Source organism: Zingiber officinale, chromosome 3A, assembly GCF_018446385.1.
Source record: "Zingiber officinale cultivar Zhangliang chromosome 3A, Zo_v1.1, whole genome shotgun sequence".
NCBI lineage: Eukaryota > Viridiplantae > Streptophyta > Magnoliopsida > Zingiberales > Zingiberaceae > Zingiber > Zingiber officinale.
This window is the reverse complement of record NC_055990.1, coordinates 1,442,793-1,514,881: the sequence shown is the minus strand read 5'-3', so window position 1 is coordinate 1,514,881 and position 72,089 is coordinate 1,442,793. Positions and strand designations below refer to the sequence as shown.

General features: G+C 38.7%; 2 protein-coding genes across 4 annotated transcripts; both read left to right on the top strand.

Annotated features, from left to right (window-relative positions):
• The first annotated feature begins 31,844 nt into the window (after positions 1-31,844).
• Positions 31,845-43,202, top strand: LOC122050954 (zinc finger CCCH domain-containing protein 27-like). 3 transcript variants are annotated; one of them, XM_042611830.1, is made up of 8 exons: positions 31,845-31,982; positions 33,213-33,301; positions 33,558-33,656; positions 37,192-38,114; positions 38,317-39,447; positions 40,082-40,381; positions 40,844-41,378; positions 42,837-43,202. In XM_042611830.1, exons 1-7 carry the CDS (start codon positions 31,927-31,929, stop codon positions 41,375-41,377), a joined length of 3,132 nt encoding a protein of 1,043 aa, XP_042467764.1. In that variant the 5' UTR covers positions 31,845-31,926; the 3' UTR covers position 41,378; positions 42,837-43,202. The 3 variants fall into 3 exon arrangements, with proteins under 3 accessions (XP_042467764.1, XP_042467763.1, XP_042467765.1); XM_042611829.1 differs by having other exon boundaries at positions 42,828-43,202; XM_042611831.1 differs by lacking the exon at positions 33,213-33,301 and having other exon boundaries at positions 31,939-31,982; positions 42,828-43,202.
• A 9,511-nt stretch (positions 43,203-52,713) lies between these two features.
• LOC122053499 (bidirectional sugar transporter SWEET14-like) lies at positions 52,714-54,092 on the top strand. Its single transcript, XM_042615553.1, has 5 exons — positions 52,714-52,851; positions 52,940-53,150; positions 53,263-53,424; positions 53,517-53,636; positions 53,720-54,092. Exons 1-5 carry the CDS (start codon positions 52,760-52,762, stop codon positions 53,951-53,953), a joined length of 819 nt encoding a protein of 272 aa, XP_042471487.1. The 5' UTR covers positions 52,714-52,759; the 3' UTR covers positions 53,954-54,092.
• The last annotated feature ends 17,997 nt before the right edge of the window (positions 54,093-72,089 follow it).

The window sequence follows — 72,089 nt, the reverse complement described above, 5'->3', positions numbered from 1 at the left end:
AAGCGAGAGAGTCGGAAGGACAAGAAACAAAATCAGAGCACGCTCACCGTGCCCTTCTACAAATTATTCTCCTTCGTAGACTTCAGAAATTACGTCTTAATGTTGTTGGGTTCGCTTGGTGCCGCAGGGAATGGAGTTTCTCTACCACTTATGATGGTGCTCTTCAAAAATTTGATCCATTCCTTTGGAGGAGCTTCAAACGAACATGATGTGCTTCATCAAGTCTCCAAGGTATGTGCATTACAATTATCCTTTTAGCATTCTATTCCACGATTGGTTCCTCAAAAATATTTAATAGTTAAAGAATGAAGTTTGTTGGAAAAAGAATGTTTGATAGCCATGGATCTGATTGCATACAGATAGCATTGGAATTTGTCTACCTAGCAATTGGAGCATGCATTGCATCTTTTCTTGGTATGAATATTTACTTGACTCCTCATTAAACATCTGTTACATCATATTTACTAAAGTTGAAAAAAATGGTATAACAATATTAACCAAATTCAAAATAAAATAAGAATTATTAAAAGATAATATCCACCACGAGATAAATCAACCCCAATATGGGTCTGATATTAACCATATTATGCCCATGTTGGGTTGCTTTAGCTATTTTTTCTATAACATTTTAATACCTTCGGACAAGTCAAAATATGCAATGGATGACACCATTCGATTCCTTGCAACCTCAGAAATTCACAGGACTTGAAATGAGTGTAATCTGAGGTCTTTAAGTTCATCAGTGGATTTTGACCGAAACTCACTGATGGACCTATAGACCTCAAATTGTACCCATTTCAATTCTTATGGATTTATGAGATTTCAAGGAGTTCAAATAAGTTATCTATTATTTATTTCGACTTCTCGAATGTGTTATAATATAATAAGAAAAAATCTCCACGATTATTGTATTGTGATTTTTATCCTTGCTGATACATGTGTTAGAGTGTATACTAAAAGTCTAACTTTTTGTAAACATTTATTTTGAAATAAAGAATCACATTGGTCAAATGTCTACATTTGTATGCAAAGTGTAGTTGTTCAATTAATTTATATTGTAGATAACATGGTGTGTGATGCCACACATAGAAGATCATGTTATCAATTCCTTATAAATTATAAACAGTAGCTCACGAGTAAGATGGAAAGGAACAAATCATTAGAATAGTCCTAGTGTAATTTGATATTAATTTATCTTAACTATAAAATTACACTAGTAAACTCTGAGTGTATTGAGCAAAACCATTTAAAGTAAGTTCTTTTTATATTGACTGAATAAAAGAACAAGACCTTTTGATATTATGGAAGTATGTGCTCTTAATCTGGATATAATAACAAACACATATATCTAGTATTTATTTCTTTGACTATCAATGGGTGAGATTTAGTTCGATAAATCAAGAGGCCCGATAAGTTGGGAAATGATATTATTTATAGTGCGTATTGTTGATTATAGAAGGAAACTGTGTCCTAGTAATCTAGGTTGATAATGTCCCTAAGAGGAGCTCATAAGGATTGTCATGTAAACCCTGCAGGTGGACTTAGTTCGACATGACGATAAGGTTGAGTGGTACTACTCTTGGAGCTAGATATTAATTAAGTGAGTTGTCAGTGTTGGGGTTGCAAGGTTGCAAACATAGTCCCACATTGAAAACACATGGAAAAGATCATGGGTTTATAAGAGAAAAGATATCTCCATTGGCATGAGGCCTTTTGGGTAGAGTCCAAGAGCAAAACCATGAGGGCTTAAGCCCAAAGTGGACAATATCATGTAATTATGAAGATATCTAAATTCTTTTCGATCCTACAATTGGTATCAGAGCCTGGACTGCCAGAAGGTTTAACCGCCGACTGTGCACAAGAGCTATGATCTAATTGAGCAATGTGGGTACAATATTGACCTCGAACAAAGAAAGGGGGCTCCTATGTTCGGATTAAGAGAACCAGACATCAGGCAGGAAGTCCTAGTTGCGGCTAGGCAAGGAAGTCCTAGTAGGTCGGGTGGGCCGAGGGACAGGAAGACCTGTGGTCCTTTGTTTGAGGGGGGATTGTTGGGGTTGCAAGGTTGCAAACATAGTCTCACATTGAAAACACATGGAAAAGATCATGAGTTTATAAGAGAAAAGATATCTCCATTGGCATGAGGCCTTTTGGGTAGAACCCAAGAACAAAACCATAAGGGCTTAGGCTCAAAGTGGACAATATCATGCAATTATGGAGATATCTAAATTCTTTTCGATCCTACAGTCAGTAACTCATTTAATTAGTGGGCATTCGATATTTTAAACACAGGGAGATTAACACACTCATGATAATAAGGAGCCCAAAATGTAATTTGGGATTGGTGCAATAGTTCAATAATAACTCTTTAGTGGTATGAATTATTATTGATGAAATTAAGTTGGGTGTTCGGGACACCCAACTTAATTTCATCAGGAGACCAAAATCAATTCCTCCTCTCGGTCCCTATCGTAGCCTCTTATTTATAAAGTTTTATATCCACTCATACTCACCTTCTTACCCACCTTAAGGTGGCCGGCCAAGCCTAGCTTGGAGCCCAAGCTAGGGCCAGCCAAACCAAGGTGAGTTGGTTTCATTAGGTGGCCGACCCTAGCTTAAACCCAAGTTTGGTGTGGCCGGCCACATTAAATTAAAAAGGATTTTATTTTTTAAAATCTTTCTTATGTGGAAGCCATGGTTTTAAAAGAGAGTTTAAAATTTAAATCTTTCCTTTTATAACTTTCTATAAAAGATTAAGTGAAAGGTTTGATATCTTTCCTTATTTGTAATTAAAAGGAATATTTTAATTTTTGATAAAACTTTCCTTTTTTTAACCATCCTCATGATTTAAAAGAGAGTTTTAAAATTAAATCTTTACTTTTATAGTTTCTACAAAAGATTAAGAAAAGATTTGATATATTTCCTTAAGTATTTGTAGATTGAAAGGAAGATTTTAATTTTAGAGAAAACTTTCCGTTTTGTAAATCATCCACATGTTTTAATAGAGCGATTTTAATTTATAAAAGTTTCCTTTTATGACCAACCATGAAGTGAATTTTTTAAAGAGAAATTTTTATTTAAAAATTTTCGGAAACAAATTAGGAAGTTTTAATTTTATGTTTAAAACTTTCCTTGTTTTGAGGGATTAAGGTGGCTGGCCATATATAGTTTAAAAGGAAATTTTATTAAACTTTCCTTTCATTGGCAAAGAGAATAAGGAAGTTTTTAATAAAATTTTCCTTATTTGCCAAGACCAAGGAATATAAAAGAGAGGGTAGAGGTGCCTCACCTCACAACTAGATATCTTCTTTGATTCCTCTCTTCCTTGGTTGGTGGCCGACCCCTCTCTTCCTCTCCATCTCCTATTCTTCTTTTTTGGCCGGTGGCATCTTCATCTCAAGGAGTTTTTGTTGGTGGCCGGATATTGTTAGAGGAAGAAGGAGAGATAGGAGACTTTGTTTCTAACATCCCTTGGAGCTTGGTGGTGGTGCCCGAACCTCATCTTCTCTTGGAGTTCTTGTGGTGGTCGAAACTTGCTTGGAGAAGAAAGAAGCTTGGGTGATTCTCGTCTCGGTAGATCATCGCCCACACGACGTCCGAGATAAGAAGAGGAATACGATAGAAGATCAAGAGGTTGTTTCTTACAAAGAAAGGTATAACTGTAGGACCGTTAGATTCGATAGAGGGGGGGGGGGGAGAATATCGATTCGAAAATATCGAGTATAAGCGCAGCGGAAAAGTAAAGTAGACACAAGGTTTTTTTACTTCGTTCGGAGCCTGTGACGACTCCTACTCGAAGGCCCGTACTCCTTGAGTACTTTCGTTGGGTAATTCACTAGCAATTCGGATAATTACAATTTAAGTACAAAAAGAAGCTAATGAAAAGAAAAACAAAGCTGTACCGACAGACAAGGAATTTAAAAGAGCGGGATCGTGTCGTCGGAGCTTTGTGATCGTCGTTGGAGCGCAGAGCAGCAGAGCGAGTAATCTCAGAGTTCTCAGATGTGAAAGATTGATGCATTGAAGCTCCTGCCTGGGGCTTCTTTTATATGTTGTTCCGGGCGCCTGGATTCCTTCCGGGCGCCTGGAATGTGACGTAGCTGCTCAAACCGTGATGCTCCACGTGGCAACGACTTGGCTGGATATAATTTGCCTTCCAGGCGCCCGGATCCCTTCCGGGCGCCCGGACCTCCGGGCGCCCGGACCACTTTGTTCCAGAAAACTCCCTTTTCCTGCAAAACAAAGTTAGTCCGAGGCAATATATAACCTGCAACATAGATTGTTAGCACATTTTATAATAGTATGAATTAGCACAAATAGTATGACTTAGATTCCGTCTTTCCGAGACCGGAATCTAGTCACGATCTCGACTTAGATATCCGAAATGGATCTAAGTCGGATCGACGCCTAATATTCCCTTACCAGGAACGCGTCCTCGCAGTCACTCCCCTCCAGTGACTTACTTTACTTACCTGCCAGACGTCCGGTCAGCCCGTCGACCCGTCTGGACTTCTCTCCAGCTATCCGGTCAGCCCGTCGACCTAGCTGGACTTCTCGCCAAGCATCCGGTCAGCTCGTCGACCCGCTTGGACTTCTTGCCAGCTATCCGGTCAGCCCGTCGACCTAGCTGGACTTCGTGCCAGACATCCGGTCAGCCCGTCGACCTGTCTGGACTTATCCTGCACACTCGATCAAAGTGTCAGACAATAACAAAACTAACTTAACCTATTTGTCATTCATCAAAACCTAGGTTAGACCGTTAGTGCTAACCGCACAAACAATAACAAGTAATTCTATTCCGCATCATACTAGTTTTCTTTGTATAGATTTTGAAATACCAAACACAAGAGGCATATGATTCTAGGTTTCGAATTTGTGATTCGAGTTTGTGTTCTTTTGTTTTTTTCGATCTTGTGATTCGATTGTTCCTTTTGGTTAAACCTAGGGTTACTATAAGGAAATTAAATACTAAATTTCGTTGAAAGGCTTTGTCTAGGAAGTTGTGGATGCTCTCATACCCAAGAAGGTCTAATGTCTTGCCATGTTTAACCTGGAAGTCAATCTCTAAAATTAATATTTAATTGAATTTGTAACATGGGTGGATTTGGATCAATAATGTTAAGTATCGTTTGTGATCCAAGTCTAAACCTCTAAGAATAGATAAGTTAAATTTGGGATCAATAATGTTAAGTTTCGTTTGTGATTCCTAATTTAATTTTTAAAGAACACAATAGGTTGTTAGGAATGGTTCAGGACTTGTACAAAATTTTTGTATAGGGGAATCGGTATGATATTCCGAGTATCAACCAACAACATGTCTACTGTGTTATGATTCTTCCTCAAAGTTCATCAGTGGAAGAGGATCAACACCTTATTCTCCTCACCTATGTTTGCTAACTTTGGACAACCAAAAAAAGATCTAAAATAAACCAAAGATGTCAGTCTAAAGAAGAATTCAATAACATCAGATCAATTTTTTTCCTTTCATATGTTGTATTGGTAGTGATCCGGCAGTAAGAATGGGGGACCCCATTTAGCAGAGTCAACGCTGCGAGGAGGGCCAAAGGCCTTGGCCGAGCGGATAAGGAGGGCGACGACCAGCTGAAGCTTCCGAGCGGAAGCAATACACCCCGCCGGAGTCGGGGTTCCGACGCTCATGATGAACAGTAGGAAAGGCCGAGCAGAGGGCCTGCTCGGCCGAAGGAATAAAACATCAATGCTGCGAACAGTCCAGAGAGCGCATGACCAGGAAGCTCCCGCGCGGATCAGAACACCCGATCGGCCGGACGCGAGGAAACTGCCGACCGGTCGGACGATCGGCGGGGAGTAAGAAAAGGCAAGGATAGAAACATCTTCTGACAGCAGATGATATGCAGGATCTTAGGACATGAGCTCACTGTCCCATCAAAGACGTGCTCACTGTCCCATCAAAGACGTGCTCGTACTGTAGCAGTAAGGAGTCAGGCAAGCTCCTCTGACAAGCCCATACTGGGTATGGGTTGAGGACACGTGTGTGTGCCTCGGTATATGTACATCAACCTCCTTAGAAGTCTATATAAGGCCTCCACTTCTTCAACCGGAGGTACGCGAGTCTTCATCCGGCAACCACTTTCATCTATTCCTTCGCCTGACTTGAGCGTCGGAGGGCCGTCGCCGGGACACCCCTCCCGGCTCGGTTTTGTTGCAGGTTCGCCGGAGCATTCGAGGATTTAGCAGGGAGCGCCGCATCCCCAGCGTTCGTTGACCCCTGGTTCGGACAGGATCAAATTGGCGCCGTATGTGGGAACGCTCCTGCATCCGAACGGGAACGATGGACGAGGCTGGACGACAACACACGGTGGCGTTTTCAACAGAAGAACTCGACGCTCTGGTCGAGATGAGGGCCGCCAAACTTGTGGAGCAAAAACAAAAAGCATCAGCCGAGAGGCCGGAGCAACAAGCAACATCTGCGTCGGGTGACCGAGCGGGAGCACCTCAAGCCACCGTCGCATTCCCTCAGGAAGGGCAAAACCCTCCAAGCAGACGCTTCTCCCGAGCGGAAGCACCGACTGCCACAGTTCCATTTCCCTCAAAAGCAGATACTTCGTCTCCCGAATTGAAGAGGGATTGACACTTGGATCCCCCATGAAGCACAAATTATCTCCAGCCTGTCCGGGGCAGGGCGAGAGGTGCACCAATAGAATATGTGCTGTATATTTTCCGTTTGGTTGTATATTTGAAATGTAGAAGGCAAAATGTCATAATGTACGCAATTGGAATTATTGGCCGAGCGGCCTATCTTCATGGTGTATAAGATACGAGCCAAGCGCTCTTGGCTCGATGAAGAAGGCCTCGAGTCGTTCGGCTGGAGGTATCGTATCCGAGCCAAGCGCTCGCTGACGAAGGCTCATGGAGCAATGGGAGCAGAAGGCTCAAGTAAAAGGATAAAGCAGCAGGCCGCCTCCATCTCTGGTAGGCCGAGCGGCCATGGAGGACCGACCGGGAAGTTTCGCCATCCTCCTAGCCTTAGATAAATTTCGACGAAGTACATTGTATCCACCTCACCCCACGGGTATTCGGGAGTTGAGAAATTGCGTTAGATCTTATGCTGATCGGCAGGTTAGTTTTTCAGATATAGTTTCTTTCGGGAGTAGAATTCATCGTAATTTTCCAAACGAAGGCCCCCGAGCTGATCAACCGGGAGGTTTATATCCGAGCTGGGAGCTCGATAACGAAGGCCCCCGAGCCGATCAGCCGGGAGGTTTATATCCGAGCTGGGAGCTCGATAACGAAGGCCCCCGAGCCGATCAGCCGGGAGGTTTATATCCGAGCTGGGAGCTCGATAACGAAGGCCCCCGAGCCGATCAGCCGGGAGGTTTATATCCGAGCTGGGAGCTAAATAACGAAGGCCCCCGAGCCGATCAGCCGGGCGGTTTATATCCGAGCTGGGAGCTCGATAACGAAGGCCCCCGAGCCGATCAGCCGGGAGGTTTATATCTGAGCTGGGAGCTCGATAACGAAGGCCCCCGAGCCGATCGGCCGGGAGGTTTATATATTTAAACTCGTAAGCGATTGACCCGTGCTGTTCAGCCGGGCACAAATATTGTTCGAGCGCGTGATATGAAGGCCAAGGTCGCTCGGCCTGGTAAGGAGTTAGCCTTGAAAGGCCGACGAACCCCGTCGTTAAACATCGAGAGCCGCGCCGACCGGCTATAAATAACCGCGCCGTCGAGCACCGACGTTAAATATCGAGAGACGAGCCGGCGTCTATAAACGTTCGAGCGGAAAGCCGACGAGCCCCGTCGTTAAAAATCGAGAGCCGTGCCGACCGGCTATAAATAATCGCGCCGTCGAGCACCGACGTTAAATATCGAGAGACGAGCCGGCGTCTATAAACGTCCGAGCGGAAGACCGACGAGCCCCGTCGTTAAACATCGAGAGCCGCGCCGATAAATAACCGCGCCGTCGAGCACCGACGTTAAATATCGAGAGACGAGCCGGCGTCTATCGTCCGGGCGGAAGACCGACGAGCCCCGTCGTTAAAATCGAGAGCCGCGCCGGCTATAAATAACCGCGCCGTGGAGCACCGACGTTAAATATCGAGAGACGAGCCGGCGTCTATAAACGTCCGAGCGGAAAGCCGACGAGCCCCGTCGTTAAACATCGAGAGCCGCGCCGACCGGCTATAAATAACCGCGCCGTCGAGCACCGACGTTAAATATCGAGAGACGAGCCGGCGTCTATAAACGTCCGAGCGGAAAGCCGACGAGCCCCGTCGTTAAACATCGAGAGCCGCGCCGACCGGCTATAAATAACCGCGCCGTCGAGCACCGACGTTAAATATCGAGAGACGAGCCGGCGTCTATAAACGTCCGAGCGGAAAGCCGACGAGCTCCGTCGTTAAAGATCGAGAGCCGCGCCGACCGGCTATAAATATCCGCGCCGACGAGCTCCGTCGTTAAAGATCGAGAGACGAGCCGGCATCTATAAACCCTCCGAGCGAGAGACCGTCTAGCCCAGACGTTAAACCGTAGAGCCGCGCCGACCGGCTATAAATATCCGCGCCGACGAGCTCCGTCGTTAAAAATCGAGAACCGCGCCGATTGTCTATAAACATCCGCGCGACGAGCATTCGCAAAAACTAAATTGTTTAAGTCCGGTCGGCCGTCGGTTTGCCAATACTTCGCATTCAAACAGCATAGTCAAGCGCTAAACGATTTCGAGGAAAACGAGTCAATTGATTAACCTGATCGGTTGTCTAGTGGGAGACACGTATAGCTTAACTGACTCTACAAATGAGCACCAAACAGACAAAAGAGGGCAATGAAGGACAAACAAAAATAGAAGCAAAGGAATACAATTAGGCCGAACGCCACGTACAAAAATTTTACATCCGCCGAGCGGATGAAATACAGGAAGTACTTGGAAGAATTCCCCTCACTCCGGGTCCTCAAAATTGAAAAAGGCGTCCGGGATATCGTCAATCATGGCCGCCAGGTCGGAGGCTGGAATGTGCATTCCCGCAGGAAGGTGGCCACCCTTCTTCAAGTACGCCATGGTGACCTTGACCGCCTCAGCGAAAGTTGATGAGACGTTGCCGCCGAATTTTGCGCCGAACCGTTCCGAGCGGAGGTAGTCTTGGCGCGCTGCTACTAGGCGGCTCGGCTCTCCCTCCTTATATTTTTTGAGTACCGCCCGGGAAGCGGTTAAGGAATCTTGGACTGCCTTCAAGTCCATTTCAGCCTTTGTGCGTTCTGCCGAACGGTCTTCCCGCTCGGCGTTCAGCTGGGCCTCCAGATCCTTGGATCGCTGATCTAGCGCACGGACATCTACTTTCATCTTGTCCAGATCAGCTATCGCTCGCTTCTTCCGGGCAGTAGCGCGTTTGGCATCCGCTTCGCGCTTCTTGACTTGACCCTCTAGCCGAGCCACCTCTGTAGACAGGTCGGCGGACTTCTTCTGTTCGGCCTCGAGGGTTTGTTTCTCCCGCTCGGCCGATGGACCCCCCGACACTTGGAGTTTCTCCAGGAGATCCTCCAGCTCGGCTAGCCGATGGCTAGTGGCGATTTGCTCAGCCCAGCGTTGTAAGGGAAATAATAAAATGAGGAACCGGACAGTAGCATGGCACAGAAAGAAAAATGAATTTACCTGAGTGGCCTGCTGCATGTTATTATCGCCGAGCTGCTTGGGCGTCATGAGGGCCACTTGAATCTGGGCGTCCTCGAAGAGTTTGGCGATCGGACCCGTCAAGGTTATTTCATGAACAGGGCTTGATGGCCGATCGGCAGACAATAAATATTCCTCCGATGGGAATCGAAGGGTAGTCTTGATGGTTGGGTGGCCGGCCGGCACTTCCTCAGCCGCAGTCGCCTGGCCCGAGGACTTTCCAATGGTTGAAGTTTCGCCCAACCGTCGTAAGCGACAACGAGTCCGTGGGGGAGAGCCAGAGGGCTGTGCAGTGGGCGAGGCCACTGGGGTCCCGATCCTCGACGGCGTGCGATCTGGCGAAGCGAGGTCGATCGGCGCCTGTGGTTCGCCCTCTTGGGTCGGCGGAAGGCTGGGGTCTCTTCGACGTTTCCGCCGAACTTCCAGTGGTGAATCCCCGGTCTGGGGGACTCCCAGCTCTGCTGGAGCAGAGGAAACAGGATCCGCCTCAACCTCCGTTGAAGCGGCTGAGGTAACTTCTGTTTCAGGGGCGGACTGCGTCCCCCCCTCTCCTGTAGCTGCCGGGCGGCTGGGGATAAGACCCCGCTCGGCGAGTTCTTTTTTAGTCGCCGCCTCAATTTCCACGGCCTTCAACTTCAGATGATCGGTGGCCTTGGAGCGCCACATGACTTCAGCTGTAATGAAAGAAATTAAAATCAGTTAGACAAAAAAAGGCGAAGTGAGTAAACAGTCCTTACTCATGCGGTAGGGAAGATTGGCCCGAACGGGAGACAATCCAAAAATGTACAACACCCCCTTGAGAAGCAACTGGTCGATTTTGTACCGCTGACCGGACAACCAGTTTGCCGCATAAAGGTAGGCTGGATTGCTTCTGAATTTGCCGAGCTCCGGCTGGGTCGGCACGGCGGTCTGCCATTTAGTTCGGAATGCTGGCCGCTCGGGAAGTCGCATATAGAAGAAAAACTCCTTCCAGTGCTTGTTGGAGGTCAGCATATTATCAAAAAATTTGAAGCCTATTCTACTTTGGAAAATAAAGGTGCCCAACTCGGATTGTTTGGGGTAGAAGAAGAAGTGGAATATTTTGGGGTCAAGTGGGATACTGTGCAGCTTAAAGAGGACAACCACCCCGCTCAGCAACCTAAAGGAGTTCGGCACAAGTTGGCCGAGCGGGATGCGGAAATAATTACAAACCTTCAAAATAAAGGGATGGGTAGGAAATCTAAGGCCGCCCTGGAATTGGTCCAGAAAAAAACAAATGGTACCGATCGGCGGGTTATGGGGCCGGTCGGCCGGGTCGGCTATAACTATTTCATGGTCATCAGGGATCCCATACGTCTGAACAAGACGACGAGCGCCCTCTTCATCAAACCGACTCTCCATGGTCATGTACCAAGGGCCATGAACATCCACAGTGGGTACGGAAGTGCTTGCCATGACTGAAGTATCAAGAAAAAGAAAGAAGGAAGCCGAAGGAAACTCGGAAACGGAGGACAGATAAGAGTTCGCAAGCAAGGGAACGAAAGGAGTTCCACGCAAAAGGGAAAGGCCGAACGAAAGGAAGGGAGAAGCTTACTGAGGAAAGGTGAACGGAGAAGATCACCAGAAAGCCGAAAACCACCGAGAAGCGAGAGCTAGGACAACCGGAATGAAGCAGCCGCGGGCACCTTCGACGGAGGATGAGCGATGAAACAGAGAAATGCGGCGTAAGGGCGGAGACGAAGGCTTTATGCGAACGAGGCTGGTCGACCTCGTCCGTCGGATGCAGGTCACGAGAGACGAGGTCATCATCTAACCGTCCATTTCAAAGTAATCGCGTCCCATCGTACGGATCATCACCGCCACACAAGAAGAGCCACGTGGAGCTCTGTCACCAGGCGCGATTAATGCGCCCATACCGCGTATGCTTCGACTTAATGGAAAGGATTTGCGCGATTTTCGAGAAGATTTAGACAAGCAAACATCCACGCTGGACGCCAAGACATCCAGAACGAAGAGCCGAGCGGATGATGAGTTATGAGGGCCGAACGGCTCTAGGTATATCATAAGCGGCGGTAAGGCGACGACCGCCCGTTCGGACACATAGTCCAGTCAGTCGGACTCACTGCCTCCTTCGACTAGACTTGAAGAGGAGGCAAGTGATCCGGCAGTAAGAATGGGGGACCCCATTTAGGAGAGTCAACGCTGCGAGGAGGGCCAAAGGCCTTGGCCGAGCGGATAAGGAGGGCGACGACCAGCTGAAGCTTCCGAGCGGAAGCAATACACCCCGCCGGAGTCGGGGTTCCGACACTCATGATGAACAGTAGGAAAGGCCGAGCAGAGGGCCTGCTCGGCCGAAGGAATAAAACATCAACGCTGCGAACAGTCCAGAGAGCACATGACCAGGAAGCTCCCGCGCGGATCAGAACACCCGATCGGCCGGACGCGAGGAAACTGCCGACCGGTCGGACGATCGACGGGGAGTAAGAAAAGGCAAGGATAGAAACATCTTCTGACAGCAGATGATATGCAGGATCTTAGGACATGAGCTCACTGTCCCATCAAAGACGTGCTCACTGTCTCATCAAAGACGTGCTCGTACTGTAGCAGTAAGGAGTCAGGCAAGCTCCTCTGACAAGCCCATACTGGGTATGGGTTGAGGACACGTGTGTGTGCCTCGGTATATGTACATCAGCCTCCTTAGAAGTCTATATAAGGCCTCCACTTCTTCAACCGGAGGTACGCGAGTCTTCATCCGGCAACCACTTTCATCTATTCCTTCGCCTGACTTGAGCGTCGGAGGGCCGTCGCCGGGACACCCCTCCCGGCTCGGTTTTGTTGCAGGTTCGCCGGAGCATTCGAGGATCTAGCAGGGAGCGCCGCATCCCCAGCGTTCGTTGACCCCTGGTTCGGACAGGATCAGGTAGCATTACATTGTTTTATCTCTATATCTTCTCAAAGTCATCATGTAGTCATATCGATTTCCTTTTTTTTTTTACTATTCATTTTACACAAGTCTTATTTCTTTAGCATCAGATATTAGAATGAACATTTCAGATGGCATGTAAAGTGCAGTCAAGATAATTCAAAACTACTTTATGCTAATCACTCTGCAGAGTGGCTAATTTAGCAAATGCTGCTTTAGTTGTGTTGCTAAAAAATTATGTAACACAATAGATCTATTCACTTTCATCCCGGATTAGAGTAATAATAATCAATATATTATTGAAAGATAAGCAGGAAGATTGATAATTGATGTACAACCCTAGTCAATAAGCATTGATTAGTTGTCGAGATTTGATAGCGGAAAAAAATTAATTTCTGATACATGTTTAAGGTCCAACGTGAAAATTTTTACAGATTATTTCTTATTATATTATAACACATCCGAGAAGCTAAAATAAATAATAGATAGCATATTTAAACTCATTGAAATATCATAAATCTATAGGAACTGAAATGGATATAGTCTAAGATCTCTAGGTCCATCAGTGAGTTTCGGTCAAAATCTACTGATGGACCTAAAGACCTCAGATTGCACTCATTTCAATTCTTGTGGATTTTTGAAGTTGCAAGGAATCGAATGGTGTCGTCCATTGTATATTTTGAATTGTCCAGAAGTGTTAAAATATTATAAAAAAATCAGCTAAACAACACAACATGGGCCTGATATGAACCATATCAGGCCCATGGTTCATATCAAGCCCACATTAGGTTGTTTTAGCTGATTCTTTTGATCATATTTTAACACCTTTGGAGAAGTCAAAATATGCAATGGACGATACCGTTGGACTCCTTGCAGCCTCAAAAATCTACAAGACTTGAAATGAGTCTAATCCGAGGTCTTTAGATCCATTTGTGAGTTTTGACCAAAACTCACTGATAGACCTAGAAATCTCAGATTGGACTCATTTCAGATCCTGTAGATTTCTGAGGTTGTAAGGAGTCCAACAGTACCATCTATTACATATTTTGACTTCTCCAAAGGTGTTAAAATATTATCGAAAGAAATACGTTAAACTCTAATCTTGTGGACTTGATATAGAATCATATCAGGCCTATATTATACTTTGCATGCATGCATATCTCGTAAAGAGAGAGGAAAGAGAAGATGAGAGGAAAGAGAAGAGAGGATGCGTGCATTGTAGAGAGGGAAGAGAAAATAAATTGCATTCATAAAAAAGAGGAAAGAGAATAGACAAATGTATGAGGGGTAGAATGGAAAGAATAGAAAATTGAGTACGCTATTTGATAAATATCAAAGTATAGTATGTCTTTTGGTCAATTCATAAATCTAAGTGCGCCTTTTGGTAAATTATCGATTAGTTTTACCATAAAATTTATATTTTATATAAAAAAAATATTTACATTGACTATCCTATCTAATCTTGTCTGAAAATGAGAAAGACGGTACGCTAGCGAGGTAGCTTCAATGTTGACTGTGTTGGATCGTAAAGTTCGCTAGAGGGGGTAGGTGAATAGCGATCATTAAAACTTAATCGAGTAAGCAACAGAAATATAAAAATTGAAGCAACGCTAACAAACCTCATCGGAACCTTCAGAAACGAGTACGGGCTCGTGGCTTGATTCGGGTGAATAACGATCAGAAGTATCGACGAGATAGAGGTTTGCATTTTGGGCGCCCAGACCAGCTCCGGGCGCTCAGACCCGTTTTTCCAGCAAACATTTTTCCTGCAAGAAAAAGATTAGTCCGAGGCAATAAACATTATACTACCTTGCAAATAAAAGTTAGCACAATTTATAAAAATAGAGTAATGATTAAATTCTGTCTCCTTAAGACCAAAATCTAGTCAAGATCTCAACTTAGATTTCCGAAATGAATCTAAGTTAGATCGATGTCTACTGTTCCCTTAAATGGGGAACGCGTACTCACCAAGTCACTCCCCTCCAGTGACTTACCTTAACTTATCATTTTGCCAGATATCCGGTCAGCCCGTCGACTTGTCTAGGCTTCATGCCAGCTATCCGGTCGGCCCGTTGACCTAGTTGGACTTCGTGCCAGCTATCCGGTCGGCCCGTCAACCTAGCTGGACTTCGTGCCAGATATTCAGTCAGTCCATCGACCTATCTAGACTTCGTACCAGCTATCTGGTCAGCCCGTCGACTTAGTTGGATTTCTTGCCAGATATCCGGTCAGCTTGTCGACCTATATGGACTTCTCCTGCACACTTAATTATATCGTTAGATCATAACAAACCTAACTTAACTTACTTTGTCATTCATCGAAATCTTAGTTTGACCGTTAGTGCAACCTGCACCAACAATCTCCCCCTTTTTGATACAATAACAACCTGAGTTAAGTTAGGAAAAAAAATAATATGAAAAAAATAATATGGTTTTTAAGTTAGTCTTGTTTTAATATTATATTTTTGGTATTTTGCTAACTTAAACTACCTAACCCTCCCCCTTTGATATTCATAAAAAAAAATTAGAAATAGACAAGTCATGAAAAATTTACTAAGGAAAAAAAAATCTTGATAATAGAAAATGTTCTGGAGCACTTGGGGAGTTAACTTATAAAATTAATTAATTTAAAGAAATCTTTGAAGATATCTTATAAAATGATAAAAGTCAAAATTTTAAATATAAGTTTTCAAATTGTTTTAAAGATATCTTATATTTTTAAAGAAATTTTGAAATTGTTTTCAAAATCCACTAAGATAACTTTAAATATTAGAAAATTTGAAATTATTTTCAGAATTTACTAATTTTTCATAAGATTTTCAAAAGAAAAGATTTTTGTAGAAATAACTTTAAGGTTAGAAAAAAATTTGAAATCTTTGAAAATAAAGACAAGAAATATTTTGAAAATAATTTGATAAACCAAAAATTGAAACTTTGAAAAAGATATAAGGAATGTTTTCAAAAATGAATGAAATGGTAAAAGTGAAGTTTTGTCTTTTTAAAGCAATATTTAAAAAAAAAAACTTAACAGTTGTCAAACTAATTTTGTAAAAGTCATCTTTTAAAACACTTTTTAAGTTTTTAAAATTTTACAACTTTGAAAATGCTAATAAAAAATGAAGCAGTTTTCAAAAATATATTAAAGTTATTAATCCTCCCCCCGAACCTGACATTAATTCAAAATAAACAACTAAAGAGTGTCCTTAACTGTCTAACCATTTGTTACTTACTAACTATCAGAAGAACTCGTGGTTTGATTCGGGTTCAGACTCGTCTTCCGATTTGTTCTCTGATTCTGATTCGTTGGCCATCAGCTCGAGGTAGCTTCGGTGCTTCTGATCTTCGACATCTGATTCATCTGATGATTCATCCCACATCGCCTTAAATGCTTTCTTCTTGGTTATTTTGTTTTTGTCATTCTTCAACTTTAAGCACTCGTTCTTGTAGTGGCCCTTTTTGTTGCATCCGAAGCAGGTCATATTTTTTGGTTCGTTAGTGGAGTTGATCTCCTACAAGTCATTTCTGCTGAAGTTCTTTTTTCTCCTGGTGAATATTTTTCTTACCAAGTTCACCAGGTATTCTTCATCTTTTGAGTCTTGGTCAGATTCACCTTCAGATTCAGGCTTGGTTCTTGACTTTTCCTTGGAGCAATCTGCAAAAAGAGAAATTCCTTTCTCGACCTATTTTGAGTTAGTCTGCTCATGGAGTTCAAGTTCACAAAATAATTTGTCAAGTTTTAATTTAGAAAGATTCTTTGAAATCTTGTAAGCATCCACGATGGATGCCCACAATGCATTTTGAGGAAATACGTTTAGAGCGTACTTTATTAGATCGTGGTTCTCCATTTGGTGGCTAATAGTGTGAAGCCCGTTGAGGATGCCCTTTATCCTCACTTGGAGTTGACTCGCAGATTCTCCTTCATACATTTTAATATTAAATAACTTATTCAAGTAGAGATCTCGTTTGGTTACCATCGCATCACTGGTTCCCTCGTGTAGTTCGATGAGCTTGTCCCACCGTTCTTTTGCATTTTCATGTGGGCCAACGTGGTTCAGTTCCTCCTTCGTTAGCCCACACTAGAGGGTGTTGAGAGATTTGAAGTCTATTTAGGCTTTCTTCTTCATCTTCGAATTCCACTGTTCCGGGTCCATTGGATTTCCGGAGTTGTCGACAGGAGCCTTATAGCCTCTGGTGACACTGAACCACTGGTCAAAGTCAATCTTTAGATAGACCTCCATTCGCTTATTCCAGTATGGGAAGTCATCACCATTGAAGAGGGGAGGACGGACAGTGCTGAATCCCTCGATTTGGGCCATAATTCTTGCACACAAAGAACACAAGGAAGAGGATCCCAAGACTTGGTCTTGGATTTAGCAGTGTGGGAGAAAAAGTAAAAATTTAAGACTGAATTGGTGTTGCACCAGTTCAGTTTAATTTGCTACGAAAAAGAATTTTCCAAAGAGGTAATTATACCAATTTAGATTATGTCGAAAAACTTAAAATCAAAAAGGGAAAAAAATCACCCCCTTTGCCGATTGGTGGTTGCACCAAATCAAAGAGGTACTTATTTTGATACCACTTGTTGGATCATAAAGTTCGCTAGAGGGGAGGGGGTGAATAGCGATTGTTGAAACTTAATCGAGTAAGTATAGCAGAAATAGAAAAATTGAAACAACGCTAACAAACCAATTTTACTTGGTTCGGAGCCTTCGTCAACTACTACTCCAAGCCCTGCACGTAAGGGTGCTTTTGTTGGGCAATCACTAATAATTCATAAAAGTATTACATAATTTTAGACAAGAATTATAAAGAATACCAACAACAAGGAAAATGAAACTGAGTCGTAGGTTGTCGGAGGAGCTTCGCTATGTCGTAGGAGCGTCTTTGGAGCAGCGCGCAAGAGGGCAATTGTAGAAGTTGTTTTTGGCTCTTGGTGGAAGACTACTTATATAAGCAGTTCCGAGTGCCTGTACTATGACGTCGGCCCAACCAACCAGTGCGCTCCACGTTTGCGACGAGATAGATTTTGCATTCCGGGCGCCTGGACCCCTTTTTCCAACAAAGCTTTTTCCTGCAAGAAAAAGATAATTAGTCTGAGGCAATAAACATTATACTACCCTGCAAAACAAAAGTTAGCACAATTTATAAAAATAGAGTAGTAATTAGATTCTGTCTCCTCAAGACCAGAATCTAGTCAAGATCTCAACTTAGATTTTTGAAATGGATCTAAGTTGGATCGACACTTACTGTTCCCTCAAATTAACAGGGAATGCATCCTCACCAAGTTACTCCCCTCTAGTGACTTACCTTAACTTACCATTTTGTCAAACATTCGGTCAGCCCGTCGACCTGTCTAGGCTTCGTTCCAACTATCCGATCGGCTCATTGACCTAGCTGGAGTTCATGCCAGCTATCCGATCGGCCCGTCGACCTAGCTGGACTTCGTGCTAGATATCCGATCAACCCGTCGACTTATCTGAACTTCGTACCAGCTATCCGGTCAGCCCGTCGACCTTGGATTTCTTGCCAGATATCTGGTCAACTCGTCGATATATCTAGAGTTCTCTTGCACACTTAGTTACATCGTTAGATTATAACAAGACTAACTTAACTTAATTGTTGGTTGCTACTCGGAATACCATTCTAGTTCCCCTGTACAAAATTTTATACAAGCATAGAACTATCCTAGCTACCCATGTGCTCTACTGAAGTTAAATTTGGATTGCAAACGATGCTTAACATTATTAATCCAAATTATCCTTCAGAAGTTAAACTTGGATTGGATACGACAACAAAAACTAATTAATTAATAAGGTTAAATAGATGAACAACCTTAATGGAATTTTTTAGAATTTTTAGAAATTTTCTGGGAATTTTTCGGATCTCGTATGACGAGTTCGAGGGGATCAATTATTGGGCCACGGGAAAGCCTGTTTAGCCTACCCCATTTAAACGAGTAAATGTTTGTTTTTTCTTATTATTTCTTTTTCTTTTTCTATTTCTTTTTCCTTATTTTCTCTGCCGAGCCCAAACCCTTTTCTCCTCCCTTACGACGACGTTTCTCCTCCCCCAACCCAATCGCCTACCTCCCCCCAATTCCTTTTATCTCCTCACGATCCACAGCCATCACCGATTTCTCTTCTTCCCCAACCAAAGCCGAACCTCTCCTCTTCCTTCTTTGCCTAGGTGTCGCCGACCTCGACGCTGAGGTCCACGATCGGCCAACCTCTTCTCTTCACCTTCTCCCTCTCGCGCCGAAAACCCTCCTCCCGATCCCTTCCCTCTGCCCTAGAGCTGACCTAGTTCCACGACTACCGCTTGATCCACTGTTGCCTACTGATAATCGGTGCTGTCATCTGCTCTTCGTAGCGACGTCATCCCATTACCACATCTGCCCGATCCACTCGCGCTGCCTACGGCTCAGAGCAAGGGATCACTGAGGCCAAGCTCTAGACTCGGATCATCACTCGAATCGCGGATTTCCTCTTCGAATCATCGGAGTCCGACTCTCACATCGTCTCCGAGCCGTGCCCTACTCACTGTTTGCTGATCACCAGGTTCTGCTGAGCCACCTACAAGCCCTATTCTCATATGTGCGCCTTCTCTTGTTTCCGACATATTTGGGTAATAATCGAGACCTAATTTCAGTTTAGGTCTGATACTGATTTTGGGTATTTGGTTCAGATGACAATAGATCTTCCTGGTGTTGCTCACCCTTTTAGGCAGCAAGGTCTTTGGCTGTGGGATAACAGGGAGCAACCATATTAAGGTAAGCTAGAGTTTGCAGTTTGTGATGGTTTTGAATGAAATTATTAACTGGTTATGATTATCATGAGGAAATTGGAATTTAAATGTAATGTGTTGAGTTAGGGAACATTTGATGTGGAGGGTAGCACCCTTTTACCTTGCTTCGGTCGACACTGTGCATGGACAATCCATAGCTCCAACCACAGATTTTCCAACAGCAAGATCTCTGGTAAATTAAGGTAAGTTGGCCTTGGATATCATATTTACATAGCATGAGTTTCATGTCTACGTTGGATGAATTTAGGTGGATCCAATTTGAAATTTCTTAATTGGATTAGGATTTAGTTTAGCTAATTGATGCATGATAGAGTTAGCTAAACTAGACATTTCGATACAGGTTTTTAGTTGAGACGGGAAACTTGACGTGAGATTTGTTCCGATACGAACTATTGATTAGGGCGGGTACCTTGACTTATCTCTTTTGATATGTCATGTTGATATGCCTTTAGTAATACTTATGTTTATCATTGCTATGGTATGTCACTACATGATACCTGTTGTATACTTTCATCGATTCTGCATTTATGATTTATTATTGCCTTGATTATTTATGCTCATAGAGGTAGTGACATACCATGCCTTGTGATACACCATACTAGACATTTACCATATTTGACCCGTGTATCTAGATCTGTTTATTTTATCCATTTATTTTTGGTACATGTTTTATGGAGGTAGATATGGTTAGGATTTGCATGCTTAGTGGCATGCATCATCTTGCATGATTACATGTTGTGCGATTGGTAACCCCATTATTGTTGAGCTCATCGACAGTTATATGGATCTGCACACACAACCACTCATGGGTTAGTGGTATATCAGGTAGGGTGTGTGGCAGTTTGCTCTGTCAGTGCTCCGCTGGTCCACTCATGGGTAGCGTAACGCAGCGTGGTAACACGTCAGGGATCCCTCCTCTAGATTGGCTCAGGGAGATGAGAGCATTGAGCTCCCCTACTTATAATTTAGGGTATGAGGATAGGTGTACTCCGACAACATCATGTCCACTCGGTCACTCATCAGGAGCAGTGATGGCAGAGTACACAGTTGTCATAGCCCTACCCACTCGGTCTCACCATCATGTGTGAGATGGTTGGCTGGTGTCAAGGGTGACCAGGACATGCCATTGACATCATATGCATGATTGCATTTATTGCTTGTGTTTGCTGCATTTTATTTGTTGCATATTGGATGAATGCATATGTTTGACATGCATACAGGGACATGTTACCTTCGGTCTAACGACCTTATTATTCTGATAGGAGGTCCTGGTGAGTACAACTTCTCTCTTGTCTTTCAGTTTTGCATTGTTCATTATTTCAGGAGATTGTACACATATTTATTACTATTTGTTAATTCTTATTATGCATGTCAGCCTGATACCCACTGAGGATTTGACTCACTCCATTGATATTATCATTTCAGGTTGATGTTGTCAGGAGGCTCCAGTCGCTAGTCCCCCACCACTTCGTGACACAACGATTTTTGGTTTACGAACTTGGGTTCCTTGTTTGTGTTGACCTACTATGTTGATTTATATATGTGTGATGTAGGATTGTACTCGAGGATTTTATCGACTTATGGTCTACTGCATTTGTTTTCCCGCTGCGTTGGATTTTTTGTCATGGGTTCATTTTTCATTGTTGTAGTGGAGTAGGTGGGTTTCAAATATAAACTGCGTAGTTGTGTCAGCCATAGGCTGAAATATATAAACTGCATGGTTGTTTAGTTATGTTTATTGTTATTGTTCCGACCGTGTTGGCCGAGGCATATGTGGTCCTAAGAGCTTGTAGTAGAAGTTTCATATTATCACCCATACAGGGGAGATGCTCGTTGGTGCAATATTCCCCATGTCAAGGTTGACCGGGTTGTCTGAGCTTGAATTGAGTCAAGCTCGAGTCTTGATGTTGTGGTTTCGATGTTTGACAATACATGTAGTCAATACATGAAGATTGCAGGTGCAATTGTTCATGTGTGAAGGAGAGTCAAGTAGGTCAAGATTGACTGGATACTTGACTGAAAATCCTGGTGAGTGAAGCAAGGTGAAAGACCTAGTGAGTGAAGCTAGGCAGAAGGAAATCCTAGTGAGTGAAGCCAGGTGAAAGACCTAGTGAGTGAAGCTAGGCAGAAGGAAATCCTAATGAGTGAAGCCAGGTGAAAGACCTAGTGAGTGAAGCTAGGCAGAAGGAAATCCTGATGAGTGAAGTCAGGTGAAAGACCTAGTGAGTGAAGGTAGGCAGAAGGGAAGTCCTGGTGAGTGAAGCCAGGCAGACATGAAGTCCTGGTGAGTGAAGCCAGGCAGACATGAAGTCCTAGTGAGTGAAGCTAGGCAGACATGAAGTCCTAGTGAGTGAAGCTAGGCAGAAGGGAAGTCCTGGTGAGTGAAGCCTGGCAAGGAAAATCCAGATGGATCAAGGATGATCGGACATTTGGTGTTGGGAAGTCCAAGTAGGTCAAAGGGATTGACCGGATACTTGGCACAAGAAAAATCCAGATGGATCAAGGATGATCGGACATCTGGTGTTGGGAAGTCCAAGTAGGTCAAAGGGATTGACCGAATACTTGGCACGAGGAAATCCAGATGGGCCAAGGTTGACCAAACATCTGGTGGATGTTCAAGTGGGTCAAAGGGATTGGCCGGACACTTGGTGAGCGAGTCCTAGCAAGTCAAGGGTGATCGAATGCTAGGCATGATGGACCAACAGGTCATGGTTGACAGGATATTGGTTTAGGAGGCTTTAGACTTGATTTTATGGAGAAATCATGAGCTGGATCGATCAGCCGATCGATTGGCTCATGCCTAATCGATCGGCCGATCGATTGAGCGAGTCTTCGTGACAAACCTCCTCCCAATCGATCAGTGGATCGATTGGGACAAGTGTGCGATCGCACAGAACAACGCTGGATCGATCGGTCGATCGATCCAGATCCCCCAATTGATCAATGGATCGATTGGGAGCTGCGATTTTGCGCGATAAGCTCTGGATCGATCAGCCTATCGATCCAGGCAATTTCTCGAGAGCACAGAGGCGCTCTGGATCGATCAGCCGATCGATCCAAAGCCTCCCCGATCGATTGGGAGCAATCCAATCGATCGGGATCTGACCGTTGGCGTCGATTAAAGCCGTTGTCGAGCTCTTTCTTCGCCAACTCTTACACTGTTCAGCTCCGATCTTCACCAATGACTCCACAGCATCTCTCTGAAGTTTAGATCGCCAGTTCTTGAAGGTTCTTGGAAGTTTTCCAAGTCAAGAGGCAGATCAAAAGCAAGAAGGAGAAACTAGGGTTAGGGTTTTCAGTTGTCAAACCTGTAAGAATTCTTGTATTTATTTTCCCCTTGTCTTCTTCTTGTACTGAGAGTATTGTAGGGCTTCTCTGCCTTCGGTAGTTACCGAAAAGAAGTGTTTTATTAGTGGAGGGCGCGTGAGTGTGTGGATCCTTGGATTAGTCACCTCTTGTGAGGTGGATACCAAGTAAATCCTCTTGTTAGCGTTGTGTATTTTGTTTCTTTGTATTTTCCGCTGCATATCTTGAAGAAACAAGCAACGAAGAGCAAAACGAGCGCACCGAGCTATTCACCCCCTCTAGCTACATAATCGGTCATAACAAGTGGTATCAGAGTGAGGTTGCTCTTCACCGGAATCATCGCCGGAAGGGTCAACAAGCTAGAGTGTGAAGAAGTTGAAGCAATTCTACAAGTCAAAGATTTTATCAAGCTCAACTTCAATGGAATTCCAAGACGGACTTGGATTCGATACACGGGTGCCTCCACCATTCACAATGATGAGCTTCGATCTTTGGAGATCAAGGATCGAGAATTTCTTAATGGTGGAGATAGATCAATGGTTTGCTCTAATAGAAGGCTTCGAAGCTCCAAAGAATTCAAGAGGCAAAATTCTCAAGAGGAGCAAGTGGAGCCAAGACCAAATCCAAAGATGTGAGGCCAATGACAAGGTGATCAAGCTTTTGGTCAATTTATTGCCAAGCAACATCTTGGAGAAAATTGGAGATTTTGAAGATGCCAAAGAGCTATGGAGCAAATTGGCAAAGATTCATGAGATCCCCTCCACTGTACCAAACCAAGAAGAATCCAAAGAGGGTGACTCATTGGATCAAGACCAAGAGAAGGAGGACTCCGAAGTTGAGAGATGCTCAACTTCCGAAGAAGAATAAGTCCAAGAAGCCTCATCTTCAAAGGAATGCAATGAAGAGGGCATACTCCTTGTTCCATGTACAAGATGAAGATGAAGATGAAGAAGCCCCCACCTCTAGGATTGAGGGGGAGCGACCTTCGGTGACACCGGATCAAGAAGGAGAAGTCTCCACATCCGGGTCAAGAGAAGAAGAGGATGAAGAAGCTTCCACCTCCACAAGTCGAGACAAATCTATTGGAGGAGCATCATTTTCGGATCAAGAGGAAGCCTCTACATCGAAATCAAAGAGAGAGGAAGCCATCCCTACACATAAAGGTATAACTAGTTCAATTAAAAATAAAAATCATATTATATGTTTTGAGTGTAGGAAACATGGGCACTACAAGAGCAAATGCCCCAAATTGGTCAAGAAGAAGGGCCAAGTGGCACTAAAGGGCAAAGAGATGCTCAAGGAGACCGCTCCCTCAACAAAGAAGAGCAAGCAGCACATTGTGTGCTTTTTGTGCAATCAAAAGGAACATTACCGGAGCCAATGTCCCAAGGGGAAGAAGGCAGTCAAGGCTCTTGGAGGAAGCACAAGTCAAGGGGGAGCCTCCAAGGTAAAAAGGAAGGTATCATTCATTGAGCCTACTCCCTTAAATAATGGTAAAAAACATGATAGTTCCAATTTATATCATTTTAATGCTATTTACCATAAGAATAGAAAGTATGAGAGCTTTAAAGAAAAATATGTGGCTCTACATGCCAAAACTACCACACCTAGGTTTAGGAAGGTAGATGAAAATCTAGGCAAGAAAACTAAGAGTTTTAGTTACAAGCCTAAAAATAAAAATGCTCATGAATTCATTGAAAAACCTAAAGCTAAGGACTTAAGGATGGAAAATCAAGTCTTAAGGTCAAGACTTGATAAGTTAGAAAAGACCCTAAAAATGATGGAAAATATCCTAAAAGGGCAAAATGAGCAAAACCTAGGTTTAGGAGCACAAAGGACATCCAATGGCCATAGAGGTTTGGGATACAAACTTAAGGCTAAGAAGGATGAAATTTCTTACCATAGGGTTCCATATAACTATGGAATCGAGTCTAGGTCAAATGGTCAAGTCAAAAATACTAGGAAGGTTATTCCTAAGAGTATTTTTGCAACAAAAGTGACTAAGACTTCTAAGAAATTCAAGAAAGCCACTAACAAAGTCACTAGGGAAGAAATCCATAGAGTTGACCTAGAAAATGTGACCAAGGCTTCTAAGAAGCCTAACAAGGTCACTAGGAAGGTATCTAGAGAAGTTATCCCTAGCGAATACCTAGAGCATCCAAGGAGCACCAATAGGTTTTGGGTTCCTAGGAGCATTTTCTCTACCCCATAAATGGGTTAGAGAGTGTCAACTCTGATTAGAAGGGTAGTTAACCCAACTTTAATGAAGTTGACACTCTAAGAGCATTTTCAAGGTTATTGTTAACCTTTGAAAATGATGAGGATTAAATGTTTAGTCTTTGGAAGAGTAAAATGTGCCACAATTTGAAAGTTCAATTTTAAATTAAATTGGCAAAATTGGGAAAATCATAAAGAACTACCAAGATGGGATTTTGGTATGTTCTTAAGGAGTAAGGGCAAAAATTTAGAACTTGATCTCGATGATTACTCCTTGAAGAAGAAAATTGTGCCAAAATTTGAGGAATATGCTTAATTTGAATTGACACAAAATTAGGAAAAGCAAAAGAAATGTCAAAATTGGGTTTTGACATTTTCTTGGGAAATAGTGGGCAATCTAGGTTTATTTTTATTTGAGCTAAGGTTTTAGGATACTTAGATAGATAATCTAGGTATTTCTTTTATGTCCATCATATGCCATGACATCAAATATTGCATTCATGTTTTATTATGAAAAATATAAAATTACCATGTCATGTCATACATACATCATATAGTTATAGGAAATTTTCTTTTAAAAATTATTCCTTTTTGATATATGCCATAACATATCATGCATTATTTTAATTCCTTGAAATTAAGGACTAATGGCATTTATTAACAAATAATATTCTTGGTGGATGTTTACAACTCAAAATGCCTAAATAGATATGCATGATCCCTAGATTAGGGCAAAACCAAAGTTTACATCTCACTAAAGAACTATAAGGTGACTTGTATGTGTTTTAGTACACATTAGATACAAGTGAGATGTTAGAATGATGAACAAAACTTAAGATGTTGATTTAGTGCATTCTTTTGAGTTTTAGGTTCATCAAAACACATATAGTTATGTGTTTTCCAATCATTGGGAAAGTTAATGTACAAGTCATGTGCATTGAGCCCAAGGAACATGGTTGGATATTGGTTTTGAAAATCATTTAAAAATGTTTTTGGAAAACCTTAGTGAAGGCTATCTTTTGATAGTAATCATCATTGAATAGTTGAGCACAAACTTGAAGAAAACAATAAAGTTTTTACAAGTTTTCTAGTTTGTGTCAATCTTGGAAAATATGAAGTATTTTCTTAGAAAACTATTTTTTCCATGATAATATATGCCCTAAATAATGTATATAATGATTTTTATGATTTTTGGAATTTTGTAGATTTTTCTAGGGGTTTCTGAAATTGACTGAAATGAAATTTCAGCTTTTTCAGAGCTTCAATCGATCACCCGATCGATTGAAGGGTCTCAATCGATCGGGTGATCGATTGAGAGCAAGTTTCTCGTGAACAGAAGCTTCCTGGATCGATCCACCGATCGATCCAGCCCTCCTGAATCGATCAGTGGATCGATTCAAGCATCAAGCAGGTTCAATCGATTGAGATCCAACTCCAATCGATTGGGAATGCTAATTTTGGCTAGTAAAGCCTGATTTCAGCATTTTGGACCATCTTTAGTCTAGGTAACCTTTCCTAACCCCTCAAAACACATTTGTATACGTTTAGGGGGAGTTGTCATGATGAAAACGAGGATGGATTGGTTAAGGAAGACTAAGTAGAGGTTTAGGTTGAGATTTGGTTTCAATATTGAACTTTTGAACCTCAAAACTTCTAAATTTGGGTTTCCTAAAGGTTTGGGGATTCCAAGTCATTATTGGTGCAATGACAGAAGTTACGTGCATTTCTTTAGGGGGAGTTACTCTTTAAGGACATGAAAATCTACTTTTCATACACCTTGGGAGGTGGTTAACCTTTTGTCGTGAAAATGCTCAAGGTTGGGCATTTGACTACAATGGAGAGTGGATATCTTCATTGTTCAAGTGGTGCATGCTCATGGATGAGCATGTGATGATAATGAAGGGTATGAGACCTTCATTATTGTGTTGTGAGCAACGAGTGAAGTTGTAAACAACGAAGCGTAACTCTTCAGGAGGAGAGTTTACCCAAAGATTGGGAATAAATTTGATATGTGCCAATAGGGGGAGAATGAAGGGTTTAAGTTAGACCTACATTATCTAAGAGGGAGTTTGCCCTCTTAGGGGGGAGAATGTAGGGTTTAACTTACGTCTTCATTACCTAGTGGCATGAAGGAGGTTGAGGCTATGAGATTAGCCTAACTTAAAGAAGGTATTGTCAAACATCAAAAAGGGTGAGATTGTTGGTGCAATATTCCCCAGGTCAAGGTTGACCGGGTTGACTGAGCTTGAATTGAGTCAAACTCGAGTCTTGATGTTGTGGTTTCGATGTTTGACAATATATGTAATCAATACATGAAGATTGCAGGTGCAATTGTTCATGTGTGAAGGAGAGTCAAGTAGGTCAAGATTGACTGGATACTTGATTGGAAATCCTGGTGAGTGAAGCCAGGTGAAAGACCTAGTGAGTGAAGCTAGGCAGAAGGAAATCCTGGCAGGAAATCCTGGTGAGTGAAGCCAGGTGAAAGACCTAGTGAGTGAAGCTAGGCAGAAGGGAAATCCTGGTGAGTGAAGCTAGGTGAAAGACCTAGTGAGTGAAGCTAGGTAGAAGGGAAGTCCTAATGAGTGAAGTCAGGCAGACATGAAGTCTGGGTGAGTGAAGCCAGGCAGACATGAAGTCCTAGTGAGTGAAGCTAGGCGGACATGAAGTCCTAATGAGTGAAGCTAGGCAGAAGGGAAGTCCTGGTTAGTGAAGCTAGGCAAGGAAAATCCAGATAGATCAAGGATGATCGGACATCTGGTGTTGGGAAGTCCAAGTAGGTCAAAGGGATTGACCGGATACTTGGCACAAGGAAAATCTAGATGGATCAAGGATAATCGGACATCTGATGTTGGGAAGTCCAAGTAGGTCAAAGGGATTGACCGGATACTTGGCACAAGGAAAATCCAGATGGATCAAGGATAATCGGACATCTGATGTTGGGAAGTCCAAGTAGGTCAAAGGGATTGACCGGATACTTGGCACGAGGAAATTCAGATGGGTCAAGGTTGACCAGACATCTGGTGGAAGTTTAAGTGGGTCAAAGGGATTGATCGGACACTTGGTGAGCGAGTCCTAGCAGGTCAAGGGTGACCGGATGCTAGGTATGATGGACCAACAAGTCATGGTTGACCGAATGTTGGTTTAGGAGGCTTTAGACTTGATTTTAGGGAGAAATCATAAGCTGGATCGATCAGCCGATCGATTGGCTCGTGCCCAATCGATCGGTCGATCGATTGGCTCGTGCCCAGTCTTCGCGACAAACCTCCTCCCAATCGATCAGTGGATCGATTGGGACAAGTGTGCGATCGCACAGAACAACGCTGGATCGATCCAGATCCCCCAATCGATCAATGGATCGATTGGGAGCTGTGATTTCACGCGATAAGCTCTGGATCGATCAACCGATCGATCCAGGCAATTTCCCGAGAGCAAAGAGGCGCTCTGGATCTATCAGTCGATCGATCCAAAGCCTCCCTGATCGATTAGGAGCAATCCAATCGATCGGGATCCGACCGTTGGCGTCGATTAAAGCCGTTGTCGAGCTCTTTCTTCGCCAACTCTTACACTGTTAAGCTCCGATCTTCACCAGCGACTCCACAGCATCTCTCTAAAGTTTAGATCGCCAGTTCTTGAAGGTTCTTGGAAGTTTTCCAAGTCAAGAGGCGGATCAAAAGCAAGAAGGAGAAACTAGGGTTAGGGTTTTCAGTTGTCAAACCTGTAAGAATTCTTGTATTTGTTTTCCCCTTGTCTTCTTCTTGTACTGAGAGTATTGTAGGGCTTCTCCGCCTTCGATAGTTACCGAAAAAAAGTATTTTATTAGTGGAGGGTGCGTGAGTGTGTGGATCCTTGGATTAGTCACCTCTTGTGAGGTGGATACCAAGTAAATCCTCTTGTTAGCGTTGTGTATTTTGTTTCTTTGTATTTTCCGCTGCATATCTTGAAGAAACAAGCAACGAAGAGCAAGACGAGCGCACCGAGCTGTTCACCCCCTCTTTAGCTACATAATCGATCCTAACAATGCTGTCGAAATTTCTTCTGGTAAGGACTACCTGGGGCGTAACAGTCAAAGGGACAAACACCACTAAGTAAAGAATCTTGGTGATAGAATGAGAAAGTACAAGAGAAAGTGAAGGAAAAACGAATAACTTATAAGGAATTATATATTTGTAAGAACGAGGAAAACTTAAAAAAATATAAAATAGCCAAGAAAAAAGCTAAGAAAGTAGTGAGTCAAGCAAAAAATAAAACTTTTGAACGATTATATCAAAAATTGGATACAAAAGAAGGGGAAAGAGACATTTATAGAATAGCTAAAGTGAGAAAAAGGAAAATAAGATATCTTAGCCAAATAAAATGTATTAAAGATGAATGTAATAGGGTATTAGTAGACAATAGAGAAATAAAAGAGCGGTGGAAGAAGTATTTTCATCAACTTTTTAATGAAAGTTTAGGTGACCAACTTAACTTAGGTAATTTAGTAGGTCAAATGAGTATAGAAATTTTAATTTTTATCGTAGAATTTAAACTTCAGAAGTAAAACAAACTTTAAATGAGATGCACAATGGAAAAGCCGTTGGACCAAATGATATTCCGATAGAGGTATAGAAGTGCTTAGGGAAACAAGGTATTGAATGACTTACAAAATTATTTAACATGATTTTGAAAACAAAAAAAATGCTTGATCAATGGAGGATAAGTATTCTAGTTCCTTTATATAAGAACAAGGGAGACGTACAAAATTATGCAAACTATAGGGATATTAAACTAATGAGTCATATTATGAAACTTTGGGAAGTAATAAAAAAAAGATTAAGGAAGGAGACCACAGTGATAGAAAATCAATTTGGGTTTATGCATGGAAGGTCGACAATAGAAGTTATACATCTTCTTAGACAATTAATTGAAAAATATTGGGAGCAAAAATAAGATCTACACGTGGTGTTCATTGACTTAAAAAAAGCTTATGATAGAGTCCTAAGAGAAATTATATAGAGAATTTTAAAAAAGAGAGGTATTAGCGTAACATATATTGAACTAACTAAGGATATGTATGAGGATGTAACGACTAGAGTAAAGACTTCAGGCGGAGTAACTGAAGCATTTTCAATAAAGATAGGGTTACATTAAGGATCAGCTCTAAATTCCTATCTTTTTACACTAATTATGGACGAACTCACTGTGTACATTCAAGACACAGTACCATGGTACATATTGTTTGCAGATGATATTATTTTGGTAGATGAAACATGTGAAGGAGTAAATGTTAAACTAGAATCTTAGAGGGAAACTAGAAGGGAAAGACTTTAAGCTTAGTAGATTAAAGACAGAATATATGGAATTTAAGTTTAGCAATATTAGAAGTAATGAAACAATTGTTAAGATAGGAGATGAGGAGTTGCCCGGAACCGAGATATTTAAATATTTAGGATCATTTTTGTAAAACGATGGAGGGATTGAGAGAGATGTTTTACATAAAATATAAGTAGGATGAGTGAAATAAAGGGGAGCGTTGAGTGTTTTATGTGACCGTAAAGTACCTCTTAAACTTAAAGGTAAGTTCTATAAAATCGTAGTTAGACCTACTATGTTATATGAAGCTGAATGTTGAGTTATGACTTTAGCACATGATCAGAAGATGAGAGTGCAGAGATGAGGATGTTAAGATGGATATGTGGACATACGAGGAGGACAAAATAAAAAATGAGAGCATTAGAGAGAAAGTCGAAGTTGCGTCTATTGAGGAAAAACTCCGAAAGACACGTTTAAGATGGTACAAACATGTACTTATACGACCAATAAATGCCCCAGTTAGGCGATGTAAAACTATGATAAACATACATATCAAAAAAGGAAGAGGAAGACAAAAAAAGACTTGGTTAGCAATAATAAAACAAGATAAAATTTATTTATTTAAATATAGATGATAATATAATAGGAGATAGAAGTTAATGACATAAAAGGATTCATACAACCGACCTCACCTAGTGGGAAAAGATTTGATTGTTGTTGTATGTAATGGGCCTACCAAAAGTGGGTCGTCATTATTTTTTTTAAATTTAATCAAAGTTTAAAAAATTTAATAGGGAATGAGATATTTATGAGTGAGATATTTTATAACTGAGATAAATAAATATTTATTTTATGAAATATTTGATTATGTAATTTAAGATATTTGAAGAATGATGTAAAAGTGAGTACTATAAATATTTGAAAGAAATATTCATTCCTATTATAGGATGCTTTGTGGATGATCTAATAAATTTTAGAACTAAATTCTATTGAATATAAAATTTTTCATTGGATGTTTGATCTTCCTAATAAAAGGACAGCTAGAGTAAAATATATTTTTATTAATCTATATTTTAGTGGAGACAATTTGGGATTAACTCCAATAAATAATAACCACATAATTTCACATTTGATTAGAGCATCTATGTTAATACTGAATATTTTGGATCATATTCACATCATCAATTAAATATCTCATTCCTTAAATATTCTAAATCTTATAATTAAATATCTCATAAATCAAATATTTATAGTGCTCATCTATTAAATATTCTACTTTTAAATATTCTAAATTTCACTATTAAATATACATATTTGTATTTTTATTTTTTGAAAACACACTCGACAATTTTAAATCCCCTCCAAAGTATCTCTTGCTGATAGATGATATTTAAGATTAAAAATATTTTAAAAAATATATTTTTTAAATATTTTTTATGTGGTAAAAAATGAAATCGTTCGTCCAAACGTGCCTGTCGTACCGATCGTAGGCCATTACGAAGGAGGATTCTAAATATTTTCTATGCCTTTATGGACGGAGCCTGAGCCATGCTAAATTTCAAGTTCCGGTTCATTCAAGCCGAGTCAATTACGTTGCCTGCGAGAAAAGCCGACATGTGACCGGCCCAGCCCGGCCTAGCCGAGCCCTGCATATTGGGCTTTCCCGATCCAACTTCGACCTGATGCAACTCCAAAGGTGGAGACGGTGATCGTTGTCTCCCTTGGTAGGCGAATCGGGCTGTTAGGGTTGTAAGAGTTCGAGAAATGGCACTCGCGAAGGCCAGGGAGATCGTTTCATCCGCTCCCGTCGTCGTCTTCAGGTGCGAATCCTACGTTTCTCTTCCTCGTCTATAAATTGATTTTCTTCGTGGGCACAGGGTGTAATTTTACACCAGTAGGGTTCGATTATCGTGTTTATTTTTTCTTCGGCGATAGTTTAGGATTGGTTAGGGTTTCAAGCGCGGACGATGAAGAAGTTTCTGGAGCTAGATTGTAATTAGTAGAAGATATAGGGATTTCAAAAGTGAGATTGGTAGCTGTAAAATCTGTCGGTTATTTTTTTTTTCTTTCTATTCCACTAATTGTAACATAAGATTGGAAATTAAGTTATGTTCATTTGGTGGACAAGTTCAGGCCCCTTGGATGCTTGCACTCATTGATTTTCTTGCATCCTTTTTAAACTCTTGTCTTTGTCGCTGAGTCCCAACTTGTAAATGATCTCCTAATAAACTGGAAGGAATCAGGAGAGACAAAGTGAGTTTGGTCTTGCACACAACCCAGCCATCGGAAGGCCAAAATGAGTATGCAATGGCTTAGGCATAGAGCTGATGCGTGGTTCTTTGGAGTACTTGATGCAATGAACTCAATTTAGCGTCATTGAAAAGCATGCTCTTGTTTTGAATTGCTTGTGTTTTTGTATGAGAAAAGTGTCAGTGCTTGCTAGTATTAGATGCAGACATATATTTTCTTTTCATTAAAAGGACACCTATAATATGATTTTATATTAAGCATTGTAGTGCTGTTGGTTTAATTCTTATCAATCTACCATCTTGTTACTAATGTTAGTTCTAATACCATACCCTTCTGATTTATTCATTCGAAACATGACAATGTAGGGAAACTAAAGGCTTGAGTAAAAATATGATCAAACATATATAATAGTTGACAAGTTAACTAAGATGGATGGATAATACTTGGTTGTATGAAATACCAAAAGAATTTTAATTATTTTGGATAGAAGGGATTGCTTGACCTTTGTTCGTTAGGTATCTATTGTCTTGTCTTTTGTGTATATAAAAACCCTTTCAAGGTCTGCCATTAGAGGCAAGTGGAATTCACCAAAAGACGCGAGGGCACACACATTGGCCTGAATTTCCAGTATCCTTACCATAGGGTAATAGATATTTGGACTCGTTTATTAAGAAACTTTACAGCTCATTAAATAAGCACTATGGTACATTCATAAAGCTTTATATGCCTTTATCTTTCTCTGATTCTATTTATCTTTTAGTTTTCTCTTGCTTTAAACTAAATGTTTTTGTTTATTGCAGCAAGACGAATTGTAGACGCTCCAAATGGGTAAAGGAGTTGCTCACACAATTAGGGGCAGGTTTTAGAGTAGTTGAATTGGATCTTGAAAGTGAGTGCAATTTGTGCATCAATTGAATGGCTCTATTAAGATTATTGCATGTGCGTAATGTTTGTCCAAAATAACATTAATTGAGGTTGCTTCATGGAACTTTTTGTATTCTGTGTGATGCCTTTTATACTCTAGTTTTATCTGATTCTGCCATCTAATACAAACACGAGCATAAAATTTTACTCTTTTTCATAACTTTTCTGGGTGGAGGATTGATTAAATGCAATTCCTGACTCCATTTATCTTGTAAATGCAGGTGATGGCTCTGATGTTCAATCAGCAGTAACAGAATGGACTGGCCAAAGAAAACTGCCTATTATCTTTATTGGTGAAGGTCACATTGGTATTTGTGAAAGTATGTTCCTGGCTTTTGCCTTTTTTACTATTGATTTGTATTATAAATTTCGGTTTAATCTTCAAACTCTTTGCTGCTTGAAGTGAAATATCTTTTTATTCAAAGCTGAGATTAATTTAATTCCTAAAGTAACATAATTTTGTATAGCAAAGTGAGGTAGATCATCCACCATTATTATGATGGCCTGCACAAATAGTTGTTTAATAAATACATATCTGAATTTGAGTCACATTAACAAACTCAGTAAACTAACCTCTTAGAGAAGTACAATGTCAAAATATCTCCCCATCCAACCACCCGAAATCCAAATTAATTTTGCATGTATTTACACTCCTAACACTTGAAGTATAATTTTAGACCATCTAAAGCTTATTGGACTAAAACACAATTTAATTAATTGTTTATATGATACTGTCTATATGGTTTGATACATACATTGTGTTGAATATATATAATGTACCATGTAATTTTCAGAACAGTTTGATTATCTATTATAGCCATTATAGCCCATTAGCTGATTTATGTTCTAAGATAAGTTATTTCATGGTGGTTGTGACATGAAAAGGATGAAGATGTACGTAGTTGGCAAGCTTTTCCTTGTCCTTACATTTCTTGGATTATAGAATTAATTGATTGAGATTGGTATTGGATTTGAGACTTTGAAATTGGACATGGTTATGGATTTTTTTTTTTTTTTTGAAAAGGAAACTATGGTTTGTATAAGAAATCACAACAAAAAACACATAGGTAGTTTGTGAGATAAGATAACTTTTAGTTTCATGCTACAATATAAAATATAGGTAACTAATGCCAAATGAAGTAGAAACTTATAAAGAAAACTAGTTTTCCTAGGTAGCCAAGTGGTCTGAACGACTTAGGCTACCTTGGCAGACTCCCTATGCTTCCTAGACTGCTTTAAAATGGCTGCTTGATCACTTCACCTTGGCAAACCCGTCTAGGCATCCGTCTGCCTATGACACCTTTGTAGACAATGGTTTTTCCAATGTAATACTTAATATATGTAAAGATATTGTCATAATTAAGCCTTTAATTTATCTGATTGCATATGCAATATTTGATAATAGATCTAATTAAGGGTCAATTCAGGTTTAGATTACTTAATTGGTTTTAATTGGATTCAAGTTTGTCTTTCTTGATACAAACTGAAACTAAGGTTTGCATTATCCATTACTAGTGACACATGCATGGCACAGGCCACATTGGCGAAACAACTGGTTTTTGCCTATGCTGACTATTGATTAGTTTAGGTTACAGTATATGATCAAAATGTTAGCATTTCTTCTGTGCTGACAAAAAGTGATTGAGATTTTAAACCTTGGATAAACTACTTTGAAGTTAATGAATGCAAAACGGAAATGACCTAAGCTAGAATAATTATTCCTAGCAAATGTGATGCAAGTAATTACTATGTTTACATAATTCTCATTCCTGTGTTTGATTTGCAAGAATTATATAAATAATAGGCATGAGATGCATAACTAGAAAATATTTTTGCAATCAATAAATTTGATAGGTTGGAATTATTACTAGTTGGGTGATGGGAAAAATAACTAACTTGTATTATAAGGAACAATTATTCTTCTTAATTTTTAAGTCTCTTTTTATGACCCAACATAGGCATTAACTATTCCGTTCAAGGTTTAAAATCTTGACCTGTGTCGAGGTTTCAGTCCTAGACCGGAACGATACGATTTCAGTATCATATCATGCGGTGCCAATAGAGTTTCGATAATTTTATATATATATATATATAATGCTTGGTTGTTATTGTATTAATTTATGTAATCGACAACATACCTTTCTCAAAATTTTTGAAATAAAGAATAGGTAATCTAAAGTATTTCCTAGACGTAAATATCAGACATTCATATAAACAAAAATGTGTTTCGATTAGGAATCAAGAATCTACAATGTAAAGAGCTAAATATGTTAATATTCATAGTTCTAAATCTTGCTTATAAAATAAAAAAAATTATTATTTATAATAATTATATAAATTAACATAAAGATCATAATTTATATTTAATAATTATATAAATTATTTATTTATTAATTTATATAATTATAGTTTATAAATATTTTAAATTATATATATAGCTTATATTGAATTCTAAAATCATATTTATATATTTACTAAAAAAATTAACAATTATTTTTTTGAATTATTTGTAAAATTTTAAAATCATTAATAAAATTTAAAAATTATTTTGGATATTTTTATAAAATTTTAAAATTATTTTAAATATTTTTATAAAATTTTAATGTACTTTTAACTTATAAAATTAATATAAAGGTTATGTGTAAAATTATTTTAAATTATATAACTATATATTATATAAATTATCTATTTTTTATTATTTTTTATATTGTTAATAAAAATATATATTATAATTATATTAATTTATATAATATATAATAATAATAATAAAAAATTAGAAATTAAATATTATATATAATATAATGATTTTAATTAAAACATTTAATAATTCCTAACTTTTCCTCTCTCGTCTCGCGATTCTACTGTCGTCTCTCGATTTTTTTTTTTTTTTTGCTTTGTTGCCTTGTTGCCGCCGCAAGGCTTGTGCGACGAGTCTGCCACGATGCTCGCTTAACGAGTCCGCCGTGGTGCTCGCGCGACGAGTCCGCTGCGGTTCTCGCGCGACAAGTCCGCCGCAGTTCTCGCGCTACGAGTCCGCCGCGGTGCTCGCGCGACGAGTCCCCCGCGGCCGTGGGGCTTGCTCGTTGCTCCTCTGCGGTCGTAGGGCTCGTGCGAGACCTCTAAGGCCAGCCGTGGGCCTCGGAACATACAGAGTGCCAATGCCGGTTTTACGGGCGGAATGATAAGTTTCGCTCGGCACAAAATGAAAATTTAAACACTGATTCTGTTATAGTTCATCTGGAATTGAATTCATTGTGTTTGATTTGTAAGAATTGTGTACATAATAAGAAACCATGTTTTTGAAATCAACAAGCGATTGGTTGTAATAATTAGTGCTTGGCTGATGGGAAAGGTAAGTAAGTTGGATTTAAAGAAACTGTTATTCTTCCTTAGTTTAATTTCGAGTTTATTTTTATGGCCAAACATAGGAATTAGCTATTCCATTATAGTTCACCTGGAATTGAATAGCTATGGATATGCCAGCTTTTAAAATGACCAAACTGTATATGATATGCCAATGTCCTTCAATATGTAAGATTGAACAAGATTAGTCACACAAGTTTCATATAAACTATTTCAAAAACAGTTTTACTTGTTAAAATCTTTCATTAAGCAAAAAATTTCCTCCCACAGTGGTTAGTTAATTCTCTTCGAGTGCAATAGTTCTTCAGATTAAAGCTTTGCTGTTCTCTTATGGTTTTACCAACAATTTTACTGTCCTAAGTGACAGGGAAGCTGTAGGTGCATCAAACTATTCATTTCTTGATCTTTCTTTCTCTCCCAAATATTTCAATTTTTGAGGTTCCATAGAACATGTAATCTTGTGCTTAGCTTTCTGTTTTATCCAAACTATAGGTGCAAAAAACTATTCCACAAGAATATTACAGGCTCTTGAAGATGCGTCTATAATCGGAGTTGGCCAGAATACTGATATCGTTGAGAAATTTCAGCTATCTTTTCCTCCTGATGACACAGTACAACTGAGGAATAAGTTGCCTAGTGAAAGGAATTACTCTATGTCCTCTGAACCAGTGAATGATACTGAAGACCAAGAAGCTAGCGATGATGATGATGATCGCAACCATAAACATCGAAGGAGGGATGCACAATCTATTTCTTTTGATGATGATGTTCAAGAACTACCTATGCAGCGGATGAATAGGAGAAGAAGCAAATTTCTTGACAATCGAAAAAACTTTCATGACAGTGGAAACAATGGTAATATGGAGAGTTCTTCAAACTTTGATAAGGGACGTTCTAGCTTCACACCACTAACTCTGGATCCTTATCACTTTGATCCACGGGGTAGAATAAATCAAACATCTCAGAATGACACTTTTTGCACTGCACCCAAAATACGCCCCATGGTAGGAAGAGGAAGAGGAAGAGGTAGAGGAAGAGGAAGGAACATTATTTCCTGGAACCAACAGGATTCTAGATTTAATCCTCTGGACACACTGGATTTTCCATCACAGGTTGTTTCACAAGGTCTACATACACATGTTAGTCTGTTTGGGACAGGTATACCAAATGCTGCAAGTGCACAAAATTCATCTTGGGGTGCATATGGCTTTGTTAATGAAATGAGCAATAGAATTTTGGATCCACTCCAACCACTTGGTTTGCAAGGTGCTCTTCAGCCTACGATCACCCCATTATTTAATCTGGGAATGCCTCATCAACGTTGCAGAGACTTTGACGAGCAGGGATATTGTTTAAGAGGGGATATGTGCCCAATGGAACATGGCGTGCATCGGATTGTTGTTGAAGATGTGCAGGTCCATTTCCTTTATAAGTTGTATCTGATAATTTGGTCAGGATTTTACCAATTTGAATATTTATACTGCTAGAAAGTGGTTTCCATCTTATATTCGTTATGTAATGTCTCTTAAAAATTAGATGATTGTTGTAGTAGTTATTTTTTGCAACAATTAGCTTCCTTTCATTTGGATCTAAATCATTTTATTATTTAATTTGCAGAGTCTTTCTCAGTTCAATCTTTCAGTTTCAGATCGAAATTCACATGTTCCAGGAATTCAAGCTGGTAAGAGACCATTGCCTTCTGCCAATGCACCTTCTGCCCCATTGACTAGCAGCAGCAAATTTGTCCCTGCAAAAGATGGGAAACCCCTCTTGCCTGAGGATTCACTAAAGCTGAATGTGGTTTCATCCTCTTCTGGTTTGGTTGAAGCTGATGTATATGATCCTGATCAGCCATTGTGGAACAATGGGTGTCAAGGAACATCTGAGCCTACCTTAATGCTTTCTTTAGAAAACAATAATGAACCTGTATGGAATGTAGATTCTTCTTTTCAATCATCTGTCCAGGACCAGATTGGCCATAGTAGCAGGTCAGAGATGGGTATAATATCTATTAACAATGCACTTCCTACAAATCTCCTTTCAAATGAAATGAAGGTTGATAAGGAGAACTCTATAGTCAAAGCTTCTGCTACTGTTCCTGAAAAACAATTTACCACAGAGAAGAGTCAAAAACCGACAACAAATCACCATAATTCTACAAGTAACAGTGGTAGGATGTCTCAAAAAGCTTCACGTACTCTCTATGTGCATGGTATTCCTCAAAAGGACAACACAAGGGATGCCCTTCTTTCCCACTTTCAGAAGTTTGGTGATGTTGTTGATATTTACATTCCACAAAATAGTGAAAAAGCTTTTGTTCAATTTTCAAGAAGGGAGGAGGCTGAAGCTGCACTTAAAGCGCCTGATGCTGTGATGGGTAATCGGTTTATAAAACTCTGGTGGGCAAACCGTGATAGAGCTTTTAAGGGGCCGAAAAATTTTCTCCCCAAAGTGTTACCATCTTTTGTAGGGCTGACCGCCCGCTGTCCATCTCGTCCACTTGCTACTGGGAATGAAAAAGGGGATACGTCTTCTCCACTTCCACATGAAAGTAAATTGGCTGTTCCTGAGATTTTAATGTCAATCCCTGTTCCAAAAAGTTCTGCAAACACTTTAAAGATAAATTCTCCTGGAAAGAAAAAGCTTGATGGTTTGGAGTCTTTGAAAGAGGAACTTCGCAAAAAGCAGGAGAATTTAGCCTTAAAAAGAGAGGAGTTTCGTCGCCAATTAGAAAAATTTGAGAAACAAGTAAGCTTTATTATTATTATTATTTTGAGTCAGCTTTATTATCTCTTAGATGAAGGGGAGCCTTGGCACAACGGTAATGTTGTTGCTTTGTGACCAAAAGGTCATGGGTTTGAATCCTAGAAACAATCTCTTGCAAAAAGTAAGGTAAGCCTGCGTACAATGGATTCTTCCCCGGGACCCCGCATAGCAGGAGCTTCGTGCACCGTGCTGTTTTTTTTTTTATATTATCTCTTAGACATCTTTTAGTCGACAATTGTTTGAAATTGCACTCTTCTCTTAGCAAAGGACTGGGAGTAATTTGGGCTGCTGCTGAATAATTTCTGTTATAGGAGAGAATTATTTTATGCTCTTCCATGAAAAAAATATATATATTCTTCTTCTGTGTTCATTATTTTGGGGGAAGGGCAAGAATAAGGTGCTATTTGTTATTGACTTGTGTGGATAACTATCTAATGCGCTATTTAGAAAATCTGAAACAGTTAAGGCTCTGTATATATACCTTTACATATATTTTTAATTTGTTTTCTAAGCTATGTTTGAATGAAGTTTGATGGGATTACTTGCTCTGGTTTTCAGTCATCATATACTTAATTTTTCATATAGGAAGTTTAATACCTTTGTGTTCCATGTGCAGGCTGTTTTAGTCAAAAAGGGTGAAGTGACCTTAGAACCTGCACCTAAAAGACTTAAACCGAATTTGAGCAATGAAGGTGAACAAACTGAACCATCCAGAGTGCCAAATATTACAGAAGGTGCACAGAAACACATTCATAATACTCAAGAAATCAGAAAATTAGTGGACGCTACTGTTTCATGTACTGCAAAATCAAATTCTACAGTCATGGGCAATTCCAGCACAGAACAAATAAGTCATCAACATTTGTCTAAGACTTCGTTCAGTGTTCTTCCTCCTCTTCCGGCTGGTCTCACAAATGTATTGTCTCTCTTCAGATACATGCATATGCACCATCCTCATAATACCTAATTGTTAAATTTGGATAGAGTATTCTGCGCATTGCATACATGCATTACATTCCAGGCATTTGTGGAGAATTTTGACATTCTCATTTTGTGTGGGAATGACAATTCTTGGCCTTGTATATGCCTTTAGGAGAATAATCAGATTGTTTAGAGCCTGCTTGCCTAACTACAGCTTCAGTGCTTTTATGGCTTCAACCTGACTGAATCCTATGATGTTGAAAACACACAACCTTCTCTTGATATACTCAACAGGACACACTCTAAACATTTATACATGGTTGATTTAATGGTGGTTAACCTGATCCATATTGCTGTTCTTGAAACACCTGGTGTAGAGTTTGCATGGAATATTTTAAAAATGCTCAACTGTTTTCACTGTCACAGTATTATATTATTGTTTTTTTTCCTATTGTAGGTTGCTGATCTGAGGGATCATTTTGCAGTATTTGGTGATCTCTCTTCTATAGCATTAGAAGAACCTGAGGAAAGAAAAGAGAATGTAGGCATGATGACGCCTGAAACTTTTTGTGCTCGTGTAATTTTTTCCTCCTGTGATTCTGCTGAGAGAGCTTACACAATTGGTAAATTTTGGCAAGGCCATAATTTGCATTTTATGTGGCTAAATGATCCCAGTAGCTCAAAAACTTGCAGCACCCAAGAAGTATTAGAACCACCTGGATCTTCAATTGTGACTGTTGAAGTTAACCCCAGAACATCTGCAACTCCACAAATCCAAAGAAATTCGGAAGATATTGCCCTGGCTGAGTTAATGGCTCCTTTGGATGAGAAGCCTTCTTCATCTGTGGACAATGGGCATTCCCATTTTGAGGATGGGTCAGAGACTCCTTTAATGTCGACCCATTCTAATTACAGTATAAGTGAGGGGAGACAAACTATGCCTGATGTCCAAGTTGTGGAAGACAAAATGGATACTGGTTTTGCACAGTAAGGTATGCTAATTTTTCTTTGTAGTAACTTGGATCTATATCTTTTTTTTTAGTCTATGTACAAATTGGCGAAAGAGAAGTCTCTGTATACAAACTGCTACTTATTTTTCTTTTTTGAACACAGCATTATTTATTTGTTTGTTGTTTTGAAAAAAAAACTTATTGTTCGAACAAACTGTTATTATTCGATATTCTATCTTATAGGCTTTAACTGGGACATAAGTCACATTTGAATATTATTGATCCATAGAGAGTTGAGGTGCTTTCTCTAGCAAGCAGTGCATTATGAGCAATAAGGTTACCTATATTGTTACAAAACTTGAGTTTTAATGAGACTTGGTGAAGTTGTAAATCAAGAGTGAAAATTAATCTTATGTGCTCTGCTGGAATTTGAGCAAAGGTTGACCAAAAGTTGGGTAGAACATTTTAGTTTTCCAAAACCAACCTAATTTGTTCAATTCTCAACTACTTTTGCACTTATCTTTACCAAATTTTAATTATTTCCATTTATTTTCTTCTAAATATCCGTGTATACCTTGTATAACTTTATAATTGTGTCTTCACTAGAAAGCAATTATGTTTCTGATATCACAATAAAGTGTTTGAGGGAGTTGTGGTTCATGTGGATCCTTCTACTTTTGGCCTTGAAAAGGAAAAGGCAGGGAGATATAGTGAAAGGAAATAATTGACTTATGGTTAATGTTCTCTTGTAGCTAGGATCACTAGATATCAATTGATTCTAATAGATGAATATTTCTTTTGCATGCCAAGTTATGCAGTCAAAATTCCTGATTGTTTGTTATTATTACTCAGCAGTTGATCTTATCCAGCGTGGTTAGCAGTTGGATACATTGTGGATTGGTCCAAATTTAAGTTTCTGATGTGAAAGTTGAGTGATTTGTATTTAGTTCAGTTTATCTATAGGTCTTTATTGGTTTTCATTTTCAAGTTGTGTCAAAGTGGATAGAATGAAAAGCTCCACGAAGAGTATGCTATAATTCAAAGTTTCAGTTTAAAAAAAAAAATGATGAACCAAGTAATACTGGAGGAAGTTTGTTTATCTAATAATTACACATACCATTTAAAGATTAATTTTTAAGTAACATGCCTGTATGTTACTTGTTTGCTTAGTATAAAACCTTTTCCTTCCTTGGTACACTACCAATGTCATGGAAAAAATGACATCCTGCACTTTGCTATTTAACAAGTAAAAGAAATGTTAGTTACTCGTTTTGGGAAGCTAGCTATTAACAAAGGTATATCAGACACCTCCAAGTTCATTCTTATTTAGCTCATAGTATGATTGAATGAATATTAAGGTACGGCTTTTGTTTTTAAGAGCACTGGAGCAATAAATGAAGCTAAATGGATTTAATTTCCCACTCTATTTATCTGTTTTTTCATTGGTGTTTTCTATCTCCTAAGGAATCACACAATGACCATTGTGTGCAGCTGTTTCAGGAATTTCTTGTGTGGATCAGTGGATGTTTCCACATACAAAATAGCCATGCTACCAAGTCTGGTAAGATGGATTATGTGCCACTCGTTCATGCTTTAATGCTGGGGGGAAAAGAATATCCACCAGCAGCCTGATCGTGTTAGTTTGGGACAAATTCAGCTCAGAAAACACTCGAGAAATTAACGAAAAAATAGCTGGTAGCCATCTGTAACTTCTCAACTCTTTTATATTGCTTGTACGTTCTTGTTAATGCAAATATTACTAAAATCTTTGTTATTTTGGTGATTGACTGCTAAATTAGGATGCTCAGTGAGCTAATGCACAGGCTATTGTTATAATTAAAGAGATAATCATTGTTTTTCCTTCAAGGAGGTGAAAGCTAATCGGTGATATTATCTGAGATCTTATATTTTTCTCCTGTTATATTTGATTTGTCTTAAAATTTAGGCTTCTTGATGGAATGCCATCCAATAAACCCATGTGTGAGTCCTTTGGTGCATATCTGAGTTTCTATTTGATTACCTGATTTGAGTTAGGTGAGTAGATGTAAATCAGAAGCCAATATTCTGGAATGCACTTGGCTTTTTATATTTGTTTTGATGGTTTGCAAATTTATGGTAATGGTTTTTGGCTGTTTACATTGAAGGTATAAAATATTATTATTTTGTGTGAGTTCCAAATTTCAATGCTAATGATACAGTTTTTTATTTTCTATCGTGCTTACGTTTTTAATATTCTGAGTGATTTAGATGAGCTATAGTATTTAAAGAGTGGAAAAGTTTACTGGATGCAGATAAAAATTGTTTCCCAATTTTATGGAAGATGGTGAAAAAAAGGTAAAATGAGAGATGGAAAAAAAGTTCAGTGTGGGAGAGATAAAAGTCAAGAGATTAGTGAAAAAAAAAACTCAAAAAAAAATGTTTAGATGAGAAAAAAAAAAGAGTAGAGAAAGATTGATCTGGGGTTTCAAGAGGACATTTTGAATGTTCAGATTCTGCATGTGGCCATGCTTTGTACCACAACAACTGCATGATTCTTGTGTAGGGATTTGGTGCCATGTTGTTTTCCCCCTCAAGCTCATTTTTCATGAGCCTGCGAGGCAGATGACTCGATTGGTTATGTAGATTGATCTCTGTTTGCAGTCATCTGGCAATTCATGATTTACTTTTGCGTGTGTTCATCATGATCGAGATAGAATATATACGTCGTTTCATTCCTTTCCCAATGATCGATATAATTCACAACTTGATGCATCAAAAAACATGTGGGATTCTCTTTTCTCAAGCCATCAAGCGTAGAAAAGGTACGTCCATTATTAAAGGTGCATCATACTTTTATCCTATTTTTCAGACGAACGTCTAAATCTTTCCTAGAATTCAAATGTATCATCGCTGCTAGGTCTAAGTTTAAATCTTTATTGAATTTGCCCACCCGCTTTCACGTATGTGAATCATCTGCTGATTGAAGACCAGACAAGCCATGCCATGTCATGCCATGCATCTTAAATTAATATAAACAAGTTAATCATGTGGCCAATCAAAATGGGCCAACCTAGCCCTAAGTAATTCTCAGTCAACCCATCTCTCTCTAGATTGTCGTACACTGACCATTTTGGTCCATTAAAATTTCCTTACTTCTCAAAATATTTTTTACTAACTTAATTAAAATATTTAAATTTTATTAAAATTATTTTAAATATACTTTAAACAGCTGTTATATCTATAAATATTTTTTATCAACTCAATCAAAATTATTTAAATTCTATTATAATAAAATATTATTTATTAATTTAGTTAAAATTATTTTAAATTAATTAAAATCATGGTAAAAATTATTAAGTAGTTACTGTAATATTATAATAATATTAAAGTAAATGTATTCTTAAAATGTGAGATGTTATTTTTATTTAATTTTTTAAAAATATAATTTAATAAATCTACGACATACTTTTGATTTTTGTTGAAAAAAGTTCATAGAATCATAGGGCAATCTGAACACTGTGGTGGTTGTTGGGTTTCCCACTAATTTTGGAGGCGTCATCTTTCCTGAATTTTTGTTGTTAGTGATTTGACCAAACACTTTAATCCTCCCACCATTGAAGGTCAATCGTGTTACACTATACAAAGCATGGGGCCTTACTTCTTTTCCCCTACCGTACGTAAAAATCCCTTTAATCATTACAACTTAATAATTGCATAACAGTACTGCAACTGTAAAAGATGGAATCGTCATTCTAGTGGCCCCTGGACCTGGCCCCTTAAAATTTCAGAGGAAATAAATCACGATTAATACTGGACAACAGAGGTAACTGGAGGTCGTAGAAATTTTTGACATAACAGATCAGGATTTTAATCCCGTGTGTAACTGGCTATCTTTGACCCCAGAACTTTATCTGTAAGAATCAGACACCTCTCCAGTTGATCCAGCCCGTGAGGGCTAATTGCATCACAGTACGCATATTCTCCGAGTGAAGAAAGAAAGATCAAAATATGTCTTTATGTTAAGGACATCTGCAACGTGAGGTTAACGTCGCATTATAATAAAACTGTACATTTAATTTAGTGTAATAGTACTGTACATTTAATTTAGTGTTATGGAGAGATATTATAATATCCTTGTTCAATATTTTGAAGCATTGACTGACTCATCTATTTTTTTTTAAATTTTATTTATTAAAAAAAGTATAAATTTTAAAATTAAGAATTATAAATTAAATAAAACGATCAGTTTTTTATAATTTTAGCTCCTCTAATTTCATTTTTTCAATTTTATAATTTTAATTGTTCAGTTATAATTTTATTTTTCTAATTTTATAATTTCGTTTTTCTAATATTGTAATTTCATTTTCTCACACACATCTATTTTATTTAATAAATATATTTAAAAAATTAATATTATTTTTGAAAAATAATAAAATTATATTTTTTAAAAGTAAGATTATTATTAAAATAATAATAATAATAATTTAAATATTTTAAAACATATTTAAAAAATATATTTATTTAATATGATATAATTTTAAGATTATTGAGTGGATTATCGGACTCATACATAATAAGTGTTAATTTTAAAAGAAATGTGGGTGAAAAAAGAATGTTGTTATAATGATCATGTGACAATGGACTCATGTTTTTTTATGAGATGGTGGGTAAATTTCACCTTGCCTGTACAGGCACTGTCCCAACCTCTCACAATGAGGGGGTGGGATCCACTACTTAAGTGTGGGTCCAATCGTCCCAATGTGAGAGGTTGGGGCACTGTCTGTACAAACAGGATTGAATTAATCGAGATGGTGGATGTTATAATAATGTAACATTATGGATGTTCTAACCATCATTTCTGTTTTAATTTTGATAATTTAATAGATAATTTCTTTTAACATAGGATTCACTTAAAGAAGACTGAACTAATAAATCGTTCATAGTAAACACTTTCCCATTTATTTTGATAACTGAGATTTTTTTTTTATAATTTCAACTTTTTCAAAATTAATCGATATAAATTAAATATCTAAAATCAATTAAAAAAATAAAATAAAATAAAAGTATATATATTAAAAGATAATTTCAGTATATCATCGTCATCTACCCTTGATATACAGTTTTTAATATTATTCAATAAATTTTTTTTGTAAAATTTGAATTATAATATTTTATTTGATTATTCACCGTTTACAACTGAAATTTGGATTATTTTTACATAATCTTAATTAAATATGCTCAAATTAAATTTGCTTAAATAAATAACTCAAATTTTATTTCAAATCGTCAAAGTTATTTATATTTTTAAATTTCACATATATTTTTTAAATTCAAACTCAAATACCAATATTTTATATTACTCTTTTAATTCAGTTCATTTGCACCTCTAACCGTTATAACATAAACATTAAATAAATATATTAAGTCTATATTACAACAGTTAAGATTTTATAATATTATAATATAAACATCGTTTAATTTAAATTTAAACTCAGTTGGTCAAAAAAAAATTAAATCGGTCAAATATGAGTGTAATTTTACGAGGGGCCGAGGGAGTGAGACTTTTTGTTTTTTTTATAAAAAAAAATTAAAAGACGGCGCTTGATGATTAAAAAAAACAAAAAAAAAAAAGGAGCTTTTGATTTTGCCTAAGAAAAAACAAAAAATAGAAGACAGAAAGAATGAAAGGCCGAGACAGAGTTCCTTCCTTCCTTCCTCCCCGTTCAATTATTGACCGATCGATCTCGGTGGCCTCACACCTGGACAGAGATATTTAATTTATCAACCATTTACCAGCTAATTCTAATGCTAATGCTAATGCTAATGCTAATGCAGGCGATGGAGAACAGAGCCCCGGATAAGTACAGACTCCAGATAGAGATCACAGGCACCACGCTAATGGCCAACATCTGCACCTTTTGCGATATAATATGCCTGATCATCGACCAAGAACTGAGTTTTTTTTTCCCCTATCTGGACGTTTCATGTGGGGTTTGGCATTCATCATCATCAAATCATCTCAAAGGAGGATAAGGAACCTTCACCAGTTGGACTTGGATAAGAAGAAGATGACGATGACGACGACGATATGATCATATGAAATTAAAGGGGTGGATAGATAGCCCATTTAATCAGTTCCTCCTCCACTGAGTGTATATCAATGATTTGCCGATTGCTAGCTAGCACCTTTATCATATTAAACTGTATCGCCTTTTCCAGACCTTTAGCTATACGTGGAGATCCATGAACCTCACCTCATGCTGATGCACTCAGCCTGTACTGTAGCTGCTGATAGTAGCAGTACTCTCACTCTCAGTCCTCCCAGGGAGTGTTAAAAGAGAGGCTTTTGAAAATGATTATTGTTCCATTTTTTTTTTAAATTAAGTATCTAGCTCTTAAGATTTTGTTGAATATGTGTAGTGGAAAAGAGGTGGAAGAGGATAGAAGTTCTATTGTGAATGAGATTTTAGTCTCACATTGCGAGTTTTATGGTATGTTGGTTGGTTTATATTGATTCACATGCATTGAGGATGTGAACAAATACATGGGGTGAGACTCTCTCTCATGTGTGGGTATAGTACAAATCCAAGGTCCGGATTATACTAAATCAAGTTGACTCGTGTGCGGGCATGACTTGCGTGTGCCGAATGTTAGACCGGTCGGGACAATTTATTCAAGTGGAACAACGTAACCAACATTTTGTTAAACTTGCGCGCGTCGAATGCCAGGCCGGTCGAGACAAAATTTGTCCAAGTGAAATTTTGTGAAACGGTTTAACATTGCCGTTGATCTGAGCTCCTATATAAGGAGGTTGTGATCACAAGCAAAAGCTCTCCACTTTCATTCCCTCCTCTGTCGTGAACTCCTGCTCGACAGAGTGCCCGTGGTAGCAATCGGATGCCTCTTAGTTTTTTCCCGCTCGAAATCTTCGCCCGACTTGTCTCTTTGCTCCTCGGCTTGTCAGCTCGCCCGGTCGGTTACTGCCCATCTGACCAACCTCTCTGACAGCCGGACCTGCTTGTCTGCTCGACTGGTCAGCCACTTTACTTGCTCTGTCAACACTGTGCAGACTGCCTTCATCACTTGGTATAAATCAGCCCCTACTAACAGCCTGAGATTATCAGCTCAGGTCATCTCAACTGTAAATTGAATTTAATTCGAGTATTTAAATTCATCTAATACTTCATATATCTCCTGCAGCATATTATTTCTCCAACAGATTTGACTATAATTCTAAAAATAATCTGATTAAAAGAACTAGAAGAATTTGTACCGTATGAAGGAACTAAAAGAATTTGTTTTTTTACCTTAGCTTCCACGAAAAATGAGAAACATGGAATGAAAACATGAGTCGCAAATGGAATCTTTGACCTTGTATAAGTCGAGATTGAAAAACTTTGATATGTCCATTTAAAAAAAAAATAAAACAGAAGTAATTAATAATGGAGCTAGGGTTGAGGGAATAATACATATATATCGAACGTATCTTATTAATAGACTGAGATCTAAGAATACGATTAAATTTAACACTTAATTTCATTAATCATTAATTTAATCTAATTTAAACAGAATGTACACATATGCATCAAAGTTTCCTATAGCTAATCCTCTTATGCGATACGTATTAAAGACTAATGACATTCATTTTCACATGTTCATGAGATCCCCTGAATATGAGGTAACTTACAAAATGAGTTCTCATGCAAATCATGTTTTTGATCTTAGACATGCTAAACTATCATACTAATACAAGAGATACCATTGAACATGGACGGAGTCTGGAATTTCATATAGGGCCGAACGCCCTATCCGCCTTCCGTAGGCTCCGCTCTGTCCCTGCCATTGAACATGAATTAATTAAAGTTTATAGAGTTTTAATTTAGCTTACTCTATTGTCGTTATTAATAAGTTATGTACATTTCTCAAAGTTGTGTCATTATGTAGAGTAGTTAAGTTGTTTGCTTTGACAAGGTATTTTAGAACACATACTTGTTTGGCATCACAAAGTTGTTTGCTACTAGATGAAACTTTTGTTTTACCTAATGTGTAGGCGAGAGCTTGATGCAACGTATAACTATTAGTGTTATTGATTTATGCACGAATATCGGAAGTGACTATCAAACTCGTTGATTCACGCACACGAATACTGAAAGTGATCTTCTAATCTATGTTGATTTGAGCAAGAATATTAGGAAAAAGAAAAACACCACGTTTCAAGGAGACGACGGCTCAACTAAAAATAACATTAATAAAAAACTAGAAAAGAAATCCTACCAGAAAAAAAGAAAATTTCTTAACATGAGTCCTAATTAATAAAGCATCACATTGATATAAACAAATCCTTACCATGTGATACGGTGCATAATGATGGGGTCCAATAAAGTCGGGTAGTCATAAGTCAAGAGGACATGACATAGAGACGTGGCAATCAGAAGAAATCAAGAGGACGTGGCAGTCAGAAGTCAAGGAGACGTGTCAGTCAGAAGTCAAGGGGACATGACAGTCAGAAGTCAAGGCGACGTGACAGTCAACAGTTAGGGAAAGAAGATGTAGGACCGTCTGACGACATCAGTGACATGGTTCCCGATCGGGTTCTCACAGACCAGGGCCCCAGATCTGACACACCTAGGTCTGAGACATGGTGGACAATCGGGGTGATGTCTGACCTGCTTCGATTGGTCGGGTTTCCATAGCTTGGTTATATCCAGGCATGGTCCTCTCAGTAGACCAACTATCGACCATCTCGAGCTTCCCCTATTCATACTCGGTCGGGACAGAAGGAGGTACACGGCAACAAGGTCAGAGAATCGTAACCTCCTGTCAGAGAATAACTGTTGTATGTCAGGGAATATTTCAACGGTCTGCGGTCATCCGCGAATAGAACCTTCTTCCAGTCCACAAAAGGGTACCATGCGCCCTCCATCATCAGACAGGTCTTGACACCCCGACATTACCTGACATCAGTCATATTCCAAAGGTACGCACTGTCATGTAAAAAGGGAGGTCCTCTCCCTTACACAACTACGCTATCACACATTCACATTTGTCTTCTACTTTTCTTTCTTCTTCGTACACTGTTCTTCTGGGAAAAAAATACCTGACTTGAGCGTCGGAGGGTCTGCTCCGGGGACTTTTTACCTGGTTTCTGGCCTCTAACGTTCCGTGTGCTCGTCTGAGTGTGCGCAAAGCTCAAGTACCACCGGCTCAGTTATTGTTGTCCATCAGCGCCACGTGGGAGTCCGTTCTTGTGGGTGTGTACGAGAAGGGTGTCCTAATCGCCTCTTCGTCAACGCCAACAATAGCTCATCCGACTTTCGTCTGACTCAAATTTCGAACATGATCAACATACATATTAGAAATATCAAAAATACTCTAAATACCATAAAAATAAAAAAGTACCAAAAATAATAAAAATATGTTAGAGGCTTAGAAGAGGGCTTAAACGGTGGATTTGGGCTTAAAACTTGGCGGTTACGAGTTTTCCATAACAAACGTAGATCTTTGAATTTTACACCCATGACCACTGACAAAACTTGATTCTGAGTCACGAATAAAAAATTATGGCTTCTAGAAGATTGATCTGTCGAACCCACATCAAAACTAGTTGACAAATTCCTTTTGTGGCCGAATTTGAACCTAAAAAATATACACTCGTTATATGTGTGACTACTCGTGTGTTTGTTATCGTCCAATATTATAGCAACAATAAATTAAACAAATACAAATGAATAAATCAATACTCACAAGTTGACTCTATGGCCTATTGATTCATCGGCCGGGTAAATTAGTCCTTCAAAACCTACTATAAAATCTTCTCCTATCATGGAAAACTTCATATGATATTTACTTCTAGGTTCCTAACTAGATGTTTTTGACATCAGGATCTATAATGCATAGTGATATTGATAGATTTGATGCAAAGTAACCAAATGAATGTTTAAAACAACAATTGATTCATACAATACGACATATCCCAACAATTAAAACACAGATCAATGCACATATCAAAAACATTGAATAAACCTAGCTAAGTAAACCTTTTGCCCATTACATTAAAGCAATGATCAAAATAGCAATCACATTCAGCCAATTGGAACGTCATTGAACCAATAATTTGTTCAGTCAATTGGGATCTTATGAGTGTGGTGCGCGCAGTGGTAAAACATTTAAGGATGTTTGGTTGATGAATTTGGGAATGAGAGAATAGAATGATAGTAAAAGATAGTATTTGGATTGTAGGTTTGAGAATGACAATTTCAGAATGATTTCTAAATTTATGGAAATCAACCAAACCCATATAACTAGATGAAGCCATCTTAGAGAAATAACTAAAAGGATTAGGATTAGGATTTGAATCCCACTATGGATAAATATTTCGAAGGTTGACTTTTGAGTGTGCATAAGTTGTATCTATTGTTGATGTTCATCCTTTTTTTTTAATTAATACACACATAATAGTATTATTCATATCAATTATTCAATTTCATACCAAAAAAGATATATCTAAGTGTCAATTTTACCACAACATATATAAGCTAGCAATATATAACATGATGACAACTTAATTAAAGTCAATAATTAGTGATAGATTTATATCTTACATATCTATCAACCTTCCACTAAGCACATCTATACTCACTTCCATTTTTGTGATGTTTGACCACCAATTATACTCCATAGGCTCTTTATTAAATTGATTGCCCTATCTATCACATTGGAAATATGCTAATCATTTAAATTATTTGATTTGACATTACTATAAATCATGCATGTGTATTGATTTAAATTTGTCATTCACTTGTATTCGTGCCTAACATGCAATACGAAAAAAGTTAGGTTTACCGGAAAAATAAAATAGCCAGTAATCTTATTATTTTGACCAGTAATATGAAATCCTAATTATATTAAAGTTAATCAAATATGATTATTGTAACCGAGGTGGTGTAAAACTCGATCGCCAAGAGTTTCAAGATATTTCTCAAAATTTTGCATGGTTTGCATGCAATTATTTCTACGGATGCTAATTAAAGTCACAGAAGAACACAAGCTACAAACAAAACTTCTCTCTTTCATGATTCATTTGGATTGAAAAGAGCAGCAGAAACCAAACTCGACATGAAACATGCACAAGTCCAAACAGCTGAAGCAGCTGCTGGATTCAAAAAAAAAAAAAAAAAGAAGGCAAGTAACCTTTGACATCCTTGATAATTAATTAATTAATTACGAAGATGGATGATCAAGGGAAAGGAAGGAGCTTGTAGTACGTCTCGTTGAAGGGAATGCGTTGCTCTGTACATTAAAGTGCATGCATGCATGTCCCATCCAACAGTACGGTCACTCCCCCAAACTCCTAGCTATAAAACGGCTCCTCCTCGTTCTCGAGCTTCTCAAATCTCGAGCATTAATTCAGAGTTAGTTCATTGAGCTAATTGATATAGTTGAGGATGGCCGCAGGATTATCGTTAGATCACCCTTTGCCGTTCATCTTTGGCATCCTTGGTAATCTCATCTCCTTCATGGTGTACCTGGCGCCGCTGTAAGGATTCTTAATTAATTAATTCTCCCTCTTTAATTTTCATATAATTGTTGTTGATCTTCTTCCACGCTGCTCGAATGAAATGCAGGCCGACGTTCTACAGAGTGTGCAGGAAGAAATCCACAGAGGGGTTCTCGTGCTTGCCTTACGTGGTGGCTCTCTTCGCCGCCACGCTGTGGATCTTCTACGCGTTGCTCAAGCCCAACGCCTACCTCCTCATCACCATCAACACCGTCGGCTGCATCATCGAGACTGCCTACCTTCTCCTCTTCTTCGCCTACGCGTCCAAGGCCATGAAGGTATATTTGTATATATATAACTACTTGGAAGTGGAGTGATGATGATGGATATCGATGCTCATGCAATTAATTAATTAGTTAATTAATTAATTGCGATATGCATATAATGCAGATTTACACAGCGAAGCTGGTTCTGTCTGTGAACCTGGGCGTGTTCGGTCTGATCCTGGTGCTGACTCTGTTTCTGACGCGAGGCTCCCAGCGAGTGCAAGTCCTCGGCTGGATTTGCATGTGTTTTTCTGTCAGCGTCTTCGTGGCTCCTCTCAGTATCATTGTAATTAATTATAACTACAATTAATTAATTAATTAATTAATTACTATTCTATTATGCTCATTGCGATCGTACGTGCATGTGATGATTCTCAGAGGCTCGTCATACGGACAAAGAGCGTGGAGTTCATGCCGTTCTGGCTCTCATTCTTCCTCACCATCAGTGCAGTTGTTTGGTTCGGATATGGCCTGCTGATCAAAGACTTCTACGTCGCGGTAATTATATTTATCTCTTCATTAATTAATTTATTAACTTACTGGGCAACTTAATTACGTTTATTTCTTGCTCGATCGATCAGCTCCCCAATGTGCTGGGATTTATCTTTGGGATACTGCAAATGGTACTCTACATAGCGTACAAGGGCAGGAAGGGGGAGAAGTCTAACGACGGCACCCTACCGATCGTCGCGAAGACTGGGACGGCCGAGAAGGCAGTGGAGACGATGCACAAGGATTCAGTACAGTTATCGCAAGCTGCAGGTGATGAAGAAAAGGTGGACATTCGAGTGAAGAACAATTGTCTTGAAGTTTGAGGACTTTCATACTTATATATATATTATATTCAATAGTTGTGTGTGAGGGGGAGCGTTTGTTTGTCCATGACATGCTTCGTTCCAATCCCTCTGTTTGTGGTTAATAAAGCTTGAATGAATCAGTTTTATATTCATACCATTTTAATTGTCAACCATTATGCGATGGCTTGTCCCCTGTTTTATAATCGGTTCGAATCTTAAAATACCATGTCAAAGAAGTAGAACTTTCAGTTGTGGATGGTAGCGAGTTTCTACTTGAAAAGTGCTTTTCCACGCACCCCTTCAATTGCTAACATGGCAAAATCTTAGAGGAAGAATACACATTCAAAGAATTCACCTTCAATTTTCCAAACATGATAACCAAGACATGACGGGGATTTCCTTATAGTAGAATGATAAATCTAAAAATATAATTATTTAGATGGATCTTCGTAAGTATTTTTTTTATTTATTTTGATGGAGAATAAATATTTTCATAAAGTCGGATCAATCATCTTCAAACTTAATCTTAATCGGTTTAAAATACTAGATAACTCTAGAAAAATAAGACACGATGATATATAATTTTAACTTTTCAAGCATAATAGGCTTTACTTTTCAGAAAGAATCAAAATTATCTAAAAATTTAAAATAGCAACCCATGATTCCAATCTCAAATGAATTAATATTTTAAAAATCAACTTATAAATAAAATTTATTTAATAGGCAAATTAAGTCCTAACACTTGGAATTTATTTATACAGAATCGATATGTTGCTCACCTTTAATTTGGTGTGTGCCCCTGAGAGTAGCTCTTACGTGGCAGCTGTCGGACAACACTGTCACATGGGCACCTACTGTTAGCCATTCACGGGGCATATATATAATCTAATTTTAAATCTTAAAAATTAAATTTTATTAGTATATATATATATATATATATATATAAAAGTTTATGTTGCGCATGTTGCACCTGATGAGACGGCCGATGTGGCAATAGGGGTGGGCCCCCCACTTACCTCCCCCTCAGTAGCATTGTGTGTCACGCATGGGGCGACACACAACATACAATTTTCCTATATACGCATGGGGCAATGTTTTTTTATTTTTTAAAATTTACGATTAAGTTATTTAGGATTTTTCAAATTAAAGTTCATAGATTAGGGTATAGTATTAAGTCTAACAAAAAAAAAAATATATATCTATGATGTGTCGGTGGATAAAATTTTATCCACTATAACGGTTCGAATCAGCCTGGTCGAAGGCGCCTTCTATAGTCATAGAAGGTGTCTTCCATGATGAGTTGAAGGCACCTTCTGTTGGACCCCGTGGTAGTTTTGATGTGATCAATCAAGTTGGTTAGGTCCTGTTGTGTTTGATCCATGTGTCTGAGTGTGCAGGAGCTTAGGAACACAGGAAGTCGAGTGGAAGACGCAGCTAGCGAGAAGGACGGCACGGGAAGGGAGCCGACGGGCTCAGTGCGTCCGAAGGACGAGAGAGCTGCGGAAGAGTACTCCGGTGGGCGTGAAGAGCGTGCGCGGCGTTCGAGGGACGTTAAGCCGGGACGGAAGGCTGCTCGAGGAGAAGGCCGAGAATTGGGTTCGGGTGAGCCCTATTCCGGTTGGCCGCAATCACCCAAAAGAACGGAGCGTCGGAAGTTGAAGAAACCAAGCTGGAAATTAAGCTACCAGCTTGGAGGCGCCCTGGAAGGCACCCTTGAAGGCGCCTTCAACCCTGTTGAAGGCGCCTTCAACAGGTCAGTTTTGACCGTTTGCGTGTGGATAAAGTTTTATCCGCTGACCGAGCTGGAGGCGCCTTGAACCTTGTTGGAGGCGCCTTGGACCCTCGAGATAGACTTTCCAGGAGTTATAAAAAGACCTCTGGAGCTAGGAATTTAACAACAACTCAAGCAATCAATCTGTAAGCAATTCCTAGCAGTAGTTCTGAGCAATTAGAGTGCAAAAGGCTTCTCCGCCTTCAGAGAATGAGAATTTTCTTAGTGCGCTTTTCACTGCCCTGGATTAACAACCCTCTTGGTTGTAACCAGGTTAAATTTCTGTTTATGTTTCTATTTTCTGTCTCTACTTTTTACTACTGCATTTAATCTGAGTTGAAATCCGAGGAGGGTAGTTTTATTTTTTGTTTACAGCAATTCACCCCTCTCTTGCCGGTCTCCGTTGCATCAACAAGTGGTATCAGATCCTGATCGCCTCAGAAGGACTAACCGCCAACTGAAGCACTACGATCAAGACGATGACCAGAGCGAACATCCATCCCCCGAAGTTCGACGGAGACTTCGCCACATGGAAGCACAAAATGGAGGTATTTTTTAAAACCGAATTTGACATTCTGTTAATAATGAAATATGGCTATGTAGTTCCGAAGGACAAGGAGGAAAATACCTGGATGAAAAAGGAGCAAGCAGATTTCGTCGCCAACGGAAAGGCTGAGTTCCACCTACTCAGCGTTCTACCGCCGCAGGAGGTAAATCGGATCAGAAGCTACGACTCAGCGAAAGATCTCTGGGAAAAATTCCTGGAGCTTCACGAAGGTACTTCCGAAGCGAAGCTAGTGAAGCGCGACATCCTCCGGAACCAGTTAACGAACCTCCGGATGAACCAAGGCGAGAAGGTAACGCAACTTCAAGCGAGAATTAAGGAGCTGATAACGCAACTAACGAACCTTGGAGAAGAGGTAACCAACCGGGATTCTATCCGATACGCGCTCAATGCCTTCCCGAGAACTCCAGAGTGGGTCTCCTTAGTAGATGCGTACTACATCTCTAAGGACCTCGAGGTAAGTACGTTAGAACAATTATTTTCGACTTTTGAACTTCACGAATCTCAAGTTTCAGAGCCAAATGGAGTAGAGAAGACCAGTCAGAACATAGCTCTAAAGGCAAAAGTAAACGGTTCTGACTCCGAAGCCTCAGTCGACGAATCCGAAGCGGCACTACTGGTAAGACGCTTAAATAAGTTTTTCAGTACTAACAAATTTAAATCACAGAGGCATCATCGAAAGAAGAAGACGGTTCGTTGCTATAACTGCAACGAAGAAGGGCACATCAAGGAGGACTGCCCAAAACTGAAGAGAAAGGAGAAAGAAAAGGAAAAGCCAAAATACAAGAAACCAGAACCCTCCAAGCACAAGAATCTGAAGGCTACTTGGTCAGATTCGTCAACCTCTGAGTCGGACATTGAAGAATTCTCAGGGTTAGCGCTATTGGCGAACCATCAACCGGAAGAAGACTCAAGCTCAGAGATGAGCATCGATGAAGGGGGAGGAACATCAGAAGAAGAAAGCAGCAGTGAAGGGGGAGCGTCACCAGATCAAGTAAGGTACGCAATCTAACCCCGTCTCAGTCATTTCGATTTATTAAATCGCTTTCTAAAGACTTATTCGAAGTAGAAAAAGAAAATAAAGAATTAAAAATGGAATTATCAAAAGCATGTCCACTTGAAATGTATGATAGTGTAAAATCAGAAAATGATAAATTAAAATTAGAAATTGAAAAACTGAAATCTGCTGCATGCTTAAATCAATTTCCAAATTCAAAATTAAGAATTTATGGTAAATTAAATTGGTATATAAGGAAGCATCAAGGTCAACTTAGGAAAATACCAAGAAATTATGTACCCCCTAGATTTTTGAATAATCCTGTAGGAAGGAACCTCTATTGGGTTCCAAAATCTGTACTTAATTAATTGTTCAAAAATTAAAAGCTTACAGTGAGAAAATTAAACATTGAAATTATTTATGGAAGCTTTGTCTAAGGAAGTGGTTGTTGCTCCAATAACCAAGAAAGCCTAGTGTCTCGCCACGACCTGGAAGCTAAAATATTGAAAGAAAATGTTTAATTAACTTTCTGAAAAAGCATTAAACAAGAATTAAATAATGCTTTGAAAGTTTATCAAATATTTGTTAAAATAAACAAAAATTTCTTAGAATTTTTGTTTAAAAAATTCTAACTTAATTTTTTTTTGGGTTAGAAATTTTCTTCTGGAAAATTCTAAAAGTTCATTCACTTGACTTAGAAATTTTTTTTGGGAACATTTGAACATTTACTTAGGATTTTTTTCTTAGAATTTTTTTTTGGAAAATTCATTTTAACTTAGAAATTTTTTCAAAAATTCATTTTTAACTTAGAAAATTTTCAAAAACTTCAATCTTACTTGAAAATTTTTAAGACCCCATTTTTGCTGTGATCAAAGGGGGAGAGAAAAGTACAAGTTTAGGGGGAGTTAGAGAAAACTTAAAATTTTTTTAAAAAAAAGTGTTGCAATTTTACTAATTGCAAAAATTATTCTTAACTTGTTAGTTTAGTAATTTTTCTTTAAAATTACTATTTATGTCTATTTTTAACCCTAACTTGAACTTGGGTTGATGCACATCAAAAAGGGGGAGATTGTTGGACCCCGTGGTAGTTTTGATGTGATCAACCAAGTTGGTTAGGTCCTGCTGTGTTTGATCCCTGTGTCTGAGTTTGCAGGAGCTTAGGAACACAGGAAGTTGAGCGGAAGACGCAGCTAGCGAGAAGGACGACACGGGAAGGGAGTCGATGGGCTCGGTGCGTCCAAAGGACGAGAGAGCTGCGGAAAAGTACTCCGGTAGACGTGAAGAGCGTGAGCGGCATTCGAGGGACGTTAAGCCGGGACGGAAGGCTGCTCGAGGAGAAGGCCGGGAATTGGGTTCGGGTGAGCCCTATTCCGATTGGTCGCAATCACCCAAAAGAAAGGAGCGTCGGAAGCTGAAGAAACCAAGCTGGAAATTAAGCTACCAGCTTGGAGGCGCCCTTGAAGGCGCCCTGGAAGGCACCCTTGAAGGCGCCTTCAACAGGTCAGTTTTGACCGTTTGCGTGCGGATAAAGTTTTATCCGCTGACCGAGCTGGAGGCGCCTTGAACCTTGTTGGAGACGCCTTGGACCCTCGGGATAGACTTTCCAGGAGCTATAAAAAGGCCCCTGGAGCTAGGAATTCAACAACAACTCAAGCAATCAATTTGTAAGCAATTCCTAGCAGTAGTTCTGAGCAATTAGAGTGTAAAAGGCTTCTCCGCCTTCAGAGAAGGAGAATTTTCTTAGTGCGCTTTTCACTGCCCTAGATTAACAACCCTCTTGGTTGTAACCAGGTTAAATTTCTATTTCTGTTTCTATTTTCTGTCTCTACTTTTTACTACTGCATTTAATCTGAGTTGAAATCCGAGGAGGGTAGTTTTATTTTTTGTTTACAGCAATTCACCCCCCTCTTGTCGGTCTCCGCTTCACCAACACATTCCATGCGTAAGGAAGGCGCCTTCCATGGAGGTTTGAAGGCGCCTTCCATGGAGGTTTGAAGGCGCCTTCCATACACAGTGAAGGTGCCTTCCAACAGAAGGCTTCAGCTTCTTTTTCTCTTCCTTTGGCTCTTTCTCTTGGTGATTTTCGTCAACCGAAATAAGGTTCACACGAACCCAATTTCGGTCTTCTCCTCGAACAACCTTCCTCCCCGGCTTCTCGTCTCTTAGACCGTTGCGCGCGTCCTTCTCGTTCACCTGTGTACTTTTCCGCAACACCTCGTCCCTCAGACGCACCGAGCCCGTTGGCTCTCTCTCGTGCCATCCTTCTTGCTAGCTGCATCTTCCGCTTGACTTCTTGTGCTCCTACACACTTAGACACAGGGATCAAAACATAACAGAACTTAACCTAATTTGGTTGATCACACCATAAAGAACCTTGGGGTTCCAACATACATCACCCCTCTAAACAATCTCTCTGAGGAGGTGATACTTCCTCAGCATATGCTTGGATCGTTAGTGAGACCTTGGCACCTTTGCCTGAGCAATCGCCGCATTATTGTCACAATATAACACAACTGGATCAACAATGCTAGGAACCACTTCAAGCTCTGCTATGAAATTTTTGATCCATACAGCTTCCTTTGCTGCCTCTGAAGCTGCTATGTACTCGGACTCAGCTGCTGAATCTGTAACTATCTCCTGCTTGGAACTCTTCCAGCAAACAATTGCATCATTCAAATAAAACACATATCCTTGTTGCGATTTCAGATTATCCTGATCTGTTTGAAAACTTGTGTCAGTATATCCTCTGACGATTAATTCTTCATCTCCTCCGAAATCTAAGAACATATTCTTTGTTCTTCTAAGATACTTGAGGATAGTCTTTACCGCAGTCTAATGACCCTCTCCAGGATCTGACTGATATCTACTCATCATGCTTAATGCATACGAGACATCTAGTCGTGTGCATATCATAGCATACATTATGGATCCTATAACTTAATCATAAGGTATCTTGTTCATTCTACTTCTTTCCTCTTGTGTTCCTGGACACATAGCCTTGGAATGATGCACACCATGTGACATTGGTAAATATCATCTCTTGGAGTCCTGCGTACAAAATTTGTTCAGTATTTTGTCAATGTAAGCACCTTGACTCAACTCTAGTAACCTGCTTTATCTATCTCGGTATATTCTAATACCTAAGACATGGGTTACATCCCCAAGATCTTTCATTGAGAAACACTCTCCTAACCAAGTCTTAGTAGATTCTAAGCTAGGGATGTCATTGCCTATAAGAAGTATACTATCAACATACAACACTAGAAATGTAATATTACTCCCACTAAATTTTTTGTAAACGCAAGGTTCTTCTGGATTCTTGACAAAAGAAAAATCTTTAATGGGTTCATCAAATCACAGATTCCAATTCCGAGATACTTGCTTTAGTCTATAAATGAACTTCTTGAGCTTACATAATTTATTGGTGTTCTTGAATTTTATAAAATTGGGAGGTTGTACCATATATACTTCCTCCTGTAACATTCCATTTAGGAAAGCAATTTTAACATCTATTTGCCAAATTTCATAATCCTTGTAAGCTGCTATAGTTAGCAAAATTCTAATGGACTTAAGCATTGCAATAGGTGGAAATATTTCATCATAGTCAATTCCTTGACGTTGATTGAAATCCTGTGCCACAAGCCTAGCTTTATAGGTACTTATGTTCCCATCCATATCAATCTTTTTCTTGAAGATCCATTTGCACCCTTTGGGACTTACTTTACTCCCACTATTTTCTTTAGAAATAAATTTCTTTTCTAAGAAAGTAGCATATTGAGCAACAATAACTTTGTACTCACATGAGAGATAAAAATAATATCCCATTGTAGCCTTGGGATAACCTACAAACGTACATTTTATGAATCTTGCTGCAAGCTTATTAGAATTTTCATTCTTTACGTATGCATTACAACCTCATATCTTAAGGTAAGATAAATTTGGTTTCTTTCCAAATCATAATTTATAAGGAATCTTATCTAATGTCTTGGTTGAAACTTGGTTAAGTGTGTATGTTGTTATTTCTATGGCATAGCCCCAAAATGACATTGGAAGACTTGCATGACTCATCATCTATCTAACCATATCCATGAGTATACGATTTCTCCTTTCCGAAACACCGTTCCACTCCGACATTCTAGGAGGTGTAAGTTGGGAAATTATCCAACACTCTTTTAGGTAATTAATGAACTCTTGACTTAGATACTCGCCACCTCGATCAGTCCGAAGGACCTTAATCTTTTTGCCACGTTGATTTTCTACCTCATTCTAGAACTTCTTAAACTTGTCTAGAGTTTCAGACTTATGTCTCATTAAGTAAATATATCCATATTTATTTAAATCGTCAGTAAAAATCATGAAGTAGGTATACGCTCCTCTAGCTTGAATTTGTAATGGCCCACAAACATCACTATATATGAGTTCTAGTGGTTCCTTTGCCCGTTCACCTATCTTGGTGAAAGGCTTCTTAGTCATTTTTTCTTGTAAACATGCTTCACATGCTCTATGGGATCTAATTCAAAAGAGTCTAAGTACCCATTACTAAGTAATCTAGAGATGCGTTTTTGGGTTATATGACCAAGTCTATAGTGCCAGAGATATGTCAAGTTTGAGTCATACAATTTTTGTTTCTTACTTTCAATACAATAAATTAGTTCATCTAAGTTAAGAACATAAAAACCATTATTCAATGAATCATTCCCGTAAAATACATTGTTCAAATAAAAGGAATATAACTTGTCTTTGAATTAAAATACAAATCCCTTGGCATCCAAACTCGACACCAAAATGATATTCTTTGAGAAACTAGGAACAAAATAACTGTTTTCTAAATTCAAAACAAGTCCACTAGGTAAATTTATTGAATAAGTTCCTACAGCTAATGCAGCAACTCTCACTCCATTAGCTACTTGTAGGTCCATTTTGCCCTTGGACAACCGTTTGTAGTAACTTAGATCATGCATGTTCGCACAAATGTGAGAACTACTTCCAGAATCTATAACCCATGATGAAGAAATAGAAAGATAGCATTCTATCATAAAGATGCCTGAAGCATTTGCTCCACTGGCATTCTTCTTCATGAAAATATAGCAGTTTTTCTTCCAATAACATTTCTTGCCACAATGGAAGCACATGACATCCTTCTCATCAGATTGGGGTACCTGCACCCCTTTCTTAAGCTTCTTCTAAGCTTGATATCTAGGATTCTTCACTGCATTAGCCTTGGGATTAAACTTCCCGGTGCTAGGGCGCTTGTTGGTCTTTCTGACCATCATTCCATGCAGTGAAGGATTTACCTTCATATCCTTCTCAACAGTTTTTAGCATTACCATCAGATCAGTCAAACTCTTGTTCATACTATTCATGTTGAAGTTTAAAACAAACTGGGAAAATGATGGAGGTAGTGACGATAAGATTAGGTCAACAGCCAAGTCCTGGTCCAACTTGGAACCTAAGCTCTCGAGCTTCTCTATGTACCCGATCATCTTGAGTACATGAGATCCAACTTGGTTTCCTTCCTCCAGTATCGTACGAAATAATGCTCGAGAGGTTTCATACCTCTCTACTCTTGCACTCTCTTGGAAGAGTTCACGCAAGTGTTGATCAATCTCTCTAGCACTTATGTTCTCATGTTGTCTCTACAACTCGGGAGACATAGAAGATGGTATGATGCATTGCACATCTAGTGCATCTTCCATATACTGAGAAAAATATGATTGATCTTTATCTGAAGCATTGGGTGTAGGCTCTTTCAGTGGTTCATCTTCGAGCACGTAAATTTTTCTCTTATGTCTTAAGATGATTTTCAGTTTCCTATACCAATCCAGGTAGTTGGAACCAAGGAAGATATTCTCTTTCTCGAGAATGTTTCACAGTGATAAGGTACTTGTGTTTGCCATCTAAAATTTAAAGAAGAGTTTTAGTATTTATGGAATATATTTAATAAAGGTCTTTTATAACCCCTATTATTCTATTCAAGTCCAACAACCCCCACTGTTAGAATCAGAAATTGGTTGGTAACAATTCCTAATAGGACCGAAACCCTGAATCATATAGAATGCACATAGCTGAGCTATACCTACATGCTACATTCATCAAGTAGGCCTTAACTTGCCAATGACAAATCTATGTGATTTTTAGTATATTCTTGTTAAGCCTTATATTCTCAACACTTGCCCCTCAAATCAATTAACCTTAGTTGAGTTAAACAAATCAATGAATTTGAGTTAAGTCGATCCACTAATAATTATGATAAATTATAGATGTTTTGACACAAGCCCACAGCTGAGTTGTACCGACTTATGTAAAAATTCTAACTATCATCATAGTTATTAGTGGAGGGCATTTAACAAATCTTGACTTTAATATATTTAAAGAATTTTATAATTATTAAAATGTCTCACCATAATTAACTTCTTATGCATTTACACAATCACATTACGAGATTTATCTCCATTAATCCTCATACTCTTTTAAGACAAATAGGTCTCGGAGATTTTAACATGTTAATCTACTTATGTCATAAGGAATTTATATCTAAATTATAACATGTATTACTTCACATGTTTTTAGACAAAATTCATATCTATTATGAAATGTTATGACATATAACTTAAAATAAAGAAATTAAAATTTCTTTGAAATATCTCGAAACATTGATTCCTCAAATAAATTTTGAAGAATTGGCTTTGTACTATATGATCCAACCACGAATTGACTCTGATACCACTATTGGGTTCAGACCGCAACGGAAGACATAGACTAAATCATGGATCTCTTTGTGGTACATATAATTTTACAAAAATAACATAAAAACATACCTTGAGTCCTCGATAAGCTTGAATGATATCACAGATAGATAAGAGCCCCACGTGTGACTCCTCTAGTGGTATTTACGCACATTAGATCATGAACTTGACACAATCCGTCAGGTGCTAGCCTTTTGGATCGACAAAACCTTGGAAGCACTACCAATCTTTTCCAATGGAAGAAAGCGAAGAAGAAGTTGACGAGGGACAAATGGAGAGAAGGAATTCATCTATTGAATTTTTCCGAGGATGGCTACTTATAGCCTCCAAGGAATACGAAGAGTTAAGTTATCAATAAATTCTTTATTTATGATCTTCATTAATTAGGAAGATGAAGAGTTATAGTCTCCATAAATTCTTTATTTATGACTTTCATTATGATAACTCTTTAACTTCTCCATTAATTATCATTATGATGACTCTTCGAATTCTCCATTAATCACCATAATTATGGTTATTCGAATTCTCTCTTCTTTATATCAAATAATATCATTGTTTATATCTACGTGCTATGCATGCGACCCTCTAAGTTTTATACACGAAGGCAATGTAAATCCATACACAGGCTAAGGTAACCATCTAGCAACAGTTTTTAGCCATCCAGTGTGATATCAGTCATAAACTATAAACCACCATAAATCGATTATTGTGTAATTCAATCTCTTTATCTAAGTCTATATCCCAATTAATTTGGTACATTATGCATCATTACCAAATTAATTGTTTTACTTGATTTCCAAGATATAATAGACTCCTCTTGAATGATAAATCATTCCTCCCATGGGCATGGATTTTGAGTCACTAATATCTCTATCAAGCGGCTAGGATGTCAACTCTTAATCCAAGAGAGCGATGAATCATTTATTGACTCAATACTATTCTCTCTACGCTTTGCTATACACTCAACTACCGTATTAATCACAATCCGATTAAAGACTGCTTTTAACGGTGTCAAAGCACATAACTCCATGCATAGAATAAATGAAGGTATCAAGTCAAAAGATTAGTTACATTCGTTCATAAGAGAAATGACCAATAATGCTTAATATGTGGTTTCCTCTTAAGCGGGTCGTGTTCAATGTACCTCTAAACTCAAGGCACCCCAAGTACAACTTGGATATTCATCCCTCGGTCTATCTCAACCTAGTCATACTCAGCGTTGATTTAGATATCCATGCCCCCTCTAGATATCTATTCGATTAAGGACTATTTTCAGATTAATATACCCATTAATCTATAGAACTTTATCATTAATCATATACGTACAGAAAAGTAAATAATTAATAATAAATACTTGTCTTTATAAAATAATTATCCATAAATACATAAGGAGTGTCTTGGCACATAAGTGCACACACTAACAATTTCTTCTCTCAAATTGTATATACAATTTGTATTCTCTCCAGTACTCACCACAACACTAATAGAATTAGAAGATGACATCTTACTACCACTAGTATTTTTGTTTTATGTACTATCACCGAGTCGGTCTTCATTTTTTAAACCAATTGATTCCATCTTACATGACAGAACTTCATCAGAAAATTTTTCCTTGCATTGATGCAACCATAAATAACATTGACTTCTATTAAACCTGTGGCTAATTTCTATAAGACACTAACCAAGTGAAGGAAAACAATAGATCATCATATTTTCCTAAATTTGTAGTTACCTATTTCAAATTTTAAAATTTCACATACAAGCAACTTTAATCTCATAACCATATATTTATTGGATTGAATGAGAGTATTATCAATTAAACTCTCAAGAGTACAAGGGAAGACATTAAAGTCCAGATGCATAATAGTAAGAACACAAGATAATTGCTGATTTTCTAAACCATGTTGCCAAGGTTCCATATAAATCATATCTATACATCGTATTTGTAGGATCGAAAAGAATGAGAAGAGGGGGGGGGGGGGGGGGGGAAAATCATTTTTAAAAATTTTCCTTTTTTGATTTTTAAAACCTTTTCAAAAATGTGAGTACACAATGAAAATAATGAAAAACAATTACAATAAAAATAACAAGAGTATGCGAGTTGGTTTTACTTGGTTCAGAACTTTCAGTGACTCCTATTCCAAGGTCCATAATCTCTTAGATGGTATCGATTGAGCAATCCACTAAAATATTCTTCGAAAAATCTTCTGACAAAGAAGTTGAATACACAAATGAGGAAAGTATAATGTTGAATTGAGACGCACGTGAGTGGGGAGGTGAATCACATGGTTTTGAAAAACTTTTCTTTTTGGTTTTAAAATCAAAGTATATAGCTAAAAATTTAAACACAAAAATAGAAAATAAGAAAACACGACTCGATTGATTTTACTTGGTTCGGAGACTTTGGCGACTCCTATTCTAAGACCCAGGTCTCCCGGATCTATCGACGGGTAATCCACTAGATACCTCTTCCATAACCGCCTGAAGAGGGGATCGAGTACAAAAGGAGAGGAATAAGTGTAACATGATACACTTTTACTTTTGCAAAAAGTAAGTGCATAATTTAACTTTGTTGCCCAACAATTTCGAAGATGATCAGATTGCACGGTGTTATATAACTTCTCAGTAGGAGTAGGGTACAACAGCGTCGTAGCAGAGCAGCATCAGAAAGTCAGAGCAGTCAGAATGTCAATCAGATGCGTAAAAGCTTGTATGAGAGATGTGGCTTGAATGCTGCTCGAACATTGCCTATACAGGCTATGGAAGACGCCTTCAACCTGTTGGTGCAATATCCCTCAGGTCAAGGCTGACCTGGTTGACCAAGCTTGAGTTTTGGTCTGGGTTTCGATGTTTGCCAATACAAGACTTCGATAATATGGACAAGTGCAGGTGCAGTTGTTCATTTAGGGAGATTGTTTGGTGCAATTCCCCTCTGATCAGGGTCTGATCAGTTTGGTTGGAGAAGAGTCAAGTAGGTCAAGGTTGACTAGATACTTGACTGGGAAGTCCTAACTGGGATGTTAGGCAGGTGGAAATCCTAGTGACTGAAGCTAGGCAGTTTGAAAGTTCTGGTGAGTGAAGCCAGGCAGAAGAAAATCCTGGTGAGTGAAGTCAGGTGAAAGTCCTAATGAGTGAAGCTAGGCAGATGGAAAGTCCTAATGAGTGAAGCTAGGCAGTTGGAAGTCCTGGTGAGTGAAGTCAGGCAGATGAGAAGTCCTGGTGAGTGAAGCCAGGCACGGGGGAAATCCAGATGGGTCAAGGTTGATCAGACATCTGGTGAAAGTCCAAGTAGGTCAAAGGGATTGACCGGATACTTGGCAAGAGGAGAAAAGTCCAAGTGGGTCAAAGGGATTGACCAGACACTTGGTGAGAGAGTCCTAGCTGGTCAAGGGTGACCGGATGCTAGGTTTTATGTACCAACAAGTCATGGTTGACTGGATGTTGGTTTAGGGAGCTTTGGACTTGCATTGGGCAAAAACCAAGATCTGGATTGATCAGCTAATTGATCCAGCAGATCTGGATCGATCAGCCGATCGATTGGATCATGCCCAATCGATCAGCTGATCGATCGGGTGAGTCCCCACAAACAGAACCTCTTTGGATCGATCCGTGGATCAATCCAGATATCCCAATCGATCGGTGGATCGATTGGGAGCTGATGTTTGTGCGCGATAAGCCTTGGATCGATCAGCCGATCGATCCAGGCTATTCCAGAGAGAACAGAGGCACTCTGGATCGATCAGTTGATCGATCCAAAGCCTCCCCGATCGATTGGGAGCAATCCAATCGATCGGGATCCGACCGTCAGCGTCGATTTAAGCCGCAGGCGTTCGTTTCCTTCGGTATCGCTTGCACTGTTCACTCTCGATACTCTCCAGCAACTCCACAGCTCTCTCCAAGCTCCAGATCGCCAATTCTTGAAGATTCTTGGAGGCTCTTACAAGTCAAGAGGTGGATCAAAAGCAAGAAGAAGAAGTTAGGGTTAGGGTGTTTATTGTACATCTTGTAAGCTTTTGCTTATTTTGTATTTCCCTTTCTTCTTCTTGTATTGAGAGTGTTGTAGGGCTTCTCCGCCTTTGGTAGTTACCATAAAGGAGTGTTATTCATAGTGGAGGGTGCGTGAGTAGGTGTGGATCCTTGGACTAGTCACCTCTTGTGAGGTGGATACCAAGTAAACCATCCTTATTAGCATTGTGTGAGTTTGTTTCTTGTATATTTCCGCTGCACATCCTTGAAGAAACAAGCAACGCCGACCACGAGCACGCGATGAGCTATTCACCCCCCCCCCCTCTAGCTACTTTTCGGTCCCAACACAACCTCCTTCGAGGCGCCTCCACAAGCAAATTTTATCCCCTATCTTCGATGCTGATAAAATCTGCAATCTTCGATTTTTATCCTCTGGAAGGCGCCTTCAAACCTCTTCTAGCAAGCTCAAGGTGTCTCCAGAAGCATGCAAGGTGCCTCCAACTACGGGTTTGACACAACAATCTTCCGAAGGTTATATCTTTTGACTCCGAACTCGGAATCAAGCTCTGTCAGTTGTCACGCGTGTAGAATTCGAAGATCTATCTTTTTCTCTACAATATATAGTTAGAAAAATATAAGCACGAACAATTTATATAGATTTATAAGTTAGATTCTATATTCCTAAGACTAAGATCTAATTAAGGTTTTTGAAATAGACCTAAATTGGACCGATACTCACTGTCCCCTCAAACGGGATGCGTCCTCACTGAGTCACTCTTCTCTAGTCTCTACTTACCAAATGTCACTACAAGAATACGGACTTTTAGCAACGCATAGCACGGTTAACGTCGCAAAATATGATCTTTTAGCGATGCGTGAAATGTTTCGCGTCGCTAAAAGATAGAACATTAGAAGGGAATTTTCCCACATTTATTTTGTATCATTTAGCGACGCATTAAACAATATGCGTCGTCAAATAAAGGCCTTTGGCGACACGCATATCACTCCTCGTCGCTAAAAGATAGTACAAATTTTACTTAGATCATTTGGCGACACGACATAGAAAACACGTCGCCAAATGTGACACTATGACGACGCATTTTGCACTCAATGTCACTAATAGTAGTGGAAATTTTTCCCACCTCAAATTGTGGTTATTTGGCGACGTAGATACATTAGCCGTCGCTAAAATAAAATTCGAGATTAAATTTTTTTAAAAAATTTTATAAATTATAAATAAAAATAAATATTATTTGAAAACACATTAGAAAGAAATTTATTAAATAATTAATATTTTATTTTGTTTTAATAAATTAACTATTCTCTTTTAACAAAATTATAAATCAAAATAAATATTATTTAAAAATAAATCAAATAAATTATTAAATAATTAATATTTTAATAAATTAACGTATTCTCTTTTAACAAAGTTATCAATCAAATTAAATATCATTTTAAAATAAATCAAACAAATTATTAAATAATTAATATGTTAATTTATTTTACTAAATTAACGTATTCTCTTTTAATAAAGTTATCAATCAAATTAAATATCATTTTAAAATAAATCAAACTAATTCTTATTTTATTTTATTTAATGCTTTAAAACCCTACCCTTTTCATTACCTGCCGATTTATGCCGATTTCTGCCGATTTCTTCGCGCCGATTCTGCTGATTTCTTCACGCTGATTTCTGCCGATTTCTTCGTTCGTGCTTCTCACCATTGCCGATTTTTCTCTCTTGTGCATCTTGCTCGCCGAGTCGCCGAGGATCTCCTGCTCCCTCTCAACAGGTAAGCCTTCTCGCCTGCCAATTTCTTTGTTATTGCTTCTCACTATTGCCGCGATTTCTTCTCCCCTGTTCATGATACTCCATTGCGTCCCTAGCTTCTCTGCAATTCTAAGACATCCATGTCATCATAAAGCAAGCTCAGACCTATGCTCTATTTATTCTTGTTCTTTCTTTTCTTTTGCTTTTAATCGATGTCTGAACAATTGTTCTGTTCTTCAAGGAACTGAGGAACGATGACAAAGAAAAACTAAGAGAATTGCCTAAATTCTAATCTATTGTTGTTTTCAACTAGAAAAGAATAATGGTTTGTTCCGATCCTTTAAGCTTTTATAGATTTAAACTTAAATGGTTAATTTGTCAACCTATCTAGAAGCTAAGTCAACTGATCCTTTAAGCTTTTCATTATGTTTGATATTATTTTATCAAAAATTGTTCATAGAAAGTAATTTTCTTTTATAGGATTTTCTCTTTAATAAATTTCATTTTATTTTATCCTTTAATGAACATGCTTGTGTACAGATTAGATGTTACCCGCATCTTAACATTTTTCAATTGTTTTATATATTTTGAATTGGCTCCAGTTTTACAAAATGACGATTGACAAAAGTTGGATGAGTTTGACGAATCGTTTTGGAAACTTGCCTAACTTTAACTAGCTGTAGATGTATGAAGATTGACGTTCAAAAGACATTTTCCATCAAATGTTGGCTTTGTTTTATCTTCCTTCGAGCTTGATTAACTAATTTGTTCACTGAAGTATTTTACAAAAATTACAGGTAATGTGCATGCTTCACCTGCAAGTAATTTTGGTAATTTTTAATGTAATTATCGTATCTTGGACATATAAACTTACATAGCTCAAGCATCATTGATACAAGAATCAAAGGTGGAATATCACTTTCGTTGTGTTTCATTTGAAAGAAAGGATAGAAAGAAAAAAAAAAAGAGAAATCCAGTATCTCATATACTCACTGTAAAGCACAAATTTTCAATATCATATACTCACCCATTTTAAAGTCACTCATAGAAAATAGGTTTATTTGACTGTTAACTAATTAATTACGTTAACAGTGCTTGCATGTTTCTTAATATTTTGTTTTAAGAATTCTGTTTAATGAATATTTATATATAATATTTGCTACTTGATCCAATTGTATTTTGATTGTGTTGTCTGTATATATAGTTGATACGTACTTCACATAATTCCTTCTGCTTCATCGAATTAATGTAAAATGAAATAGCATTTGGTTATTTATTTGTATATTCGATGATTAATTTGTTTATAATTTTTTTACATATTGTTGATGTATTTGTTCATAAAATTTAAATTCATTAATCCATTATTTTTCATACTAATATTTTTTTTTTAGGCTGAAATGGTAGATCTTCGATTGACTCAATCAGAAAGTGAAGAGTTCACCTCTACGGTTGATAATGTACACCAGCCAAAGGATGTCAATATCATGACGCAAGTCTTAGGCTCACGGTCTCGTTATGTGAAGGGTTTAGGTCCATTACCTAAACTATCTATAGTGGGTGGTTCTAGAGCTACAAACATCAGTTCAAAACATCATGATGATTATGGAAAATTTACAACTATGCAGAAAGCAATTGATGAACAGAATCTGACTATACGTGAACAACATCAAAAATTTGAAGCATTATTGCACCAACTTCAGCAGGTCATTCCTGGCTTCTCATTCCAGCCTCCACCAACATGTTCTTCAATTCGACCTCCTCCACCACCTCCCCCGCCTCCATCATCGACTATGTAGTTTTTTATTTTGCAACATTATGTAATGCACATTTCACTACTTATATGTTCTTTTGGATAATATTTGACAGCTAGTTGCAGTGTTTATGTTTTAAAAATATTTGACTAATTAATAGTAAATTGCACTTTTTATAATGTATTTTAGACAGATTATAATGTTGTGACTGAATGAGCAATATATTTTGTAATGCATAGATTGCGTCACAAATAATAAAAGAAAAAAATATAGCAAAAATATATTTCGCGACGCATTTCATGTGTCGTGACATGTTAGAACCTATTCGCGACGCATAAAAGAAGGTGTCGCCAATATTAGCGTTGCGAAATGACATCACCTTTGGCGACGTCATTTGGCGACGTAATAAAAGAAGGTGTCGCCAATATTTGCGTCGCGAAATATTGTAACCTTTGGCGACGTGTGCCTTAATGCGTCGCCAAAGATCATATTGACATTTGCATACGAACCAATTGCGACGCATGCTGGCGACGCATGTTTGCGTCGCAAAATGTTCTGCGACGCATTTTACGTATATATGGCGACGC

What these genes read in the sequence shown, in the direction of transcription:
- LOC122050954 (XM_042611830.1), top strand. Translation starts at nt 31,927, where the DNA reads ATGGCACTCGCGAAGGCCAGGGAGATCGTTTCATCCGCTCCCGTCGTC. An exon ending in TTGTTGTTGAAGATGTGCAG is followed by an intron (nt 38,115 to 38,316) that starts GTCCATTTCCTT and finishes TTTAATTTGCAG; the next exon opens with AGTCTTTCTCAGTTCAATCT. An exon ending in TAGAAAAATTTGAGAAACAA is followed by an intron (nt 39,448 to 40,081) that starts GTAAGCTTTATT and finishes TTCCATGTGCAG; the next exon opens with GCTGTTTTAGTCAAAAAGGG.
- LOC122053499 (XM_042615553.1), top strand. Translation starts at nt 52,760, where the DNA reads ATGGCCGCAGGATTATCGTTAGATCACCCTTTGCCGTTCATCTTTGGC. An exon ending in ACGCGTCCAAGGCCATGAAG is followed by an intron (nt 53,151 to 53,262) that starts GTATATTTGTAT and finishes CATATAATGCAG; the next exon opens with ATTTACACAGCGAAGCTGGT. An exon ending in TCAAAGACTTCTACGTCGCG is followed by an intron (nt 53,637 to 53,719) that starts GTAATTATATTT and finishes TCGATCGATCAG; the next exon opens with CTCCCCAATGTGCTGGGATT.